This window comes from Lissotriton helveticus, chromosome 6, assembly GCF_964261635.1.
Source record: "Lissotriton helveticus chromosome 6, aLisHel1.1, whole genome shotgun sequence".
Classification (NCBI taxonomy): Eukaryota; Metazoa; Chordata; class Amphibia; order Caudata; family Salamandridae; genus Lissotriton; species Lissotriton helveticus.
The window spans coordinates 291,197,124-291,269,212 of NC_136067.1; positions in this window are offsets into that span (position 1 = coordinate 291,197,124).

The window sequence follows — 72,089 nt, forward strand, 5'->3', positions numbered from 1 at the left end:
ATTTGTATGGGATACAATCCACAAGTGCACCATCAGGGTCTCCACAAGCACCGCCGACACCCTCAACACCAACGAACACATGCACTTCCAGATACACACGGACCCCAGAACCACCTTAAGAGGCACCCTCGTCTACAGACCACCCGGATCCCGCCCCCAATTCTGCAACTCCATCGCCGACTTCGTCAGCACGCACGCACTGACCTCCACCAACTACATCCTCCTTGGCGACCTGAACTACCACCTGGAAAACAACAATGACAGCAACTCATCCACCTTGATCGACTACCTCACCACCTTTGGACTAACACAGATCGTCACGACACCCACCCACATCGCCGGCCACACGCTCAATGCCATCTTCACCTCCAGCCCCCACGTTACCTTCAGCCACACCTCCGAACTCACCTGTACCGACCACCACTGTGTCTACTTCAGCTTCAAGAAACCCGTCTCACATCACCGCACCCCACAGATCCCTAGACGCCGCTGGGGCAAAGTCACCAAGGATCTACTGCAAGCTCACCCCGCACTCAACCCCCCGACCAACCCCACCGACCCCGAGGAGGGTGCCCACGCCCTCAGACACTGAATGGAAGACTGCGCCAACACCCTAGCCCCATTGAGACAACACACCAACAGGGACACCAGCCAGCGAGCCAGATGGTTCACCCCGGAACTCCTAGCCTCCAAGCGCGCCTGTCGGAGACTGGAGAACACCTGGCGCAACGAGAAAATGCCCGATAGCCACGCAGCCCTCAAGGACGCTATCCGCAACCACCACCAATTCATCAAGACCACCAAGAAGGCCTCCTTCAAAGACCGCCTCTACAACAACACACACAACAGCAAGGAGCTCTTCAACATCGTGAAAGAACTCTCAAACCATGGCTCCTGCACCAACGACATCCCGCCATCACAAGCCCTCTGCGACGCCCTCGCTGCCTTCTTCCACCGCAAGATCACCGACATCCACAACAGCCTCAATCCCCGAACGCGTCCCATCAACCCCACCGCATGGACCAATGTGACCACCGAAGACACCGTCACAACCATGAGCACCATCCACTCCGGCGCCCCATCCGACCCTCTTCCCCACCACATCATCAACAAGGCCGACAGCTCCATCGCACCCCACCTGCGCAACATCATCAGCCTCTCTTTTGAGACCGCAACCTTCCCTGCGTGCTGGAAGCACGCTGAAATCAACGCCCTACTGAAGAAACCCAAGGCGGACCCGAGCGACCTCAAAAACATCCGACCCATCTCCCTGCTCCCGTTCCCGGCAAAGGTCATCGAAAAGACCGTCAACACCCAGCTCACCCGCTACCTGGAAGAGAACAAGATCCTCGACCCCTCCCAGTCAGGTTTCCGCAAGAACCACAGCACCGAAACCGCCCTCATCGCCGCCACAGATGACACCATCTGCCATCACACCCTACGCACACGCCTTCACGACGCAGGGATCTGTGACAAGGCCCTGGATTGGATCACCTCCTTCCTCTCCGACAGAACCCAAAGAGTCCGCCTCCCGCCGTACCACTCAGGAGTCATCAAGACCATCTGCGGCGTCCCGCAAGGATCATCTCTCAGCCCAACGCTCTTCAACATCTACTTGGCTCCACTCGCACGCATCGCCAGACTCCACGACCTCAACATGATCTCGCATGCCGACGACACCCAGCTGATCCTCTCCCTCACCAGAGACCCCCTCTCCACCAAAGCTAACCTGCACCGTGGCATGAAGGCTGTCGCCAACTGGATGGAAGACAGCCGACTCAAACTGAACACGGACAAGACAGAGGTCCTCCTCCTCGGACCCAACCCCTCCACCAGGGACGACTCCTGGTGGCCCTCCACCCTGGGCATCGCCCCAACGCCAACCAACCATGCACGCAACCTGGGAGTCATCCTAGACTCGAAACTCACCATGTCCAACCAAATCAACACAGTCTCCTCAACCTGCTTCTACACCCTCCGCATGCTCCGCCAGATTTACAGATGGATCCCTACAGACACACTGAAAAACGTCACCCACGCCCTCATCAGCAGCAGACTCGACTACGGAAACGCTCTCTATGCCGGAGCCCCGTCCAAGCTCATCAGCAGACTTCAAAGAATACAGAACGCCTCGGCACACCTGGTCCTCGACGTTCCCCTCCAAGACGCCCTCCCTCTACACCTACATTGAACAGAAGACCCACAGACCTTCAGGAGTCTACTCAAAACCTGGCTCTTCGACCGCTAGCTGCAGCCACCCTCCCCCAGCGCCTTGAGACCCTCACGGGTGTGTAGTGCGCTCTAGAAAGTTTCTGATTGATTGATTGATACCAATACAATGAATTTACAAATCTAATTAGTGGTTGTGTCCCCTTTAAAAGTGTTACCTGTTTTTAATTGGTGGTGGTGAAAGCGAGCATTTTTCCTTTAAATTGACACTCAGCACAACACTCTATGACCCAGTAGAAGGTGCAAGCCGAAAGGCATAGGTCATTTTTTCTTTTTGTGTGCACTCTTGCACTTTGCTTGTGATGGCCTTTTGACTAATGGAGGCTATTTGAAAACTTCAAAAAATAAAAACGAGTTACCTCATTGCAAATGATTTGGTGGTGCTTCTGCTTGCCCTCGAGATGCGCTGACGGTTGCCAGTAGGTAGTTATTGTTAGGACCAAAGTTTCCATAGGAAACGTGTTTTTGTTTTGCCCATAACTTTGGCGCAGCTTGACGAATCTTCACACAATCTTCAAAAAACTTCCCCTTTTTGGATCAGCTGCTATGTTAAAAGTTTCGGGTGCTCTGTCAAGCCAGGTTGAGAAAAAAAGGGGGGTCCCAAAACGCGTTTTCCCCATTTTTAGTCAATGGGGATTTTGCATTTGTTTAATGTGACTACATCCCAAACCGCTGAACGGAACTACACAACAATTGGTAGAAAGCTAGATGCTGTTCCAGAAACCATGCATTTTGTGATTTGGTGAAAATCTGTTCAGTAGTTTCAGAGATATTTAAGTTAAAAAAATTTAGCTATCTGGTAGCCCAAAAACCTACTGAAATTCTACTGAAATTTGATTGGCAGTCGAGACATCAGCCAGGAAGTGTTGGCAGTCATCTTGGGACCAATATACATGACAGAACCCTACTGAAAATGCATTGCAGTGAATGACAGGTTTTAAGGGTCACGAAAAGGAGAACGTATAAACGGTGATAACAGATTTTAGTTACAAAAGATATAATTTGTTGCTGGTACCATGCTAATTTTAAGAATAGTGGTGTGTCCTAAGGTGATTTTACATTTTGAAAAAGCCTTCAGCTGGGATTTCATGAATCATGTTTGAGAGAAAACTATTTTCTCATGATTTTCCTTTAGAGGTCATAGAAGGTGCTCCAGAAGCTAAAACGAAGAGCATATTTTCTGTAAATTCACATTATCTTTCTCAGCCACATGAAAATGAAGTCTGACATTCTCAGTAATTCATATACTTCCCACAGGAATAGCCTGTCAATTGATTGACTCCCTTATGTTCTACTGCAGCCTCCCAGATTGTTCTAAAGAACGAGAGTGCTATCTGCTCTTATGACAAAACTATGGCACACTTCAAGCCATGCTGATTGAATCAAACTGGTAAAACTTAAAATATATAATTTGGTAAGGAACAAAATGATGGTGTTCAGTTTGTCAAAGAAATTATGGTAAGCGCTGTAGAAAGAAAAATTAGGACACATTTTAAGTGAGTTCTCAAATATCTTCCTCTTCTATTTCATTAAAATATTCTGACATGCAGACTGAAACATGCACTTTCAACACCAGCAGCAGATTGACAGTTCACTCCCTGGTGATGATCAGCAGCTTTACTATAGTTTTCTAATGAGCAACTAGATTGCTAACATTCTGAATTTGGCCAAAAGTGTGGCACATCTGAATGCCATCTTGAGAGAATGGAAGTAGCACACTGTAAGCATTTTCTACTGAGGATACTGCAGTAAATGTGAAAATTAGGTAGCTACATAACAGATAAATCTCCCAAAATGGCCACCAGAGAAATAAGAGCCCAAATAAGGCACACATATCAGTCAAATGTAGCCCAAGTATAGCCCAATGTCAGTAGTGTGCAATACATTTTTTGTGTGATTTTTTGCAGTATTATATAGCACAGAGTTGACCTGGAAGTATTGGGGTGCATTACATGAGCATCATTACTCAAGGACAAATTAATTTTGTTTTTAGGCATAGGGAGATTGAGTAATTTGTCCAGAATCACAGTATATTGAGCTCACGCTGAAACTCGAACCTGGTTCCCCAGTTGCAAGTCTGCAGCTCTGGCTGTAATGCCACCTCCTCTCACTTAAGTGTAACAAATATTCAAGTTGTCAACTATATAAAAATAAATCATAAAGATAGCAAATTATTTAAAAGTGCTTTGTCGCTATTTGAGAACTCAGAAAATAACTCATGATTTTAGTTGTTTAAAACAGAATTCCCAAAGTTTTTAAGCCCAAAAGGGCTTTATTTTATTTGTCTCCTGCCTAAAAGCTCCTCTTTTTCAAAGTGAGTCGAAGGGGAAAATCAATTCCCCAGGTTTTTTTCCAAAATCTCCCTCTCTTGCCAAGTTCAAAATATTGGCAAATAAGGTACACAGAGGGCAGGAGGAATGGGGTAGGGACTTGGACTCAGATAAGAGAGGACAGGAGGAAGATGGGTGGGGGCACCAAACTGACTTTACAGAGCATGCATCAGGGATTGTAGCAGCACAATACAACACATAGGGTAAGTTGGATGGCAGTAAAGCACAACGGACCATGGAAAGCAATAGGAAGGGGACAGGACCGTGTACATTGACAGCAAAGAGCAGAGGGGAAAGAGGCAAGACCAGCAAGCTGACCATACGGGACAGACAGGAGGGACAGTTGCGGCAGTGAAACATGATGTGCAGAAGGGAGGGGGCATAGGCACGACAAAGGACCAGACAAGACAGGAGGGAGGGATAGGGGTCTGCATATGGAAAACGGAGGCCAGGAGCAACAGGGAAGGAGCAGCAAGCTGGAGGGCAATAGTGGGACTATAATGGCATACACTCAGACATGCGGTAAATGTGGAGGGGAGCCGGGGCAGCAAAATGACTACATGGGGCAGGTGGAAGGGAATGTGGCATCAAAGAAGACTATGCATGGCAAGCAGGAGGTTTAGTGGCAGCACAACAGCCATGGTGAGTAAGAGAGAGAGTACAAGGGAATGCAAAAAGGACCAGGGGGGACAGAAGGGAGGAGTAGGGGCTGCACACACTAAAAGGAGGGCAGGGGAAGAGGTTTTACAACTGACCACGCAGGGCAGGCAGGAGGAGCAGTTTCAGCAAAACAGAGCATGGCGGGCAGAATGGGAATGGCAGCAAAATGGACCTCAGAGAACAAGAGAGAGGGGACAGGGCATGGAACGAGGACAGGCAGGGTTGAGGTGGCACAGAAAGGCAGCAGCCATCTGACCATGCTAGGCAGGTGGAAGGGGCAGTGGCAGCTCAACAGAACACTCAGAGTAGATAGGAGTGTGGCAGGTCCATGGAATATCGTGGGCAGAAAGGACACAGCAGGGGCAGTCACACAGACATCAGAGGGCAAGTGGAAGGAGAGTAGTGGCAGAAAGCTAAGCACAGAAGCTAAGCAGGAGGGCAATGATGAGGCATAGAATTAGACAATGGAGGGCAGGTGGAGTGGTCAGGGACATCAAGCTTAATGGAGGGCAGTGGCAGTACATCAGAATATGCAGGGCAGGAGGGAGTTGGCTTGTGCATGGACTCATTCCTAATACACAAAGGAGCCAAGAGGGAATATGGATAACACTGGGAAAGCCCTCCACTCAACTAGATTCAATACACAACTCCCAGTCCATAAATGATGGATCAGTATTAATCTGATGGGCATGAGAATCTACTTCATTGGGGATATATACTATTTATTACCATCCAAAAACAACTCCCTCTATATCCGTAGTGAGGTGTAGTATCTCTAATGCCAGTCCATCTACATCACAACTCTTTTTGTGAACTGTAAAAATAGGAGGTTCCGGGCGCAGTTCAACTCGACAAAACCAATGATGTCTGCCTACTCAGACAATCCATCCATCCACGCACAAATGAGAACTAATTTAAACCAAAAAATGTGTGGTGAAAAGGAAGGCACCTCACGGGCGAACCACCATCGGGGAAATTTGGCAGATGTTACCAATACTATGCCCCTTTCTCATCATCGGTTGCCGTTCCTTTTCGAAAAGAAAACAGTAGTGTCCCAAAACAAAAAAGTGCAAAAAAAGGAAATAATAGCTCCTTAATTGTGACCAAACACAGTGATTAAAATCAACAGCCACACCAATTGTACATCTTTATTCATAAATCTGGTGTATGCTGATGAAGTAAAAAGGCTGGTAGCTTACTGTCGCATACCATTACCTGTAACCGACATGTTTCACTGCCTTAACTGTTTTCTGGCAGATTCATCAGGGTTTTGTAATCGGTCACCGCACCAGTTTAGGACATCTTTATTTTAGGAACCTCAACCAGCCCCATCCTCTCATACCAGCTGGCGGGGGGTAACTCAGCCTCAATGTCGATTGTTATATCAATCTGTAACCGACATGTTTCACTGCCTTAACTGTTTTCTGGCAGATTCATCAGGGTTTTGTAGTCGGTCACCGCACCAGTTTAGGACATCTTTATTTTAGGAACCTCAACCAGCCCCATCCTCTCATACCAGCTGGCGGGGGGTAACTCAGCCTCAATGTCGATTGTTATATCAATCTGTAACCGACATGTTTCACTGCCTTAACTGTTTTCTGGCAGATTCATCAGGGTTTTGTAGTCGGTCACCGCACCAGTTTAGGACATCTTTATTTTAGGAACCTCAACCAGCCCCATCCTCTCATACCAGCTGGCGGGGGGTAACTCAGCCTCAATGTCGATTGTTATATCAATCGTACACTCGATCGACCGGGGCGATAAATCATCCCATGGACTCAGACAAAAGAGGGTAGGAAGGAGGTGGATGGGGCAGCAAGCTAACTGTTTAGGACAGGCAGGAAGGGCAGTGGAAGACCAATAGCCACATATGGCTATAATGAGGGAGCAGGGTCATGGATTTGGACAATGGATGGCAAGGAGAAGGGGGGCAGGAGCAGCAAGCTTACTTAACAATAAAAAAACTATTGAACTTCACTGAAAAAAACGAAGGTTACAGGGCTGTTATAATTATGAAATAGAATTGTTTTTAAACTTAGAAATGCACAGAAAAAACCCAAAGGTTACTGGAACGCTATAGTTAGGATCAGTCTTTACTTATATAACACCAGTGAAATTCAGCAGTTATAGTTACCTGAACTACACTGTATGCCCCGTCAATGCACTGCTTATTACCTCACATATTAGATCACTCATGACATGGTCAATGATATTACTCATGACATCACTGATGACATCTCAACTGACATCACTGATGACATCATCCAGTGATTTTTAGTGATTGGTTGAGAAATCTACCCCTGTGTCCGTGTGGTGACATCTCAAACCAATCTACTATGCATACCATCCTATTTTGTAAATGTTATACGATACCCAGGAAAAGTTTCTTAATACCAGTCCTGAAAAGTATGGGTTTAAGACAATGTAGATTAGCTTACTTGAAGCTACATTCTCTGGAAAATTAAATGACTATGAGGGGTATCACCTTATTTTTAAAAAGTGTCATTAGGTACAGGAAAACAATGTAAAGATAAAAACTATGTAACCCTTATTTATTTGTTATGTATACATTGCGTTTATGCTGTAACATAATTGATTGTGTATTTTAATTGTGCTTTTATGATTTTTTTTCCAAAAATTTAATTAAGCGAATTTGAATTTGAATTTGACATCACTGATGACATCATCCAGTGATTGTTAGTGTTTTCTACATTTATGAGTTTTAAACATATATACTCAGGCACTACAAAAGTACCACTAAGTCCAGATATACAAATTTGGTTTCATATAATATAAAAAACTACTGCATGGATTTATACCAAATAAGAAAATATGGGATCTCCAGAACAAAATCTACATTTCTCCCAAATTTTGTGTAATTCTGTCCAGCGGTTCAGGCTACATGAGTGTCTAAAGACTCCAAGTAAATAACATGGGAACCACACTTTTTTTTACCCCCACATTTTTCTATGCCCCCAAAACTTTCTATGCACAGCTAGTATCACTGGCACACTTTTTGGGGAAATGTTTGTGAAGATTCGTCAGCCGGCGCAAAAGATATAGGCAGGTCAAATGACCTTGCCATTCAATAACCCATGCCCACCCTAATCCCTAAAAATTCCCTTTCCAATCAAAAACCCATATTCACCCTAAACCCTAAAAATGCCCTTGCCACCCTAAACCCTAATAAATTACAAGCCACCCAAAAACCCATACCCACCCTAAACACTAAAAATTCCATCGCCACCCAAAAAACTATACTCACGCTAAACCCTAAAAATCAATTTGCCACCCTAACCCCCAAAAAATCCATTACCACCCAAAAACTCAAACCAACCCAAACCTTAAAAAAATCCCTTGCCACCCAAAAACCCATACCCACCCTAAACTCTAAAAATGCACTTGCCACCCAAAAACTCATACGCACCTTAAACCCTAAAAAATACCTTAGCACTCAAAAATCCATAACCACCAAAACCCCCAAATAATTTCTTGCCACCCAAAACACATACCTAACCTAAATCTAAAAAAATACCTTACCACCCTAAATCACACACCCACCCTAAACCCTAAAAATGTGCTTATCGCCCAAAAACCCATACCCACCCGAAACCATAAAATTTCCCATGCCCCCCAAAAAATTATCACCCACCCTTAACCTTAAAAATTCCCTTGCCACCAACAAACCCATGCCCACCCTAAATGCTGAAAATCCCCTTGCCACCCAAAAACCCATACCCACTCTAAACCCTAAAGAAATCCCTTACCACCCAAAAACCCATCCCATCCCAACCCTAAACCCTAAAAAGTTCTGTAGCACACGAAAACCCATACCCACCCTAAACCCTAAGAAACCCTTACCACCCAAAAACACATTCCCACCATAAAGAATACCTTAGCACCCAAAAACCCATACCCACCCAATACCCTAAAAAATCACTAGACACCCAAAAACCAATACAAACGCTAATCCCTAAAAATGTCATTACCACACAAAAATCCATACCCACACTAAACCCTAAAAAAATCCCTTACCATTCAAAAACCTATACCCACCCTAAACCCTAAAATTTCCCTTGCCACCCAAAAACACATCCACTCCCTAAAAACTGAAAAATTCCGATGAAACCCATACCCACCCTTAAACCCATACCCACCCTTAACCCCAAAAATTCCTTTACCACGCAAAAACTAATTCCCACCCTAAACCCTAAAGAATACCTTACCACCCAAAAACCCATACCCAACCTAAACCCTAAACAAGCATTTGCAATGCAATAAGTCTCACATTAATTAAGTTTGAGCTATTGGCATTGCTAAATATTGCAACACCAATTGCAACAAAAGTCTATAAATTGTAGGCCAAAAAAATTTGTATTTATTTTTGTAGCAATGGTGGCACGCTGCGCTTTAGATGAATATGTTTAAAAGTAAAGTGCGCCATACTGCGATTGCTACAATAGTTAATAGTGGATGTGTTAACAATTGATGTGTTCACTGATGGATGGTGGTGTGTGTGCCTGTAGAAATTGTGCACTGATGGCTGGTGGTTTGTGTGCCTGGTGGAAGTGTGCACTGCCGGCTGGTGGTGTGTGTGCCTGGTGGAAGCGTGCGCTGACGGCTGGTGGTGTGTGAGCCTGGTGAAAGCGTGCACTGATGGCTGGTGGTGTGTTGCTGGTGAAAGTGTGCACTGACGGCTTGTGGTGTGTGTGTGCCTGGTAAAAGCTTGCACTGATGGCTGGTGGTGTGTGTGTGCCTGGTGAAAGCATGCACTGATGGCTGGTGGTGTGTGTGTGCCTGGTGAAAGCGTACACTGACGTCTGGTGGTGTGTGCCTGGTGGAAGCATGCACTGATGGCTGGTGGTGTTTGTGCCCGGTGAAAGCGTGCACTGATGGCTGGTGGTGTTTGTGTGTGGTGAAAGCGTGTACTGACGACTGATGGTGTCTGTGCCTGGTGAAAGTGTGCACTGACGGTGTGGTTGTGTGTGTGGTTGTGTGTGTGGTTGTGTGTATGGTTGTGTGTGTGTGTGGTTGTATGTGATTGTGTGTGTGTGGTTGTGGTTGTGTATGTGTGTGGTTGTGTGTGTGGTCGTGTGAGTGTGGTTGTGTGTGTTGTGTTTGTGGTTGTGTGGTTGTGTGGGTGTGGTTGTGTGTGTTTGTGTATGTGATTGTGTGTGTGGCTGTGGTTGTGTGTGTGTGTGGTTGTGTGTATGTGGTTGTGTGTATGGTTGTGTGTGTGGTTGTGTGTTTGGTTGTCTGGTTATGTGTGGTTGTGTGTGGTTCTGTGTGTGTGGTTGTGTGTGTATATGCGGTTGTGGTTGTGTGTGTGTGGTTGTAGATGTGTGTGTGGTTGTGATTGTGTGAGTGTGTGGTTGTGTGTGTGGTTGTGTGTATTGTGTTTGTGGTTGTGTGTGTGGTTGTGTGTGGTTTTATGTGTGTGTGGTTGTGTGTGCTTGTGTGTGTGCTTGTGGTTGTGTGTGTGTGGTTGTGTGTATGTGTGTGTGTCTGGTTATGTGTGTGTGAGTGGTTGTGTGTGTGTGTTTGTGTGTGTGTGGTTGTGCATGGGTGTGTTTGTGTGTGGTTGTGTGTGTGGTTGTGTGTGGTTCTGTGTGTGTGGTTGTGGTTGTGTGTGTGGTTGTAGTTGTGTGTGTGGTTGTGATTGTGTGTGGTTGTGTGTGTGTGGTTGTGTGTGTGGTTGTGTGTGTTGTGTTTGTGGTTGTGTGTGTGGTTGTGTGTGCTTGTGTGTTGTGTGTGTGTGTGTGGTTATGTGTGTGGTTGTGTGTGTGGGTGTGTGTGTGTGGTTGTGTGTGTGTGAGTGGTTGAGTGTGTGGTTGTGTATGTTTATGTGTGTGTGGTTGTGTGTCTTTATGTGTGTGGTTGTAGTTGTGTGTGGTAGTGATTGTGTGTATGGTTGTGTGTAGTTGTTGTTAGGTTTCCACCGTGTATGGACGCCGTTCGCTTAATGCGGGAGAATTGGCGACCGCACGGAACAAACTCTAGTTCCCAGAAGGCCGGGAAAAGACGTCACGTTCCAAGACGTCGGTCACGCACCATCCGGAAATAAACACTGTCGGCACTCACTCGCAGTGCTGATAATTATTTCCTTGACGAGCCAGTGAGGAGAGGTAGCGGTAAGCTCCGTATGGAGAATCAGAATCCGGGATCGGTTGTACCGAATGGACGTCTCTATGCGCTAACTGTGCCAGAAAACGAATACTTAAGGGAATACTTGGATAAATACCTGGCCATAGGGTATATACGGCCGTCGAGATCGCCTGCAGCCTCGCCGTTGTTTTTCATACCTAAGGCTAATGGAGAAAATAGGTGCTGTATTGACTATCAAGCCTTGAATACCATTACGATTAAGAATCAATACCCGCTGCCATTGATTCCGGTGTTGTTAGAACAAGTCAGTTCAGCCACCATATATACAAAGCTCGATTTGTGTGGTGCATATCATCTTGTTCGCATTCGACAAGGCGATGAATGGAAGACGGCCTTCAAGACGCTGTACGGGCTCTTTGAATATCTGGTGATGCCCTTCGGGCTATGTAACGCCCCGGCCGCCTTCCAGTTCTTTCTCAACGAGGTTCTGAGGGAATACCTTGACCGTTTTGTTGTCGTATATATAGACGACATCTTGGTATATTCCAACACCACCGAATAACATGTAACACAAGTGAGCCAAGTACTTCAGGCCTTGCGACAGCACCGGTTGTATTGTACAATTACGAAATGTGAATTTCACGTGACTACGGTGGAGTTCTTAGGGGTAATGCTCACTCCCTCGGGTCAAGTCATGGCTGAGAGAAAGGTAAAGGCTATACAGGAGTGGCCTTCGATAAGGTGTGACTTAATGCAATGGGGAAAAAAGTGCACGACCTGCGCCCAAATGAAATCTGACCATTAACGACCACAGGGACTGTTGCCTCCTTTGCCTACCCCCGAAACACCATGGGAGAGGTTTTCAGTTGACTTTATTGTCGGGCTCCCTAAGGATCAGGGAAAGACAGCTAAATTGGTTGTGGTGGACTATCTGACCAAGATGGGGCATTTTATAGCATGTAATCAGGTCCCTACGGCTGGTAGTTTGGCGCATCTCCTTTTGGAGAATGTAGTCAGGATCCATGGCCTACCCAGAGTGATAGTGTCGGACAGGGGGGCTCAATTCACTGCCCGATTCTGGAAGACGTGGTGTTCTGCCTTACAGGTGTCCCCTTCCTTGTCTACCAGCTTTCATCCCCAGACTGATGGTCAGACTGAAACAATATCTGCAATGCTATGTCCAGACTAATACTGATGCCTGGGTGGATTGGTTGTGGGTGGTGGAGGTGGCATATAATTGCTCGCAACATTCCTCCACGCTTCATTCTCCTTTTTTTTGTACGTATGGTCACCACCCTAGAGTCAGTCCCTTGTTGCTCCCGAACGATAACGTCAAGCTGCCAGACGTCAGGGCCAGATTGCTGCGCATACGCCGAATACTTTCGTAGACGCGCAGGAATCTTGTCCAGGCTAAGAGAACGTACAAGCTGCAGGCAGATAAACATCGTAGGCCTTGCCCTATGTACAAAAAGGGGGACCAGGTGTGGTTGTCTACACGGAACATCAAGTTCAGGAAACACAGTGTGTTTAATCCTAGATTCATTGGGCCATTTCGGGTGGAGAAACACGTGACTCCTGTGTCGGTTAGGTTGAGATTGCCTGCCCATCTGCGGATCCACCCTGTTTTTCATGTGTCCTTGTTGAAGCCCTCTTTTTGTCCTGTCCGACGGGCTCCATCGCCGATCTGGGTTCAGCAGGACCGTGAGTATGAGGTTCAGGGGGTTCTTGATTCGAGATGGGTAAGGGGACGTCTGCAATACCCGATTTCCTGGAAGGGTTATGGCCAAGAGGAAAACTCATGAGAACCGGAGCGTTTGGTTCATGCTCCTTGGTTGGTTGCGAAGTTCCATCGGCTGTTTCCCGGGAAGCCCGCTGCTGGACAGCGTCCATTGTAAAGGGGGATGTACTGTTAGGTTTCCACCGTGTATGGACGCCGTTCGCTTAATGCGGGAAAATTGCCGACCGCACGGAACAAACACTAGTTCCCAGAAGGCCGGGAAAAGACGTCACGTGCCAAGACGTCGGTCACGCACCATCCGGAAATAAACACTGTCGGCACTCACTCGCGGTGCCGATAATTATTTCCTTGACGAGCCAGTGAAGAGAGGTAGCGGTAAGCTCCGTATGGAGAATCAGTATCCGACTTTGTTTCTGGTTATTCTCACCCCACGCTGGGTCGGGTGAAAGCCTTTGGAAATGCAGTATGAGTGCATTATGGATGTATGCACTGACAAAGAACCGTGATTTTTGACTTTGTGAATTAACAAGGTCTTCTGCTCCTATTCCTGTTGGACAAGACGCTTTTCCGCGTTCTCATTGCGGGGATAGGTTTTGGTGTAATATCAATCCAAGCTAGAGCATTGTTTTCTGATTCACTACCTTCTTGCACGTTGTGGATATAGATACAGTGAATAGAACTGGCTATTCAATCTATGTGTGTGGAAGGAGATTTCGTGTTTTGTTAATCACGAGGGTCCCAAGAACTGGAATCCTTCCCCAAAAAGGAGAAAACTCAAACCTCTGTCAGGAAAGAGAGATAAGAGTGAATTCAACCTATTCTGTCGTATTTTCATTTTGTGATTCTTCTTTCGTTTCATCATTATCCTGCACTTTGTATTATGACTATACAGGGGAGACGCTAAACGGGTTCTTGATCATGGGAATAGATCTAGCCTAAAGAAGAACCCTGTATACGAGTGGTAGGTAGATTGAATTGAGGAAGTAACATAGTTTCTTATGCATTCAGATGTTTATCGTGTTCCTATGTGCTTGTTGTTGCAGCTGGCTTCCTTTCCCAATCACGGCCTCATCATTTCTCCCCAAATACAAAGATCCTTATATTTCCTTCACAGGTAGGGGCATAGAATACGGTTGTGGATAATAGAAAGGATTGTAGGATATTCCTTTGTGGGGTTCTAGGGGGGTGTTTTCTAACTCATTGTCCTTGTCGTTTCAGATCTCCCTCCCCGCTGTCCCCTTCCTTTCCCGCCCTCACGGGACGATCTTGGTAGTCTGTATTACTTGTTTCAGACTTTGAGAGAGTCGAGTGGGGGTCGTTATAGGACAATCAACACAGCCCCGAAGAGAACCAACGCCGGACCTGATAGTTGTGTGATTATGTGTGTGTGGTTGTATGTGTGGTTGTGTGTGTGGTTGTATGTGTGTGGTTGTGTGTGTGTTGTTGTGGTTGTGTGTGTGTGTGTGTGGTTGTGGTAGTGTGTGTGGTTGTGTGTGTGGTTGTGTGTGTGTGTGGTTGTGGTTGTGGTTGTGTGTGTTGTGTTCGTGGTTATGTGTGTGGTTGCTTGGTGTGTGGGTGTGTGTGTTGTTTTGTGTGTGGTTGTGTGTATGTGTGGTTGTGTGTGTTGTTGTGGTTGTGTGTGGTTGTGTTTGTGGTTGGGTTTGGTTGTGTGTGTGTGTGGTTGTGGTTGTGTATGTGTGTGGTTGTGTGTGTGGTCGTGTGAGTGTGGTTGTGTGTGTTGTGTTTGTGGTTGTGTGGGTGTGGTTGTGTGTGTTTGTGTGTGTGATTGTGTGTGTGGCTGTGGTTGTGTGAGGTTGTGTGTGTGTGATTGTGTGTGTGTGGTTGTGTGTGTGGTTGTGTGTTTGGTTATCTGGTTGTGTGTGGTTGTGTGTGGTTCTGTGTGTGTGGTTGTGTGTGTGCGGTTGTGGTTGTGTGTGTGTGGTTGTAGTTGTGTGTGTGGTTGTGATTGTGTGAGTATGTGGTTGTGTGTGTTTGGTTGTGTGTATTGTGTTTGTGGTTGTGTGGTTGTGTGGGTGTGGTTGTGTGTGTTTGTGTGTGTGATTGTGTGTGTGGCTGTGGTTGTGTGAGGTTGTGTGTGTGTGGTTGTGTGTGTGTGGTTGTGTGTGTGTGTGGTTGTGTGTGTGGTTGTGTGTTTGGTTATCTGGTTGTGTGTGGTTGTGTGTGGTTCTGTGTGTGTGGTTGTGTGTGTGCGGTTGTGGTTGTGTGTGTGTGGTTGTAGTTGTGTGTGTGGTTGTGATTGTGTGAGTATGTGGTTGTGTGTGTTTGGTTGTGTGTGTGGTTGTGTGTATTGTGTTTGTGGTTGTGTGTGGTTTTATGTGTGTGTGTGTGTGTGTGTGTGTGTGAGTGGTTGTGTGTGTGTGTGGTTGTGCATGGGTGTGTTTGTGTGTGGTTGTGTGTGTGGTTGTGTGTGGTTCTGTGTGTGTGGTTGTGTGTGTGTGGTTGTGGTTGTGTGTGTCGTTGTAGTTGTGTGTGTGGTTGTGATTGTGTGTGTGGTTGTGTGTGGTTGTGTGTGTTGTGTTTGTGGTTGTGTGTGTGTGTGGATCTGCACTGGCTCCCGGTCAACAAGAGAATCACCTTCCGTCTCCTCACCCACGCACACAAAGCCCTACACAACCAAGGCCCAGGATACCTCAACAGCCGCCTCAACTTCTACGCTCCTACACGCCAGCTTCGATCGACCGGCCACGCCCTCGCCGCCGTCCCCCGCATCCGAAGAGCCACCACAGGAGGAAGGTCCTTCTCCTACCTGGCCGGCAAGACTTGGAACTCCCTCCCGACCCACCTCCGCCTGACCCAGGACCACCTTGCCTTCAGGAAGCAGCTCAAGACCTGGCTGTTCGAGCAGTAGCGGACCCTCCCCCCCCCTAGCGCCTTGAGACCCTTCGGGTGAGTAGTGCGCTATATAAATGCTCTGATTGATTGATTGATTGTGGTTGTGTTTGTGTGTGTGGTTGGGTTCGGTTGTGTATGTGTGGTTGTGTGTGTGTGTGGTTGTGTATGTGTGGTTGTGTGTGTTTATGTGTGTGTGTGGTTGGGTGTGTGGTTGTTTGTGTGGTTGTGGTTGTGTGTGTGGTTGTGTGTGTGGTTGTGTGTGGTTGTGGTTTTGTGTGTGTGGTTGTGTGTAGTTGTGTGTGTGGTTGTGTGTGTTGTTTTGTGTGTGTGGTTGTGTGTATGTGTGGTTGTGTGTATTGTTGTGGTTGTATATGTGGTTGTGTTTGTGGTTGTGTGCGTGTTTGTGTGTGTGGTAGCAATCCTAAGATAGCGAACCATATCCTTCCAGAATCCTGGTATGGGCATTCTAATGGGCTATACAATCATGGCATGACAGAGGACTTTATAGTAGCTGAGGAATGGGGTGAGACTGCTGGACACATAATATTTTCCCTGGGCGAGATAAAGGCTGGCATTGAGGGTTTGACAAGGAACAAGGCTCCAGGGCCCCACGGGGGTTCCCCCATATCTTTTCTTGAGTCAGGTACAACTGAGGGCACCTATTCTGACCAGAGTAGTTAATGCTGCACTAGATTCCGGCATGCCTGCATCCTGGTCTACAGCCACTATTGTACCCATATTTAAAAAGGGAAACAGGGACAGCCCATTGGGTTACCGTCCCATCTCTCTCATTGATGTAACAGTGAAAGTTTTAGGTTGGGCAATCCTTAATCTATTATTGGATTGGGCGGAAGAACACCATATATTCACTGACACTCAGTATGGGTTCAGATCAGGACGCTCAATGGCCGATCAATGCCTCAATTTATATCTATTGACAGCCAAGTACACCTTTGCCCGTCAGGAGACGGTGTACTTGGATTTCATGGATTTGACGGCGGCTTTCGACCGTGTGAACCGCAAGAAATTGTGGGCACTCATGGGGACCCGGGTTTAGTAAACATCCTAAAAGCTCTACATAGGAATACTTTTGCCCAGGTCAGATATAACGAGGAGGGGAGCTTGACTGACCAATTTCCATGCTCAAGAGGGGGTAAGACAGGGTTGCATATTGGCACCGTTTTTAGTCACCCTATATATAAATGGTCTGGAGCAGGCGTTAGATGTTCTGGGGGTGGGCTTTCCAAGTATAGGAACTAGGGGTTCCCAGTTCTGCTTTTACGCAGATGACGCAGTAATTCTCGCGTAGACCCCCAAGGCCTACAATGCCTAATAGATGGTTTTGTCTGTTTCATGGAGAGTCTAGACCTGTCTGCCAGTCTTTCCAAATCATACATTATGGAGGCGGGGAAGACGCAGAGAGGAAATACAAATATATGATTGCTGCCCATTGCCTGGAACAAGTCCAGACATTCTCTTACTTGGGGATTTTATTTGATACCCGTCTTAATTTTAAACCCCTGGTAGATGAGAAATGTCCTTTCAAGAAGTCTTTATTCGATAATTAAATCATAAAAGACATGTAACACAATATACAAAACTTTAAAATACATGTACATTCCATAAAATAAATGGGATAGATATGAGACAGTCTAAGACCATATTAAATCATTAATACAAAACTTCTTTGAGAAACATTAAAAGTTACAATAAATTCTTAGTCAGGTGACCATGATAATCCTATGACATTTAACAAATCCACAATTACACATGACCAGTAGCAGCCCACAGCCTGTTATAAATTAATAAATCTGGCTCTAAGGATCCAGGCCCACCCTATATATTTAGCTACTCCTATTACAATTAGTGGTGACAGGTCCGACTTTAGTAACCTACTAGCATGTGCTGCTGAACGTATTCCCAGATTCCTGCAAATGGGGCTTAGCCACTTGGCTCTGGGGGCACTGTACAACGGACAGACAAAAAGAAAATGATCAACATTCTCTTCCTGTCCTACACAACTAGGACAATGCCCCATGCCGCCCTTACCCCATTTTTTTGTAAAATCCCTTAAGGGCAAGGACCCGCACTTAAATTGATGAAATAGTTTGCGATCCAGGGGCTTAGTTATTGTATCCCAATAGTTTTCATAGCTCAGGACATCTTTCATAGCAAAAAAAGTGCCAGTAAGGTTAGTATGTGTCAGACGAGTATGTCTTTTGTTCGCAACCCATTCCCAATAATACAGCTTTAGAGCCCTTTTAGAGGGAAAAGTTGCGTTGGCTGGATTTGACCAAAGTTCCCTGAGGCCTATGTCGCATAAGGTGATTCTTAAGGCCTTAAGCCAACCAATGTTAGAGGAACCGGGAAGATCCCTAACCTCTAAACATGCATTTGCGTACAACTGTAGTTCGGGCGTGGTCCAAAGGCGCCGCCAAAACGCCAATGGACGCAATCTGGCCATATCCTCCACCGGCTGACACCCAAGATCATACAAGAGTGGAAGCCGCGGGGAGGACTGTGGGAGGCCAGTAGCTAGCCTTAAGAATTTGTTTTGGGCAACCTTCAAGGGGTCAAGGTTGCTATAGCCCCAGAGCTCCGCACCATATAAGACAGATGGTAAGACTTTCATGCCATAGATTTTTATAAGTGGCAACATAGGCCTGGAGAAGGAGCTTTTATGTTCTTTAAGCAATGCTCCTCCTATCTGCGAGTGCTTCAGTGCCAATAGATCAACCTGTTGAGCCCAACCAAGGGTCTCACTAAATGTAACTCCAAGGTAGGTAAACAGCTTGGTCTGTTCCAAAGGTATACCTCCCATTGTGACCCTGGCTGCGATCGATGAGTGTCCTCTTAAAACCATAAATTTTGTTTTAGACACGTTTACCTCCAGCTCATGTTCGCAGCAGAACTGTTCAAACCTAGACAGAGCTTGTTGAAGGCCCTGTCTGGTCTTAGATATTAATAAAGTATCGTCTGCGAACATGAGCAATGGGATTTTCAATCCAGCCAGGGACGGGGCATCGGTGGGCTGATTTATAAAATACTGCGTAACCCTGTTTATATATAAAGAAAACAGGGTGGGTGCTACAACGCACCCTTGCCTTACACCTTTGGCAACTGGAAATTTATCAGTTACCTCATCTGGTTTACTCCAGCGAACTTGGGCAGATGTGTGGGCATGAAGATTGATCAGGAGGCGTAGAAGGGGAGCTGGCATACCCTGCTTCGCTAGACAGTCCCACAACTTGGCCCTTGGGACAAGGTCAAATGCAGACCTTAAGTCCACAAAGGCTGCGTAGAGGTTACCTTTGCCTAAGGTGACAGTCTTCCAATAAAGAAGAATAAACCGAAAGGCCTGATCTAAGGTGCTCACATGTGACCGGAATCCAGCCTGAAGGGGAGTAAGAATATTAAACTCTTCAATCCATTCTTGGATCCTGCCTAGCACAAGGCGGGCAATAATTTTTTGCACCGCATCAATTAGGCTGATCGGCCGGTAGTTGGAAGGAACCGACCGATCGCCTTTCTTGTAAATTGGCAGGATATCGGCCCCAAACCAAGATTCGGGGACCTTAGCTCCTAAGGCTAAAGCATTTGCCAAATGGACTAAGTAGGGGACCCAAAGATCCTGTCGGAATAGATCGGCAGGAATACAGTCCGGGCCTGGTGCTTTACCGCTTGGAATAGACTGTAGAGTATATTTGACTTCACGGTTTGTAAATATGAGGGGGGGACTAGGGATAAGACAAGGAATGTCAACATGGGTGTTACTACAGTTCTTAAATTGTTCTTCAAAGTAACATACCCACTGGTGTTGACCAACCGAGACGGGTCTTGGACGATCTTCATGTGATTTGCCCCATTTTAAAAGGTGCCAAAACTGACACATGTTCCGAGAACTACATGCTTCGGTTAACATTACCCATCGATCTTCATCCCAATTGGACTTGGCTTTATCCCTTGCTTTTTTATAGGCCTTCCTACAGTCCCTTATTAAGCTATGATTTTTTTGCTTTAATGAGTTAAACAAATCCCCATGGGTTCGACGGCAATCATCATCAAACCAGGATATAGTTTTCTGTTTTCCCCTCCTACCCTGCTTGGATATGGTTTTAACAAAAAGTTTTTTTAGCTCTAAAAATAAGTTAGAGTGGATATTAGTGATTTTTACGGTAATATCATCTTCAGACTTACAGCACAAGATTTCTTCCAAAGAGCTTGAGACCAAGGTTCTAATCTCCTTACGTGCTTCAACATTAACGGAGACTTTTGGCCACCGAACCCTTCTCATGTCGTTACTAAGCACAACTTCGTTCTGAACGACATTCAAGCAACTACTCTCTATCCCCTGAAAGCTGTGTTCCCTTAATTCCATCATCAATGGATCATGGTCACTTTCAGGTCGTGTTGTGACCACCATATCTTCTACTTTGGCCCACATCTTAACATCGACCAGAATATAGTCTATCCGACTACTATATCTGCTGTTACAAAAAGTGTGTTTACCTATCCTGTCGGAACGCACCCTACCATTAAGTGCTCGTAAGCCCTTGTCCAGGCAAAACCCTTTGATAAAAGTAGCGGATTGCGTCCATTTCCTAATCGGGGCTAGCTCGAGCTGGGGGATCCCCCAGGTCGTGTCCTCAGCCTCGGTGAGTATGTCGTCACCTACACTCATGGGTTCGAAACAGGAGTTAAAGTCCCCCATTATAACCGTAAAACCTTTAACATTTGTAACAGAGAGAAAGTTATCCAAAATGTGAACGCATGAGGCAACCCTACCACCCCGAGTGCTCCTGGCGTAAATGATGATCAACAGGATATCTAAGCCTTTAGTAGATCTTAATCTAACCATCAGTATGTCGGGGCTATCAATTTGTACCTCCTCAGCACTTACACCCTCATACTGTCGAACCCAGGTAGTCAGGCCTCCCTTTGCACGTCCTCTATGGCCTTTGATTGCTGGCTTACCAAAATTTAGGTAACCAACATGGAACACAGCTTGGAGTGCCCAAGTTTCCTGGAATAACCAAACGTCACTTTGATTAATAAAATCCACCCATTCCGTATTATACAAACGGGACTCAAGCCCAGCAATATTCCAAGATCCAAACTTGGTCCCGCTAAAGTCTGTCCCAGGGGTACTAAGAGCCTTTACTATGTCATCATCCATAGTACCCATATTATTTGAACTATCTATTGGGCGAACTTTGTTAGTCCTTTTTTCTAGTTCTACCCCACCGTGTACACTCAACTCAGATATCCGAGCCCCAATACACAACCCACCGTTGTTATCAATCTTGTCATCAGCATCAACATTTGTTACTTTTTCAACAACCAGTACTATTTCCTGATTCCTGTCCCAAACCCTACCGGAAGAATTGCACTTCACCTTATCACAGTAAATATGTGTCTCACTGGAAATAGCCCCATAATGAAAATCCAGTTCTGGGGTAATAAAGGTACCCGTACAATCTAAATTGGATTTAGGAACTAGAATATGAGAATCAAGTCAATCATTTAGGTCCATCCCTGACAAGGGTTCATACACATTTTGCAGTGGAATATTCCAGTGCTCATTGTGCCAGATGGGATTAGAACGATTACTTGTTGTAGGGAAATAACTTGGTGGATAGCGGCGGGGGTTAAAGGGGCAAGGAATATTAAAATTATTGGTAGGATACGAAAAGAATGGTGGGTGTTTTGGGATATTCAGGAAGGGAGTGTATCCACTGGTGCTGGAATAGACAGGGGGTCTGAGCAAGGGCTCTGGATAAAAATAACTCAAGTTTCTAGTGGATACACCATCTTCATTATTACCAGGGTACCAATCACTTATGTGAGAGACCACTCTATGGTCTTTGAAATTGATAATCACAATGTCGCCCTCTAAATCTTTTGGGCGAAGACCCACCCAATTACACCTTCTTACCGAGATGATGTCACCGTTAAGATGGGCTGGAAGGGGTCTGTGATTACTCAGCCAAAAGATGACTTTATTTTTCAGGCTTGCATTGGGCTCACGGTTACCATTTGTGATCGGGGGAACACCAGTTAGAACGATCACAAAATTGGACGATTCGGGGGGTAAATCCACTATATTCTTATGCGTTGAAAAGGGTCTTTGGGATATAGTTTTGGCTTTATCAGGCCCTGGGGGCACTGACTGGCTATTTACAATAGATTTGTGTTTAGAGGCCAACGCATGCTTCTCATTAGCCAATTTGTCTACTAATAACGGTTTAGGCGTTGGAGTGACCTTGGTATTTTTACAAGGTGGGTTTACATTTGTTTTAAGAGATGTACTTTGGATCGACATTGTGGTGGGCGGTTGGCCCTTCGATTGGGGCTGGTCCTTACAATGCTTTAGGTGGGGTATTTTAGTCGGATCAGCTGATGATAAAAGGTTATCCATTTTCACCCCCAAAATCCTAACCCTCTCCATAAGGGGGAGCATATAGGATTTAAAAAAAAATTCAAAGAGTTCTGTAGTCTCTTTTTTTGTCATAAGTAAAGGTTCATCAATGACGGGTGGAGAAAAGTGATTAGGGGATCCCAACGAATCCACCCTCACAGAGGGGACACTTTTTTTAGTCTTAGGTGTTTCTCCCGGCGGAGGAGTGGCCCGGATGATAGGACATTTCCTTTTGACCCCCCCCCTTTCTCCTCCTCTCTCTAGGCGGGGAATGATAGGCCCTTCGTAATTTCATGGGTTTAATTCCAGTAGCACTTTTACTATTTAAAGAAATTATTTTATTGTTATGAGTTGGCTTAATTGGGGCTACACTATCAATTGATTGGTTAGTCAGAGAAGAGTGTAATTGAGGGGCTATAAGTGGGGCTACTGGGGTATTTAGGTCTATAAGACTAAAAGAATCAGTGGGTGGACTAATACAATTATCAACACTATTATTACCGAGATTAATGGCAGAAGTGTTCAGATCACGAAAAATATTAGGGAGGTGGTCGGTACAAAATAAATCGGCATCTCTGTCCGACCTACCAGAACTTCCCGTGTCATGAATGGTACTTCTATCAATCATAGGGGGTAGGGGTTTCTGTTTCAAATGTTCGATGGATCGGCGTCGCTCAGCGCGTTTCTCTGCTAAGAGAAGTTGTTTGTCTATCTCTTTGTTAGCTTTCTCGAAATATTTGTCAAGAGGCCCCAAAATCGAGACCCCGACACAAGATGGAAGGGAGTTAGACATATCTACAATAAGCTATACAATAATTAGAGAAATAGAGTCAAACTAACCTGGGGATCACTAAGGCAGAATGTAAATTCTTAAAACTTAAAACTTAGGGCCCTGGCCCAGCCCGGCCTCCTTCGGCCCCTGACGGCCACAGACGGTCCCGCCCTTGTCCCGGGCTTCTCCTGGGACGCTACCGCGCGCTCCCGCGTACGCGGGAAGTAGGGCTTGTAGTTATAGGTGGGCTGCTAGGCTGAAGGAGGGGCGGGGCGAGCAGGGAGAGCGGCCAGGTGTCAGGCGGGTCGGGTTACCGGGACTTCTGGGATGTGAAGTCCGGGACCCGACGCTCGCAGCCCTACGTGCACACACACCCCCACAGAAACAGTCCTGAATTACAGGTAGCCAAGCACGGCGCTGCGGGACCCGTGGAGCGGGTTCCGCGAGTTGTGAAGATAAGGGCAGGTGAGCCAGCAACAGGAACCGCTACAAAGTCCAAATGATGTCCCAAAGCTGTAAGCGGGCGGAGTCCTTTTCAGGCTGAAGGAGGGGCGGGGCGAGCAGGGAGAGCGGCCAGGTGTCAGGCGACTCGGGTTACCGGGACTTCTGGGATGTGAAGTCCGGGACCCGACGCTCGCAGCCCTGCGTGCACACACACCCCCACAGAAACAGTCCTGAATTACAGGTAGCCAAGCACGGCGCTGCGGGACCCGCGGAGCGGGTTCCGCGAGTTGTGAAGATAAGGGCAGGTGAGCCAGCAACAGGAACCGCTACAAAGTCGAAATGATGTCCCAAAGCTGTAAGCGGGCGGAGTCCTTTTCAGGCTGAAGGAGGGGCGGGGCGAGCAGGGAGAGCGGCCAGGTGTAAGGCGGCTCGGGTTACCGGGACTTCTGGGATGTGAAGTCCGGGACCCGACGCTCGCAGCCCTGCGTGAACACACACCCCCACAAAAACAGTCCTGAATTACAGGTAGCCAAGCACGGCGCTGCGGGACCCGCGGAGCGGGTTCCGCGAGTTGTGAAGATAAGGGCAGGTGAGCCAGAAACAGGAACCGCTACAAAGTCCAAATGATGTCCCAAAGCTGTAAGCGGGCGGAGTCCTTTTAAGGCTGAAGGAGGGGCGGGGCGAGCAGGGAGAGCGGCCAGGTGTCAGGCGGCTCGGGTTACCGGGACTTCTGGGATGTGAAGTCCGGGACCCGACGCTCGCAGCCCTGCGTGAACACACACCCCCACAAAAACAGTCCTGAATTACAGGTAGCCAAGCACGGCGCTGCGGGACCCGCGGAGCGGGTTCCGCGAGTTGTGAAGATAAGGGCAGGTGAGCCAGCAACAGGAACCGCTACAAAGTCCAAATGATGTCCCAAAGCTGTAAGCGGGCGGAGTCCTTTTCAGGCTGAAGGAGGGGCGGGGCGAGCAGGGAGAGCGGCCAGGTGTCAGGCGGCTCGGGTTACTGGGACTTCTGGGATGTGAAGTCCGGGACCCGACGCTCGCAGCCCTGCGTCCACACACACCCCCACAGAAACAGTCCTGAATTACTGGTAGCCAAGCACGGCGCTGCGGGACCCGCGGAGCGGGTTCAGCGAGTTGTGAAGATAAGAGCAGGCGAGTCAGCAACAGGAACCGCTACAAAGTCCAAATGATGTCCCAAAGCTGTAAGCGGGCGGAGTCCTTTTCAGGCTGAAGGAGGGGCGGGGCCAGCAGGGAGAGCGGCCAGGTGTCAGGCGGCTCGGGTTATCGGGACTTCTGGGATGTGAAGTCCGGGACCCGACGCTCGTAGCCCTGCGTGCACACACACCCCCACAGAAACAGTCCTGAATTACAGGTAGCCAAGCACGGCGCTGCGGGACCCGCGGAGCGGGTTCCGCGAGTTGTGAAGATAAGGGCAGGTGAGCCAGCAACAGGAACCGCTACAAAGTCCAAATGATGTCATTCTTTAGTTAGTTGTACCAGCGCCATTATGAACTTTGAGCGTAGGTTGGGTCGCTGGTCTCTGGAACAAATTTTAAAACTCTACAACTCAATGTACTGTGCCAAAATACTCTACGGTGGTGAGGTTTGGAGCTTTACTGACCCACAAATTGTCCAAATCGAAGAAAATAAATACCTGCGGCAATTGCTAAAAGTCCCGCAAAGCACCCCGTCATTCATCATTCAATAGGAATTGGGTGTTAGTTATGTGAGAGATAGGATAGAATTAAAACCCATTAATTGTTGTATTAAGATTTGGACTAACCCAGAGGCCTCACTAACCAAGGAGATTATAACGGACTGTTTGGCACGTGACCAGTGGAGGAACATCCCATGGCTGAAGTATGTGAGGGAAACCTTGTCAGCCCTGGGTTGTGCAGATCTCTTTAATAACCCCACAAAACTAGTACCACGGGATAAGGCCCATGTTAAAATGGTATTCACAAAATATGCGGCCGACCGGAGGGAAGACAGAGAAGTGAATAAACCCTCTGTGATAGCGCACCTCTTGACCAAATCCTGCTTGGGCACTGAACCTTACTTGTCTTTTATCCACAATGCCCAAGATAGATTTTTAATGACACGCTTCAGGCTAGATTTATTACATCATAGTCTAGAGGTGAGGGCAGGTTACACCAAAACTATAGAGTTGAAGGGCCCGTGCGGCTGCGACCAACGGTCTCCGCAGGACACCCTTCACTTGGTCTTACTGTGTCCCTACTATTACTATACATTTTTAAAAAAGCGAGTTTTACGCAGACGAAGGTGGCTCTATTGTTTTTGAAATTGTCTACAGAGGTTTTAACTCTCTTTTCTACTGTAAACTTTTTAAGGTCGGCAATCCGATTTAGAAACATCAGAGGAGAGGAGTAATTACACTGATTTTAGTATCACTAGGCTAAAGGTCCTGTTAATGAATATTGTGGGTGAGGGTACCTTCGAAAGAAATTACTACTTATTGTGCTACCTGTTAGGAGGCTGTATCTTGCATGTGTTAATATTGTGTTGTGTGTGGCTGTGGGGTTTGTTGTGTGTGTGTGTGTGTGGTTGTGTGTGTGTGGGTGTGGTTGTGTGGTTGTGTATGGGTGTGTGAGGTTGTGTGTGTGGTTGTATGGATGGTTGTATGTGTGGTTATGGTTGTGTGTGAGTGGTTGTGTGTGTGGGTGTAGTTGTGTGAGTGTGTGTGGTTGTATGTGTGGTAGTGTGGTTGTGCGTGTGGTTGTGGTTGTGTGTGTGGTTGTGGTTGTGTGTGTGGTTGTGTGTGGGTGGCTGTGTGTGTGGTTGTGTGTGTGATTGTGTGGGTGTGTGTTGGTTGTGTGTGGTTGTGTGTATGTGTGTTTGTGTGTGTGGTTGTGTGTGGTTGTGTGTGTGGTTGTGTGTGTGGTTGTGCATGGTTGTGTGTGTGGTTGTGTGTGTGGTTGTGCATGTGGTTGTGTGTGTGGTTGTGTGTGTGTGGGTATGTGTGTGTGGCTGTGTGTTTGGTTGTGGTTGCATGTGTTTGTGTGGTTCTGTGTGTGGTTGTGTGTGTGGTTGTGTGTGTGGTTGTGTGTGTGGCTGTGTGTGTGTGGCTGTGTGTTTGTTGTTGTGTTTGTGGTTGTGTGTGTGTGGTTGTGCTTGTGGTTGTGTATGTGTGTTTGTGTGCGTGTGTGTGGTTGTGTGGTTTTGTGTGTGGTTGTGGTGGTGTGTGTGTGGTTGTGTGTGTGTGGTTGTGTGTGTGGTTGTGTGTGGTTGTGTTTGTGGTTGTGTGTGGTTGTGTGTATGTGGTTGTGTGTGTTTGTGGGTGTGGTTGTGTGTGTGGTTGTGGTTGTGTGTGTGGTTGTGTATGTGTGTGGTTGTGTGTATGTGTGTGGTTGTGTGAGTGTGTGTGGTTTAGTGTGTGGTTGTGGTTGTGTGTGTGGTTGTGTGTGTGTGGTTGTGTGTGTGTGTGTGGTTGGGTGTGGTTGTGTGCGGTTGTGTGTGTGGTTGTGTGTGTGTGGTTCTGGTTGTGTGCGTGAATGTGTGGTTAGGTGGTTGTGTATGTGTGGTTGTGGGTGTGATAGTGTGGGTGTGGTTGTGTGTGTGTGGTTGTATGTATGTGTGGTTCTGTGTTTGTGGGTGTGTGTGGTCGTGTGGTTTGGGTGATTGTGTGTGTGTGTGTGTGGTTGTGTGTGTGTGGTTGTGGGTGTGGTTGTGTGTGGTTGTGTGTGTGGTTGTGTGTGTGGTTGTGTGTGTGTGGTTGTGTGTGTGTGTGTGGTTGTGTGGTTTGGGTGGTTTTGTGTGTGTGTGTGTGGTTGTGTGTATGTGTGTGGTTGTGTGTTTGTGGTTGTGTTTGTGTGTGTGGTTGTGTGTGTATGTGTGTAGTTGTGTGGTCTTGTGTGTGGTTGTATGTGTTTCTGTGTGTGGTTGTGTGTGTGGTTGTGTGTGTGTGGTTATGTGTGTGGTTGTGTGTGTGGGTGTGTTGTGTGTGTGTGTGGTTGTGTTGTTGTGTGTTTGGTTATGTGTGTGGTTGAGTGTGTGGTTGTGGTTGTGTGTGTGTCGTTGTGTGTGTGGTTGTATGTGTCATTGTGTGGTTGTTGTTGTTGTGTGTGTGGCTGTGTGTGTGGTTGTGTGTGTGCATGGTTGTATGTGTGTGTGTGGTTGTATGTGTGGTTGTGTGTGTGGTTTTGTGTGTGTGGTTGTGTGTGTGTGGTTGTGTGTGTATGTGGTTGTGTGTGTGTGTGGTTGTGTGTGTGGTTGTGTGTGTGTGTGTGGTTGTGTGTGTTTGTGTAGTTGTGTGTGTGGTTGTGTGTGTGGCTGTGTGTGTGGTTGTATGTGTGGTTTTATATGTGGTTGTGTGTGTGGTTATGTGTGTGTGTTGTGTGTATGTGTGTGGTTGTGTGTGGTTGTATGTGTGGTTGTGTGTGTGGTTGTGTGTGTGTGGTTGTGTGTGTGGTTGTGCATGTGGTTGTGGTTGTGTATGTGGTTGTGGTTGTGTGTGTGACAGTAATACTTAAAGCATCTCAAAGTAAAGGAACACAAACATGGAGTTTGTGGAAAGAGAAAGCTCGTTGTAAGTCAAACGGGCAGCAGTAAAGCATTAACACAACATGTTCTTTGATGTTTGATGTTCTTTGAATGAGAACATCAAAGGGCCGCAGCAAAAGTGATCGCGGGCGAAAGTGAAAGTGAGCGCGGGCGCTTAATGAGCATGACAAGGTTTGCCATATGGTGCTTCTGCTCCTAAGCGCGCGCCCGCGCACATGCACTGTAGCTCTAAGAAGTCCATGGTAGCATTTTTTGAGCCCTCACTAAAAATCTCGCCAGAACAGCGCATGCGCTGGATCAGGCGAGACCTAAAAATCCCTTGTCACCCAAAAACCAATACAAACGCTAAAATGTCATTACCACACAAAAACCCATACCCACACTAAACCCTAAAATTCCCTTACCACCCAAAACCCATACCCACTCTAAACCCTGAAAATTCCCTTGCCACCCAAAAACCCATCCCCACCATAAACCCTAAATAATTTCTTACCACCCAAAAACCAATACCCACCCTAAATCGAAATAATCCCTTAACACCCAAAAACCCATACCCACCCTAAACCCTAAAAAATTCCTGTTACCACCCAAAAACCCTTACCCACCCTAAACCCTAAAATATCCCTGGCCACCCAAAAACGTATACAAATGCTAAACCCTAAAAAATTAATTACCACCCAAAAGCCCATCCCCACCCAAAACCCTAAAAATTCCCTTGCCACCCAAAACCCATACCCACCATAAGCTCTAAAAATCCCTTATCATCCAAAATCCCATACCCACCCTAAGTCCTAAAAACTCCCTTATTACCCAAAAATCCATACCCATACTAAACCCTAAAAAATGAAGTACCACTCAATAATCCATGCCCTCCCTAAACTCTAAAAAATGCCTTGCCACCCAAAAACTCATTCCCACTCTAAACCCTAACAATAATATTTACATTACTTACTGGCTGTAGCCAGTAGGTAGTTATAGTTAGGAATAAAGTTTCCATAGGAAAAGCGTTTTTTGTTTTGGCAATAACTTTAACACTGCTTGACGAATCTCCACATTTTATAACATTTTCCCATTCTGATTCAGCTGCTGTGTTTAAAGTTTTGGGGTGATCCGTCAAGGGGGGGTCGAGAAAAAAGAGGGGTCACAAAATGTGTTTCCCCATGTTATATCTATGGGGATTTTTCATTTTTCAACATGACTACAGTCCAAACTGCTGAACGGAATTACACCAAATTTCGTGTAAATCCATTCAGTAGTTTTTTAGATATCTAAGTTTAAAACAAATATATATATCTGGGGACAAGAGTCATTGCAGTGGACTCGCGGATCCTACTAAAATGTAATTGGCTGCCAACACTTCAACCAGGAAGTGTTGCCAGCCATCTTGGGACTCAGATTGAAGCTGAGTCCCAGAAAAAAAGTAACAAATAAAGAAAACGGGGCATGGTAGGATTACCTTGACGTCGCAAACATGGTGGGGGGTTCCAACAGGAAAATTTGCTGCAACATATAAAAAAAAAGGTGTGTGGTCTCTGGTGTGTCTTTTTTGTCCTCCCTCTTGAGCTTATGCAAAGCTCCAGGGACCGCCACCTACCCGGGGCAGCAAAACATGAAAATGTGGGGGGGTCCACCTGGCCCCCGCATCCCCAGGGCACTTTTGTATACAAATGTGGGGCCTCAGGGCCCAAAATGGTCCAGGGAAGGGGAGCCACGGGCCCCCTTCCTAAAAAAATTTAAAAAAATTAGAAAGCCGGTAAATTACCAGAGGTTCCGCCCCCTTTCCCCACTACTCTGCAAACGCACCTCCTGGCATGCTCCTGATTCGGGGATGAAGTTCCTTTGGCTGCTGAAAGTCCTTAGGGGCCAACAAGACCGCCTGCTACCTCCAGCAAGCCCCATACTCTGGGATTGCTGAGAGATGGTCAGAGTCCATGCCCCCTTTCTCCACCACTCTGCAAACACGCCTCTTGATGCACTGCAGGGGGATGAGATCCCCTTGCCTCCTGAGGACCTCAGGACAAAAGTGGGCTTCTTCCACCAAGCAGCAGTTTGCAGAGTGGTGGAGAAAGTGGGCATGGCCTATGATGACCTTTCAGCAATCCAGCTGTGTGGGTCTTATTGGAGGTAACAGGAGGGCTATTTGTCCCACATGGACCCTCAAGAGCTAATGGGGACTAGTACTACACCAGGAGGCATGTTTGCAGAGTGGTGGAGAAAGGGAGCGTGGCCACCAAAAACCTCTTGGCAAACCCATTGTGTGGGACTTGCTGGAGGTAACAGGAGGTCTAGATGCTCCCATGGACACTCAATAGCCAAGGGGGCTTCATCCCCCTACTGATAGTGCACCGGGAGGTGCATTTGCACAGTGGTGGAGAAAGGGGGCATGGCCTCCTATCAGGTCTCAGCAATCCTGCTGTGTGGGAATAACTGGAGGTAACAGGAGGGCTAGATGCTCACATGGACATTCAATAGCCCAGGCGGCTTCATCCCCCTACTGGTATTGCACCAGGAGCTGCATTTGCACAGTGGTGGAGAAAGGGGGCATGGCCTCCTACCAGGTCTCAGCAATCCTGCTGTGTGGGAATAACTGGAGGTAACAGGAGGGGTAGTTGACCCCACGTACATCCTTGGGGGCCAAGTACCCCCAGTTATCTCCAGTAAGTCCCACACAGTGGGATTGCTAAGAGGTCTTCAGAGGCCATGCCCCCTTTCTCCACCACTCTACAACCATGACTCCTGGTGCAATTCTGATTGGAGGATGAACTCCTGAGGAAACTTTGGGGCCAAAGAACCCTCCGGGCACCTCCTGTAAGTCCTACATTGCAGGATTCCTGAGAGCTAGTCAGAGGCCCACCACCTTTCTCCACTACAAGCACTGGTAATGCATCGTTTTCGTCTATGTAATGAATAATAAGCTGTTTCTATCAATCACTGTCCGGGAAGAAGGAAAGAGCTCGCTCACAAGTATCACGAGAGTGGATAGGATGTGGCACACCAGCCAGAGCTGCTGACTTAAGAGCTGGGAATTGCAGTTCGAGTCTCAGCTGTGCAACATCCTGTGATTCTGGGCAAATCATTTAATCTCCCCCAGTGATATGTGGTACTATCGAAATCTGCTGCAAGATGAAAAAGCAGAAAGATGCACAACATTATGCAAAAATAGTCCCACCAAAGCGAATGTTAACAGTATTTAAAACAAAGGTTACAGGATCATCATGGTTAGGCTGGCATTTCTCTCATACAAAACAAGAGAAATTCTGTTGTTTTAGTTAGTGAGCTAACTAGAACTCGCGCCCCCAAATGCACTGCTTATGACCTCACATATTACATCACTCATGACATGGTCAGTGACATCACTGATGATATCTCAAATGACATCACTGATGATATCACTAATGACATCATTTACAGAATCTCTGACGCACCCACTCACACCCAGTGGTGGCTCGCAGGGGGAGTGCTGTGGGGTTGGCGAGGGGCAGGGTGGGGGTTAGTGGACTCAGACTTACGACGGAACAAAGTAAAGTATGTAAATAAATAAATAATACTATTAGCCTTGCACTCGCTGGAACCCCACCTCCCAGTGCCAGACTCCTGCTATGTTCCAGGGTGCCCACCCCTGAGACATAGCGATTTCCCACGTGGCAGGAGCAATATGAAGCTTCCACCAAGTGAGAGCAAAAAGTAAGTCCGTTCCCAGAGGCAGGGCAAAGGGGGTAGCGAAACAGATGAAAAAATTGCTGCCACACACATGGAGCAGCATTTTCTGCTGCTTCCTTTGTGCGGAAACAATGCTGGTTCCAGCTGGAGGCAGGGAGCCACAGGGACCCCGGGGGCATTGGGGCACCCCCATGGCCCCCAACAAAAGACACTAGGTGCCCTGGGTGGGGCCAGTGCACTTACTGTTGACTGGGTGGACCCAGGGAATGGAGTCCCTGAGGCTGAATTTGGCCAATGGAGGGGGTTGTGTGGCCCCCTCCCCTTTTAGTAAATGGCTGGGCCCCAGAAGATCACGGTCCCCTGGACTGAAATCCAACCTTGGCGAGGGGCTGCGTGCCCCCTTCTAAATGATAAATCTAGAGAGCCCCGGGGAATGGGGACCCCGTACCCAAATTAGCCTGGAAGATATTGCCATCCACAATCAATAAATCAATCAATCAATCAAAAAACCTGTCAGTATTTGAAAAGCGCGGCCTATCAAATGTGAGGTTATTCAGGCCCTGAGTGGCTGGGCTTTGTCGAACAGTCGGGTCTTGAGTCTCTTCCTAATGTCTGCCAATGAGGGTGATGTTCTGAGGTGGGAGAGGGCGTTCAAGGATTCAGTGGCACGGTGGAAGAAGGAGCGGCCTCTGTTGTGTCTACAGCGGATGCGCAAAGTCTATGAGAGGGTGAGGGAGGTAGAGCAAAGGTTTATGGATAGCTGGTAGAAGTTCAGGCGGTGGTTTATGTGGGCTGGTCCTTGGTTGTGGAGGACTTTGTAGGTGCCATGGAGACACTCACACACCCACCCACACGCCCATACAGTCATTCATACATCTACTCAGTCACCCATACATTCACTAACACATCCAGCCACTCGCCCATGTAACCACTGACACACCCAACCCCTACCCATACAACTACAAACACATCCACTCACTCACCCAAACAGTCAGTTATACATCCACTCAGTCATCTATACAGCTACTAATACAGCAAGTCAATCACCCATACAGCTAGTGACACACACACTTTCAGTCTCTCGTACAGATACTTTCATGGGCATTCACTCACCTGTACAGGCACTCTCACACACACCCTCTCACCCATACAGACACTCACACACCCACTCACTCACCCACGGAGCTACCCACAAACCTGCTCAAACATCCATACAGCCACTCATACACCCACTGTGAGAAACTGGGTGTCTGATGCAGTAATCCCCTATTTTTTGCATTTTTTTAATTTACCTTTGGCTGAGGTATACAGGGTTCCTGCTAACCAGGTTCCCAATACCAGTGGTCTTTCCCTAAAAACTGTACCACATTTGGCACAACTTCAGTAACCCATATAAGTCCCTAGTAAATGGTATAACTGGTACCTAGGGAATTGGGTCCTCTGGGGCAGCAGCACCAATTGTGCCACCCCAAAGACCTCTCATCAAGACAATGCAGACTGTCATTGCAGGCTGAATGTCTTGGTGCAGAGAAAACCGAAGAGTCGACATAGCACACAGCCCTGTGTGCCATGCCCCCATACTCTGTGTGGGGTATAGGTAAGTCATGCCTACTGCAGGCCTCACAGCCCTAAGGCATGGTGCACTATTTCCGATGTGTGGACATATTGTAAGTGCACAGGAAAGCCATAGAGAGTACCTGGGCTTGATACATGTCATTATGCATTTCCAAGCTCCATGATACTCTAAGATGTTTGTTACCAAACATCTTGTCTTAATAAATCCTCACTGATGCCAGCATTGGATATAATAATACATGCACACACGGTACCATTTAGGACCACTACCAAGCACTGGTGTGGTCGCTCTTGAGTTTCAACCAGCCGGCCACCACCAGACATGTGTCTGACCTCATGAGGTGAGGTCCAAAACTCTCAGAGGCCAGGAACAAAGCCTGCTCTGAGCGGAGGTGCTTCACACCTCCCCCAGGACAGGATGTTCTTACGAGGTGGGAAGCTTCAAAGGCGAAGCAGCCTTTGAAATGCAACCCAGGCCTCGCCAGAGAGTGGAGGATGCCAACCCCCCTTTCCTGCTCTAATTTTGGTGGAAGGAAAAGCAAGAAAATTAATTAGATGAATTGTTGCTAGAAGCGACAAGGCACACGAGGACGCGAGCCGGCAGCGGTACTGGAGCTGCGGCGCCTGGTTTTTGGATATTTTGTCGTGTACACACGAAAGGTGCTTTACAACATAAGGACACCAAACAGAACGTGAACTGCTGGATATATGCAGTAATTTTATTCAGTCTGAATCTGACAGCCGGGACGGAAGTACAACCGGCGGAGAGAGCCCTGACGAAGTCGTGGGTATACCACCCTGACGAAACACGTGTTGGCTGGGCGTTGAAAATAAAAATTGAACTGAAGATTACAGCAATCAAGATTACTTCTACGTTATTGACTTGGTGTTATATTTTGCATGATTTGATTTTCAATATTGTATTTTGTAATAATTGACGTGTGCACAGATCCCATAATGAATTAGATGAATTGTGCCCACATTCAGACAGCACCATTCCTACGGTGTAGTAGGTGATGCAGTACCTCTTCCCACCGGAAGTGGTCATTTAGAGAGTGTAGACACCCTAATGTTAGGTATCCTATTGGCTACTACCTATCTCCCCCTATTTACACCCCTACATTTAGTATTTAGGTGACATCCCTGGACCTTGAATCTTAGATCTGATTGGTACAAAGAAGAAATGGACTTAGCTGCTGCCCGAGAATGGAAGCTCTGGTGCAGAGAAATTGGCATCAAACCCTGCCTGCTGCCTTAAGGACGCAACAATCATGATGTGCTGTCTCAACAGAGCCCCAGAGCACCTCCAGTCTTCAACACATTGCCAAAGAAGAACCTCCCTTGGAGCAAGGGATCTGCTCCCCTGCAAAAGATGGCACTGAACCGCAGACTCCGGACTTACTGATTTGTTGCTCCGACACCGATGCAGAGCCCAGGACAAAATTGGTACACCAGCTCTGAATAGTCAGATCTGTCCCCCCACCAAGCTGGAGGCCACCAGGACCTTCCAGAGCAGTGCCGCACCAATACCCTGGGTACCAGACCTCCTGCAACCTTCACAGAGACTGAGTCCCCTCTGGATTCCAGCAGGACAGTAAGCAAGTCCCATTGAGGGCCGTGGAGACCACTAAGACCCACGTTGTGAGTAGCCCAGTTACATTGTCTCTCCAAGTTGCCTGCTCTTGACGGCAAGGAGATTTTGACGCACGCTGTTCAGCAGACCTATCTGCTCTGCAACCAGACCAACTAGCCCTGGCAATGATGATCCAGCTGAGCTCCCGTGGTCCTGAGGCCCTTGTGACCTGCTCCCTGGAGTGGGCCCCCTCATACTTACCCGTAAGTCCCCTTTTGCAGTATTTTCAAGTTGCCCCCCTCTCCCGCAGCTCACCAGCTACCAACTAACTCAGCACCCTGCTCACAGCCGAATCCTTGACGCTCCTGAGAATCCGATGGTGAAACATTGGACCTGGCCTTGCTAACTACCGAAATGCAAGCGGTGGACCTGGAAAGTCAACTGTCCTATTTTACATACATTTTTTTCTTTTTTCCCCATTGGTTTCAATGTTTCGCATTTGCGTACACATGTGGTTGATTTTGCGAACTCTTAAAATAAATAACTTTAAAAGTACTTACTGTTGAACATAAAAATGTATATTATTTTTATAAATTGGTCTCAGATATATTCTTGAGTGTGCCTCATTTATTGCCTCTATGAGTACAACAAATGCTTAGCACTACCTTGTGATTGCCCACAATACCACAAATAGAGCGTTAGTATTATCTACTTTTGCCTCTTTAAACCAATAAGGGATTCACTGGACTCTGCACAATGTACTTCATTTGCATTTGAGTACACTTTATAGAGAGGCAGCATCCTATACCCACTCACTCACCCATTCAGTCACTGACACTACCACTCACTCACTCACCTATACAGCTACTACCACGCACACTTACTCACCCATACAACAGCTAATGCAACATCTCACATACCCAAATAGTGATAGACACACCCACTCATTTACCTATAGAACTACTAACACAAGCAATCACTAACCCATACAGTCACTGACACACCCACTCACTCATCCACACACACTCACTCAAACACTTAAACAAAAAATGTACTCACTCATGCACTCAACCACTCACTAGCACAGAAACGTACGCATTCATACTCTTTGTTAAACATACACACAGATAAGTTTATCTTTTTTAACCAAGAAAGGTGGTTCTAACGAGACCTCTTTGTCATTTTCCATAATTTTTTTTAAAATTTGTGTTTTTTTTGTTTTAAATAAATTGGCAACTGGAAAAATAATTATCCAGAAAAACTCACTACTGGAAATACAAGTGTCATTGAACAAAAAAGAAAAAAAACAATTAACACTTGCTTTCCCACATCTAGAACTTCAGCAACCAATAGTTTCCCCACAGTGAGGACTCTTTTACAGTCTAAACAAAATGTCCCAATTCATAGGAGCTATAGGGACTTCTTAGGGAGACATTGCTCAACCTCACTAGTTATAGTGACCCCTGGTGCAATTGGTGTTGCACCTAATATTGATGTGTCTGCTGCACTGCGCTTCCTCTGGGCTCTGGTCAAGTGGTTGCTGTGGTAGGTCTTCAGGTGGGTCAGTGTACTTGTTGTGCTGCAGTAGGGTTTCTTGGAAGTACCCCATGATAGGGTTTTCTCATACAAAGAGCACTTTGTGTGCTTTGCTACCATTTGCCCCCAGAGGGGATCGTCAAAAACTCCCATGCGATGAACAGGTGCGCTTCGGGGGTTCTACCTCTGATGATTCTGCTACTCAGGATGTGGCTCTTGTACTCCACTGGAATCAGATGCCATTTTATTTCTAAATCAAAAATCTCCAAAACTCCAAACTGAATTTCTAATATTAGAAAAGAGCAGGTGATGCAACAAGCACCTCCAAACTGAGCACTGGAAGTGTGAATAAAACAAAACTGGGTAAAAACCTAGGGCCTTAGTTATGAAGGCCTAGTGACACTTTTGCGCCGCCGTTGCGTCAGTTTTCGTGATGCAGGGGCAGCATAAACAATGCTCCACGTTGCACCATATTTTCAAGGTGATGCATGTAGGCAGATGCGTCACCTTTTTCAAGCCCGGTGCCACATCATACCACCATCAGGTATCATATATGCAGGATGCGAGTTCCGATGTAAAAAAGGGTCATAGAAGTGTCGCAGTGAAGTCTCTGAGATTTCACTGCAACATTTCTAGGACACAACTGCGCCACAACCTTACGCCTGCCCCATCGCAAGCATTAAGGTGACGCAGTGGCATAGCCACAGGCCTACCCCATGTATTGCTGGAGTCGCGTCATACCTGCGACACAACTCCAGCAATTTATAGCCGACAGATAGGTCAGGATTCCTGATGTATATGTCATTCCTTGAGACATGGAACGCATTACATTAAATAGGGTGCATCCATCGTGTCATAAGGAGGGCACAGTTATAACTGTTGCATCGCTGTTTTATCACAGAGATGCAACAGGTTTTATAAATGAGGCCCCTACTTTCTAGATTGATAAAAAACTGTCTTGTCTAATTAAATCCCTTTCATCCATAGTCATGTGATATTCGCAAACGCTGACATATTCAAGAACATTGACGTATTCTCAATTACGGGTAGTAGCATAAAACAGTGTTGAACCCTGAAATTACTTATAAAAATCTCACTTTATTTGTTATATTGTTAAACTAATAATCACAAACATTAATTACAATATGTTTATATATGGTTTTTAGACTTTAAAAAAAATTAAGCCGATTTTGCGAATATCCGAGGTAGCGGAATATACGTATTGCAACTTTTTGTGACAAATTAGCAAATATGAAAAAAAGAGAATGCTTCTGGACACATCTGTTTCTTAATGCAGAAGAAAATTATGCAGCATTCTTGATGTCCAAGAAAATGACGACATCTCCACAAAATAAAGAAGCCCTTGCTTCATATAATTAGGAGGAAGTACCCATGTTTGGTAGCGATTTACCTCTTTGCAGTTTTGTTGTCTTTTCTGTAGGAGGATTCATATTATCATAGATTTCTAATGAAGACACACGAAGAGCAATCACATTGTGAACATGCCCAGAAGGACACAGGAGATATAATCACCTGGAATTTAGTAAATGAGCTAGCACTTACTAATTCACCAGTATAAAGTACTACAACTGGGTAGATATTTTGTGCAAAACTATGGACACTTGGTGGATAAACGGGCAGCTTATATTCCTTTCTGGCGCAGATGCTCATTACACAAAAATTAAACCTCAATGGGAAGTCTTTACTAATATGAACATAGCACGTGCCCCAGTTGAAGCTCCCCTTTTGTAAAGGACAAACTATCCTAACTACCTGGCCTTTGCAAAGGCAAAGCAAAGGCAAAGCAAGTGTGTTTTCTCAGCAAATACACATTGAAAAACAGTCTGAAATCCTTGGTCAACGAAATGCATTGTTGTTTATTCGATTACAGCACAATCTGTAGCGACTGGGACAAATGATTTGATTTTTGATTTGATTTTACATTTTATAAAGCGCAGCATATGCCCAAGAGCGTCTTGGCGCTGAAAGACAGCCTAGAATCCAGAATACCAACTCATCCTATTTATGCGAAACTTAAATTTAAACAACCAGGGTTGTTTAAAAACAAATGGGTTTTTTTCTTGGTCCCTCCTGGAGAGAGCAGAGTCCATTGTTCTCACTTACAATGACTACAAATATGCAAAAGTGCAGAATGACATGGATGCATTGTCTGTTCGACTCTGCCCAATCTAACTTAGTAATATGCTGCTCACAAATCCAGGCAGTACCTACACACCCATTCACCAACTCATACAGCTATTCAAACACCCACTCACAGATGCATACTCCTACTCACACACCTACTCACAGACCCAAACAACCACTCACACCCACAAAACCACACACACACTGACACACACAACCATACGGCCACTTAAACACCCATGTTTCCGACTTATACAGCACCCGCTCACACACTGTCAAAGTTTACAAGTTACAGTTAGGTAATAGAATTAGAAAAACTTTAGAAATTTACTGAAAAAAGCAAAGGTTACAGGTACGTTATAGTTAATAAACAACATTAAAAAAGTAGAAATTCACTGAGAAAACAAAGCTAACAGGGACGTTTTAGCTAGGGTCAGCTTTCACTCTCACAAAACTAGGGAAATTCAGAAGTTATAGTTAACTGAGCTAACCAGAACATATGCTCCCACAATGCACTGCTTATGACCTCACATATTACATCACTCATGACATGGTCATGATGACATCACAGATGACATTTCAATGACTTCACAGATTACATCATCTAAAGAACCACTCACACCCCATACAACATCACATACACCCATTCACCCACCCACACAAGCACTCACATACCCATTCACAGAACCATACACTTACTGACACACACACACTCACTCACTAAGCTAGCCACTCACACAACCACTCACTCACCCATACAGCCTCTCACATAGCCACTCAGTCACCCATAAATCTACTAACAGAGCTACTAACTAACCCATACAGCTACTCACATACATTCACTAACTTTACTGTATAAGACAGCCACTCATACACCGACTTTTTACCATATACCCACTCACACACACTCACCTACCAAAGAGCAACTCACACAGCCACACAGTCACAATACAGCCACTCACACACTTACTCACCCACCCATACAGCGACTCATACAGCTACTCTCCCACCCATACAGCCAATCATAAACCCACTCACTCACCCATACAGCCACTCATATACCTATTTACTCACCCATGCAACCCCTTATAAACTTATTTACACGTCCATATCACTAAAATGCCTACTCAATCACCCATACTGCCACTCACACAGATTTTGACTGCGCAATACATCCACTCACACACCCACTCATTTACTCATAGACCCACTGAAACACCCACTCACTCACCCATAAAGCCACTCAATCACTATATATTCACTCATGTACCCACTCACCTACCCATACCGCCACTCACACAGGCACTCAATTACTCATTCAAGCACTCCTACACCCACACACTCACCAATACAGCCAGTCACTCACCAATATATCAACTCACACACCCACTTATTTACCTGTACATCTACTGCCACACCAACTCACACACCCATACAGACAATCAGATACCCATTCACACATGGACACAGCCAGTCACACAGTCACTCAGATGACATATATTAGCAGTGCTGGACCCTCATAAGAAAATCCTGCTTTGCTGCTCACTGCCACCGCTGACTTTGGACATTGATTTGTCTCTTGGGAGGAGACTACACCCCAGCATCATTCAGCACTCCAGCCAGCGACGGTGTCTGGAGACACCAGAAGCACCCTAAATCCATCAGCGGTGTCCTTCAGCGCAGGCCATGTGTGGGGCATGGCCCGGGCAAAGACCAGACCAAGAGCATGCTTATCTGTTCCCATCCATAGCCAGACAATGCTTGGCTGGGCCCACCCTCTTTAGCCTGAAACTCTGTAAATTTAGACATAATTCATGGGATCAGGTAAGACACCTTCCTGCTTTTCTTTAACTTTGTCATTCGATCACTAAACAGCAATTATGGGGGAACACAAGCTTACACAAGTGGCGAAGGATTTAAACATACCTGAGCCAGTCAATGCCTTGACCAACTATCTAACCAATGCCATGGGTGTATTTAACAGTGAGATCATAAATGCAGAAGAGAGACTGGCAGCAACCAAGACCTCTCTGCACAGTGCAATGGAAAAGGCTAATGATGAAATTGTCCTCCAAACCACTGGTTCAAGTCAGATAATAAAAAGCTTTCCAGCCTGCTACAGGGCCCATACATCTCAAATGACCCCCTTCAATTATTGAAGAATCCATTGCCGGTTATTTAGATTCACCTCCAGCAAAGAAAAACAGACAGCCACTAGATAGACCTGTCCTTGGCTCTATATAGGCCTGGGTGGCTGAAATTCAACAATTTCGGATTGAGAGCCAACGGTGATTCCTACAAGCCTGCACGGGAGTGCGATAGGAGCGAGCGTCAGGAAACGCTGTCGGCGTGTCACGTGGTGTGAACAGCGAGCAGAGCAGAGCACAGAGCTTAGCAAGAGCTGAAGCCGCGAGAACTGCTGGAGCCACGGCGGCGGCTTGTACGGCCCATTGTTGGAGCATGGGCGAGAGGGAATTTCAGAGCTGAGGCTCAGTCCTGCTTCTGGCGTGATACTAACGCATTTTTGGGCAGTGGTCCGCATCGCCGCAATAAAATGCCAGGTCACGCATTTGTAACGCCTCCTTGATCCCCCCGCCAGTGTAGAGGCAGAGACGAGCAGGACCGAAATTGCCGCCTTGGCCAAATACTCCTGATGAGCACGCAGCGTCGGACCGCATGCTGCTGTGTCAGAGTGTCTTGCAATAAACTAGTGAGCTAGAATGGCTGTCAAATCAGGAGTGTCGGGCCGACCCGGTGGCCTATTACCAGACCAGACAGTCATTATAGCACAGCTGCTGCAGGCCGACCAGGGGCATGGCATTCACGTGACGTGGTCACGTGATTGCAACAGTGTATCTATCCATAATCGCTCTGAGTGTGCAGCAGTTATGTTTTTTTTCTAGTTTGCCGCCGCTGCCCGCCACGTCGCAATGATTATTTTGGTGCCTCCATCATTGGCGCCGGCGTTCACTGGACAGTGAGATGGGTCCGCGCTGAGTCTTGGTAGAGCAAGCGCAAGCCACCCTGACCCGCGCCGTGATTACTCGCACCACCGCAGGCTTACCTCGGGCCCTCGGCCTCCTGAGGCTCACCATGTGTCCCACCATCGTTGGCGGCAGCTGACTCAGTTGTGAGCCTGCAGCCGACCTGTAGCAGAGATACCTGCTGCTCGTCACTTTCGGCCCGTGCTGTCTGTATAATCATGATCCCCTGGACTATGGGTCAACAAAATCGGACCCTACCGGAGCCTGCTGACGGGCTGCTGCCTGCAGCTGTGAGAGCATGTCCCAGCCGGGGGTGAGGCACCTAATGCCATGGCGCTGTCTTCGCTCGTCGCCTGCCTCGAATTGAAGTAAGTGAAAACTCTGAACTACTCGTAAAACTATAAGTATTCTTAAATAAAACGGATGTCCCTTTACTCATTTGATTAGGCCATATTTATAACGGGGCAGTCAAGAAAGCAATTGGGTAAAGCTTGTTATTTTACGTTAGTCAGAGTAGCAGACGTAATTAAAGAGGAACACCTGCTGAAAATTTCGGTAGTGGAGTCTGCAGTGCACTGTGGCAACATTCTGTACCCCAGCGAACGTTGATGTTTCCTTTCAAGTGAGAAGGCCCATGGAAAACAGTGCTTATCTGCCTCCCTCTCTTTTTATCCCCCACTACAGAAGTTATGTTATTCTCTATTTGAGGTGAGTAAGTGGCAAGCAAACAGCGCCGTTTTTTGAAAAACATAATCTAACCCTATTACAATAACTGACCGCTAGAAATTTACAGAAACATTCTTTTGTTTGCAGTGGCGTGGCGCACACTGCAAATGACTGGTGCAGACATGAGTCCTCGTTTTGTTTAACAGTACGATCAGCAGAAGAGAACTAGGTGCTTCAGTTTCTGGTGCTTTGCTTTCTAGCAGTTTTAACATCTTCTTAGAATGTCTTGTTGCTCAAATGGGTTTAACTGCTCATATTTATATGTTTTCCTGGTTTTCATTGCTTGATTTTGATTGTGACAAAGTGTCACTCATAATTGTTGAAATGTCACACATATTGACACTGTATTTATGAAAATGTCACACACAGCAATCTGAAACCTTGGCAGCTATGGAGGCTGAGAGGAGCAAGTGTACGGTGCAAGGCTGCGGCTGCCCCCGGCAAGTGGCTGCGAGTACCCGCAGGTACCCGCCGGTGAGCGTGGGCGTAAAAGCCAGCGGGCTATTTACTAAAAGTCAACCGCAAACCGCAAATTGCCTCCGTAAGTCACCCCTTCGCCCCTTCGCCCCTCCGCCCCACCTTCATATTCATATTTTAGTCCCGGTCCCAGCCCCATCAAAAACTCTGCTCAGCCCACACCCTATTAAAAAAGCCGACCACTGGTGGAAGGGAGTCACCAAGGATCCTGAGGCTGATGAGAGAGGAGCAGACTGCACTCAGTCGTCCCAGAGAGTTCGCTAATTCGAGTCCTGGTTTTTCATTCCTCCCCCCTCCACAACTTGCTTGGGGGGCCGCATCAGCACTAGAGACCTAGAGACTTTGAGGCAAAGTGAGAGAGAGTATACTGGTCAGAATTGTACCAGGCTTTTCGTGGCAGATTTTCAGTTTGTAACGGAGTTGGCAGAGGAACGCCGGAAAGTTATCTGTGGCCTAGGAAAAGCAGAGTAAAGGAAAGCGCGCCCTTTTTCATCCAGGAAGACGGTGGAGAGACCGGGGAGAGAAGAGAATCCTTCATAGTACTTTACACCTACCCTCTACCTACCCCCACCTTACTACTATTCACATAACTCAACTAATTGCCGTACCAACTCCTGTCCCTCCACAAACTGTATACATTGAGTTGAACCTTATTATACTTACTGGTCTGCATAGCCCACTTCTCTAGCGCAGTTAGAACTTGTCTTAAAGCGATATCCATAGCAATCTAACAATCTCATTACTCCGTCTGCCACAGTGATTGTGTATATTGTCAGTATAAGCTCTGTGTTGATTCCGTGTGTTTTTTTGTTGTTGTTTTTTTTAACCTGCGAGCTGGAGAGTTGGAGAGTGGAAATCCTGTGTCCAGTCTTTGGTGTTGCATGAGTGGCGCATCTGTGGTCTGGCACATTGGATTTTTACCTCTCTAAGTGGTCGGCTTGCCTAAAGGTCTTCTATTTTGCAAGATCTAAGAAAAGACTGCAAACAAAATTGTGCTCTGGTAGATTGGTGTACTCTAGGGCATGCAAAAAACCCAGAGCTAATCCTTTAAGGAATAATTCGTTGCAAATAAACATTCTGAAGAGTTTTAATACCATTCCATCTTTTAAAAAAAAAGAAAATACGTCTTAAATCAGCAGAGATGCAGGGATCACTACAACAAGATCCTGTAGATCACGTAGGAGCCAATGATTCCATTGGAAAGCCACTGCCTGAAGTAACCTCTAATTTACTGTCCGAAAACAGGGGCCCATGACCTATAGATCCTCAGCCCTTTGAATTTGGGGAGTGATTCCTTGTTGGCTAATTTAACTATTCACTCTCTATCTAAAGGAATTGTTGAAGCCGAAGGGGCGCTTCACCCAGTTTCAGATGAACATATTTTAGAAGACTTTACACTTCCTGATATAAGGTTAGATCAAACCCCTAAGCTGTCCCAAGTTTCTAACTTGGAATCGTCTAGGATAATCATTCCTGCTACTTCTATTACTGTCAAGCATTGTCTAGCCAAAATGCATCTGTTCAGCAGTACACCTAGTTAATCGGGCTCAATAGACTCCCGGGGCTCCCTAACCCCAGTTTTGTCCCCGAGCTGTTTCCCCTCAATCAACAATCCAGAGTCAAAAATACCTATGTCGGAATCTCTATTTTGTCTTGAAAGAATGCTGTCCTCTATTCTAGCTTTCTTGGAGAGATATGTAGGTAACTCTGACCTTATTTTGGACTCTGTTTTGTCCTTGACAAAGTTTATAGCCTCTGAACAAAACTGTTTTACAAACAGAGCTAGAAAATCTCCCTCTATTATCTCAAACACAGGGAAGAGATCTTCTATTCCTTCACTTATAGAGGATAACTTAGTCAAGTCAAACCCTATTCTATCTATCCCTTCCTCAAATGGTAATACCCGGGACTTTGGCACCCAGGCTGAGAAGCCACTCTTTAGGGGGAAAAAATAAAATCAAAGGGAAAGAAAACTCGGATCCCGTAGATAATTTACATCTATCCTTCTTGCAGCAATATTTTGATCCTGAGCCTTTAGTTTCAATGACTGCACCGCTGTCTTGTCAACAAGTTAAGCCGGAAAAAATAAATACAAGTATATCCCAAAAGATGTTCCGCATTTTTCTCAAAACAATCAAAAAGTCTTGTAAACAGTCGACAGAGTCAGATTCAAAAGTTGGATGCTCTTCTGTTCAAGAAATGGTCACTACGAATATATGTAATATTGACTGTAAAAAAAAGAAGAAAAAAAGAGAAAAACTCCGAAGGATTAGCAAAAAAAAGGACAAAATGGTTACGCTTTGATTCCAATCCTATTAAAAAAATGGCAACGCTACGTTAAAACTGGATTCAAATATTTTGAAGGCGGAGGAAGGCCTTTCAGGAAGTAGCCAGTTGGCCATTGTTCCTCTCTTCCAAAATTAAAGGTACCTAATGAACCGTTACAAAAGGCAGTGTTGACAAACTTAAATGTTTCCCCTACTGTCTAGAATATTCTGAATCCCAAAGCTTCTCTATTTGTTTCTTCCGTAGGTAATGATGTCATTTATAACCCACACGAAAATGTTCCCGAGGTGACCAGTTTTGTTGATGCCACACAACATCTTGCCCCCAATATCTTGTTTTTTTCATTTATTTTTGACCTTGAACCACATATGAATAGGTCTTTTTTGCTGGGGTGCTTTGCAGCAATTCCAGGCCTTCACTTGATTGAGAGCAATGACATCGCCTTGGTTGAGATCCAAAAAGACATTAATATTATTAGGGGTGCAAGAGTAACATTCAAATCCAAAGCTATTTCATATTTGATTCTGGCACATAGTGACAAATTACGATCTAGTGGCATCGACGTTTTAATCCCAGACGTGGATCAAGCTTCAATCAAAGTGGCCCAATATAAGCTGCCAAACTTTGATTTGGAATCCTCCAATAGGGTTCAACCTTTGTTTGAGAGAGAAAGTACATTGCAGGTCGTCCTCGGTAAAGAAGGTAGGAGGGTTTCCCTACACTTAGAGAAAAATACTGAGCACGTGGTCCCCGTAGATGAGGAAAATAAGGGTTGGAGCTGGTTAGCAGGTACACTTAACGCAAATAGATCCCTATGCCTAAAAGTTAGGAATCCTTCCTAGCAAGGATATTAGTGTGTTATCCTGGAACGCTGCCGGCTTAAGTACAAGTAAAAATAAACTTTAATTTTTAAAAGAGTAGCATGCCGATATTATTTGTCTCCAAGAGATGTGGATCACAAAGAATTGGTTCACTGAAGATTATATAGTACTAAGCCGGCCTCCATTCCCAGTGAATAGAGGTCACGCTAAAGGAGGCATTGCTGTTTTGTTAAGCACAAGCCTCAATTGGTCGTATAAAGAATTTCACCATGCCTCCAACTTAATTCAAGCAATTAAGCTAAACTACAAGTATGACCAAGGCAATTTGGATTCCTTGCTGATTGTAAATGCATATCTCCCCCCTGATAGATCTTATTCCTTTCTATTGAATGATTTATTTGCCTTTTTTTCCTCTACTTTGGAGAGGGAAAACTGTACGTCCCTTATATTAGAGGAAGATTTGAATGCTAAAGTTTCATCGTATAGTATAAAGGTATTTGCCAATTCTGAAAAAAATGAGGCCCTAAATATCCCCAAGGCTCAATTCCCGACTCAATGCAGGACTGACAAGAGAGGAACCCATTTACTTGAAGGTTTGAGAAGCCTAGACCTCATAATTATTAATAGTAGGCTAGAAAAGGATATTCCAGCAAATTATACTCATAAGTTGCCATCTGGGAGATCTGTCAATAACTATTTAATTACTTCAGCAGATTTTTTTTGTAAACTTAGAAATATGGAGGTCAGGGGAAATGCTCTTAATGATCATATGTTGAATTGCTTTAAATTTGAATTTAGTTGTGCTAAGGTAGATCCCTGGAACTTTAAAGTTAGTTTAGTCGTGTTTAACGCGTCTAATGGTAGAATCCACTGGAATTCTCAAGCTACCACTAAATTAAAGGAAGGCTTAACGGTTCTAATAAGGGACCAACAGCAATTATTGATGGGTGAGTGTGATCCTTTTCAATTGGATTTATTTGAAGTATATTCCCACAATATAGGTGTCTTGATCAAATCTTGTAAATTACCGCAAACTTCAATTAAACGAAGACTACATTTTTTGAATTATTCTCAGGATTGAAGTAATTTATTAAATGTACTTAAGAGGAAGAGACAAAGGAAAAAACTCTATTTAAGACGAATAAAACAAGATGGAGTATGGGTGCAATTAAAAGAGGCTGCATCAAAAAATCATGCCAAAAGATATTGGGAAATAATCGCCGATTGCTGTGGCACAAGAGTGAATTCGCTTCCTCCAATTACAGAAGAGGTTTGGAAAGTTCATTTATTAGAACTGTACTCTGCAAATCTTAATTCTTTTAATTCTACCCTCATGACATCTAGTCAGCTTATAACTTCTGAATCTATCTATGTATTCGTAACCAATGATGTAGTTAGAGAAATCAAAAAAATGAGATCCTCTGGAGCCATGGGTCCAGATGAAATCCCAATGTCAGTAATTAAGAAAGAACCACTCCTGTGGGCTACCTATCTAACTCCCCTGCTTAATCAGTGCTACTCTCAGGGGAAAAACTCTTCCTTATTGGTCCGGAAGTATTCTAGTCCCCTTATATAAAAAGGGTCTTAGAACACAGCCTGGTAACTACTGGCAAATAGCCCTATTAGATGCTGTGGGAAAGATCTTCGCCCATAGTATCTTTGATCATCTTACGGCATGGGTGGAGGAGAAGAAGGTTCTCCCTCTAGTGCAAGCAGGTTTCCGGAAAAATCATTCCACCTTAGAAAACATCTTCATGCTAAAATTAATAGAGGAGAAATATACAATTATCCGCAACTCAAATGTATATATATGGCGTTTATAGATTTTTCAACGGGCTTTGATAAGATACATCGCCCTTTATTATGGAGAAAATTTTTAAAAATGGGCGTGCCCTATCCTCTGTTATCCCTAATCATTGCACTACATTCTCAAACTTGGTGCAAGATACTAATGGGTGGAAATCAAGGCCTATCTGAAGCTATTCCTACTGAAAACAGCCTGAAACAAGGTTGCTTGTTAGCCCCATTGCTGTTTTCTCTATACATAGCTGATTTACCTGATTGCTTTAATTGGGCTGAGGGAGATGCCCCAAAGATAAGTAACCGGTCATTTGCATGCCTTCTTTATGCAGATGATATTGTACTAATGGACTTAGCCCCTATTGGGTTGAACAGAAAATTGATTTCCCTGCAGAACTATACAGTCGATCACTTCTTGAAAATAAATGTTTCAAAAAGTAAAATTTTAGTAATGAAATGTAAGAAAAACAGAAAATTATGTAATTTCAATTGGCACATAGATTCTGAAAAATTGGAGGTTATAGACTCATATCCTTATTTAGGAAAACTAATGGCAGGTAGCACAAAGAACAAATTCCATATTGAACACAGCGCTTCTAAAGCAGTATCGCATGCCAATGGTTTGCGTATTTTTTATAATACTATTGGTAGAAGGCATTTTTTACATGCATTAATGGTTTTTAAAGTAAAAATTCCATCAACGCTGCGTTATGCTATTGAATCCATCCCTGTCAAAGACTGGAATTTTTTAGACAGAATCGAAGGTCAGATATTACGCAAATTGTGTAATTTTAATATTTTAGTTCCAACGGCTGCTATTAGGCTGGAATTTGGCTTAATTAGCTCCTACATTCAAGGTTTAGCTAGGGTTTTACGTTGGGAATACCAGTTGAAAAATAGCGAGCAAGACTCATTAAGAGGAATCATGTGTCAAGAAGTTTTTGGTGTTCGGGCAAGTAATTATTCCTTTTATCATGATTTTTTATTTGCACAAAAAAACTTCTCTGTACAAGAAGATTTAGTGAATACTCTTCTTTCTTCAGAAATTAAATCTTTCTTAAAAACCTCTAGTGGTAAGATTAGTTTTAATAGAGACAATTAATTCTGTAATTCCAAAAAGAGACTAGAATTAATCTCCAAGACAAACACACCTAAAACGTCTCCAAAATATGTACACTGGAATTTCCAGCATGGAACCTGAAGGCTTCTTACACTTTGTCGCATGAATCTTCTACCTTTAAACAATTTAACTGCACACTGGTCCCCAAATCTGACTAATGGAATAATTTGTAATCTTTGCAATTTGAGTGCTCAGACCTTGGACCACGTCTTGTTTGCATGTCCGCATTGACCTCGTGCCGCCGTCGTTGGCTTCGGCCAATGTTCTTACAAAATGGTGTCAAAAATGTAACCTCTGCACGTAACTTTCTATTTTGTCCAAAAAATGAATATTTATTTTAAGAAGTTCATGTGGGTTTTTTAATCTTGTTTTTGCTGCTGTTTGCACAAGAGGGAGATTTCTTTCATTTTCCGTTCTGCGGCTAGCTTAAAGCCTCAGATAATGTAAGATACTAGATTGTGTCTTTTTGAACATGTACTGCTGCTACTGTTTTGCTTTCTGGTTAGTATAGGATATGCTTTATAAATTCTGTTTGCTGCCAAATCAAATACTCTGCTGTCGATGAATTTTGCATTTTTTTTTGTATTTTAACATGTTGACAGTTATTGTCACTCGTACATTTTTTTATACTTTTTAGGATACTTCTTGCCATTTTACTCTGTCCTCTGTCTGTGGAATGATTGTTGCTATATTTCCATTTTCCTTGTATTATTTTGTATGTATTTTATGTGGACCTCATAAGAGTTCCAAATCTTAATAAATATTTGAATTGAATATATAGGCCACCACATTGCCCTAAAGCTGTACATCAGAACTTTCTAATACTATTGCCGAGTTGAGCAAGACTTCTGACCTCTGGTCTAGGCCGACTCTCTCCCCAGCAGCTCCGCGGCACTGCGCAAGACCTCTGACCTGGTAGGTTTGAGGCTGCTGTCTGCCTGCTGGTGCTCGTTCCTGCTGCCCGCCTCCGCTTGGGTTCCAGCTTGGTATCAAGCCCGCTCCACTGTCATAGGATTCTACTCTTAATTCTCTCCTTTATTTTTACTTGCTTTCATCTCACCTATTTTATTTAATTTACTTGCTCCGCTATCGTAGACTTAATTCTGTTATTCTTGCTTTATTTTTCACTTATTTTTTTAACTTGCTTTTATCTTTCCTTATTTTACTTACTTCATTTTACTTATTTCACTCTCCCTGGTTTTTCCCTGCCTCCATTTTTCCCGCCACTGCTGTCCCTGTGCACCCCCCTCGGTCGGTCCAAACTCCCACGTCCCAGCCTCTTGTACCTCTCCCTTCCCTATTTAATGGCAGGTGCTGCGTGGTCGCGCAGCGGGTGCGTGCAGGAGGCGTGCCGCTGACACGCCAAAGGCACATTAAAGGCAAGTCCATCTGCGCCCGCCTGCGACCCGACCGCAACCAACGGCAAGGACCCTGGACGTCGAGCCATTCACCACTAGGATGCAGCCACCCTCCTTGCACTCAACCAGGGAAAAACAAACGACTGCCAGCAGTCCACGCCGAACTCAACCCATGGCCAGTTCTCCTGCCACCACTGTCGTCAGACCTTCACCACCGCCCCGGCTGCCAACACCGCTGATTCCCTAAAATGCATCCTCCTCAACGTATTCTCCTTGCAGACACGCCGTAGAGGTCTGGAACATCCTGGACTCACTCTCACCCGATGTTGCCTTCTTCAAAGAAACCTGGACCAATGTCTACTCTGCCCCGGACATCACAATCGCCATCCTGGACGAATACAAGATCCAAAGGAAGGACCGCCTCAACCACCCAGGAGGAGGCCTCGCCATCGCATACAAAACCTCCTTCCACCTCACCACCTCCTGCGAAACCTTCCCAGCACCAAACACCGGCACTTCCAGGTCCAGATCAGCCCTAACTCCACACTCCGTGGCAACCTCACCTACAGACCCCCGGCTCAAGGGCCCTGTTCGCCGACACCATCACAGACCTTGTCGCACCCCACACCATCACAGCCATGGACTACATACTCATAAGAGACCTGTACTGCAATCTCGACAACCCCAGCGACCGCAGGCTCTGTGACAACCTCGCCAGCATCAGACTGAAACAACTCATCACCACACCTACCCACAACCCAGGACACACCCTCGAATCCATCTTCGCAGGAGAAAACAGCGTCCACTTCAGTTACACTACGCAACCCTCATGGACCAACCACCACTGCGTACACTTCCTCATCAACAAACCCAAGCCACCCAAACCCTTTCCACGCCCCTTATGAAGAAACTGGAGCAGAGTCAACGAGGAGCAACTCAACTCCACCCTCTTTCCCACAACCCCCACCACTGCAACCAACGCCAACCTAGCAGCCAGGGAACTCCACACATGGATCTCCACCTGCTCTGACAAGCTCCCTCCGCTACGCAACCCCAACAAACAGCACCCCAGGATAGTTACCTGGTTTACCACCGACATCCTAGAAGCCAAACACACCTGCAGAGCCTGGAAAAGAACTGGAGAAACAGCAAGACACTGGAAAACTACACAACCTACAAGATCACCAAGACAAAATGCCACCAACACATCAGAACCACAAAAAGGACATTCATGCACAACAAAATATTTGCAAACTCGAGTAACCGAGGAACTTTTCAGCATCATCCAGGAATTCACCAAACTCGCGGTGAAGCCACGGAAATCAGTCCCTTCCAAGACCTCTGCGACCAGCTTAGATCCTACTTCCACCTGAAGATCAGAAACCTCTACAACATTTTCAATGACCATACGCCCGATCCCGCAGCCATCCCGACCGCCAGCATCACCAGCCAGCCCACCATATTCTCCTCAACACAGATCACAAATGCAGAAACCACCTCATCCACTAGGGCCCCCACAGACCCCTGCCCACCACACATCTACCACAGAGCCAACATTGCACCCAAACTACAATGCACCATCAACACCACCTTAGAGACCGGCACCTTCCCAGATGACTGGAAATGTGCAGAAGTCAGGCCCCTGCTCAAGAAGCCCTCAGCAGACACAACAGACCAGAAGAACTACCGGCCCATCTCACTCCTCCCCTTTGCGGTGAAAATCACGGAGAAGACTGTCAATGCAGAACTAACAAAGTTCATCAAAGACAATGCCATCCTCGACCCCTCCCCCTCCGGATCCCGCTGCAGCCACAGAACCTAGACTGCCTTATTCACCGCTACAGATGACATCCGCACCCTCCTAGACCAAGGCCACACCGCAGCCCAGATTCTACTCGACCTGTCAGCTGTATTCAACACCATCTCCCACCGCACTCTCACAGCGAGACTACACAACTCTGGAATACAAGGAGCCACCCATGACTGGATCCAGTCCTTCCTCACCGGCAGAAGCCAAAAGATCAGACTGCCACCCTTCCACTCCGAACCCACAAGGATCACCACTCAGCCGAACCCTATTCAAGATCTACATGGCCCGTCTCGCGGCCATTGTCCGTCAGCACGGCCTCAACTGTAGTGGGGCTGAGCCTTGCATTTTTACAGTGTTAAGTTAGAATGAGCTTTCTTTTGCACACTACACACATGTTAGGCTGAGAGTTTTGCTTCACATGAGAATAACTTGTTTTTCCACATTGCTAGACTTGCCTCGTAAGCATAGTCTGAACAGTGAGTGTCGAGGCCTACAAATATTATCAGCACGGTTGCTTTTGTTCGAACTGATCAGGGCACGTTCTAGACATAAAATATATGCAGCTTTGGACAGCTCAGATACTGGCGCCTTTAATAATACACTGTGTAGGCATGATTGAACACACTTGGAGAATTTTCGTATGCTGAGAGCTTGTGCAGAACTCGATGTGATTCACTCCTGCTAAACTCTGAGGTATGGGGTTGCCTATGCAAGCCTAAGAGACCTTCTGTAGTTATAAAATAACCTACTAGCAAGGGAGGGTGAAATATAGGTATATATTTAACCTGTTTCCATTTAGCATTATAACATGCTTTCTCCCTTTGTATTTTATGGAATAGTAACTATGCTGACAATCTTATTTCTTATCATATGTCTGCTTGTATTAGCTAAGATGCTGCACCTGAGATCATGGCGTTGAAATAAATATTTTAAACTTGCTCGTATCTCCCTTTACTCCCTGTTCTGGACAGGTATAAGAGTATCACGAAAGAGTGCTCATGTTTTCCCACCTTACCTGAGGTATCCTAAGTCGCATGTTCTGGGTTGTCTAATAATTGGTGACTTTGCTATAGGACGAAGAGCTAATGTGACACTGATGCTAGTCTGATAGGGGATTTTGGGTGCTAAGGTGAATTTTGCACACCCTAATTCACTGAGGTCCTGAGTCTCTGTGCACAGTTCCGTGACTGAGCAGAATCCCTGCAACACAACATAGTATCCTAAGCAGACGGCACCCAGCTCATCCTCTCCCTCACCAAGAACCACACCACCACCAGACTCAACTTCCAGCCAGGAATGCAGGACATTGTAGCCTGGATGAGCAACAGCTACCTAAAGCTCAAATCAAATAGACAGAAGTCCCCATCCTCTGAACCACCCCATTGGTATGAAACAACACCTGGTGGCCCACCGCCCTCTGCACCCTCGACTCCCACAGACCCCGCTAGAAATCCCGGCCTCATATTCGACTTCTCTCTCTGCATGAAGCGTCAGGTCAATGGTGTCGCCTCCAGCTGCTTCAACACCCTCTGCATCGTTTGCAAGACCCTCAAATGGATCCCCCGTGAGTCAAGGAAGACAGTCATCCACACACTCATCACCAGCAGGCTGGACAATGGAAACGCCCTCTATGCCGGTATAAACAAGTCTCTATTCCGCAAGCTCCAGACAATTCAAAGCACCACTGCCAGACTTGTCCTCGGTATTCCTCAACATGAGCACATCAGCCTACACCTACGAAAGCTCCACTGGCTCCCTGTTGAGAAGAGAGTCACCTTCAAGATACTCATTCATGCCCACAAATGCCTGCACAACACCGTACCCCAATACCTCACCAACAGAATCACCCTCCATGTACCCAAAAGGAACCTCTGCTCTGCCCATCTCGTCCTTGCCAAAATCCCATGCTTCCGCTTAGCCAAAGCACAGAGAAAAATCAGCAGGGGGAAGATCCTTCCCTCACATCACGGCAAAGACCAGGAACGAGCTCCTGTTTGACATTAGACGCACACCGTCCCTTAACACCTTCAGGATTGCTCTCAAGACCTGGATCTTCGATTGAACGGACCTGCTGACCCCAGCTCCATGAGACCCTCACAGTGAGTAGCGCACTTACAATTCCCTGATTGATTGATTGATTGACATTACAATATGCCAATTTTACAGTCTTGGGAGATTTCAACCTAAATGTTGAAGATCCAAGTTGCCCCCAGACTTTCCAGCTAACGTCGACATTAGATGGCCTTAACATTATTCTGCTTGTAACCTTACCAACATGCAAAGCGGGCCATATATGACTTAATTTTTACAAATAATCAAAACCTTTGAGTGGAGGACCCTCTTCATATGGTATGGATGGACAACTTCCTGGTTCCATTCACTTTTAGTTTCAAGGATAAGCCATAAGTAAACAGAAAAAATGTGGGAACAAGGAGGAATTAGTGAAAAGCCACTAAAGAGATCTTAGGGCTGGTGCTGCAACAATCTGTGCGTCTGATAGTGATCTTGTTTCAACTCTTGGGTCACGAATGCCTTAGATACAGTTGCCCTGTTAAGGTCATCTACTTCTAACAGATCTAAACCATCAGCCCCCTGGTTCTCGGCTGAACTTAGGGTGGAAAAGAGCCTCTGTAGGAAGTTAGGGCGTTGTTGGAGAAAGTCTTACAATCCCACAGAAAAAAGTGCCTACAAAGAGGCTCTGAAAAAAATCCACAAACTGAGGGAACACTTTGCAAGTCATATTGAAAGCTCAGATAACTCAGCTTAAGACATTTTTTATAATGTAAAATCCTTTACCATTCCGGCAGTGATGGATAGAACCTTTCATCCCTCTCCTACTCTCTGTATGAGCCTGTTGGACTTCTTTGGAGGAAACAATACCAAAACTGTATTCATCATTCCCACTGGATGTGCGGCTAGCCAGCAACTATTGTCCACCGACTCCTGCATCTCCTTTCTGGAATTTCTCCCTTTTTCAATTGACTCATTGGCATAACTCTTGAAGTGCAAGTCTGGCTCTCAGGAGCCCCTCGCCCTTCTCGTTTTTTTAGAATGATGGCCTCCTGATTAAATACAATATTGAACCAGATTTGGAACTCCTCCTTGAAATCTAGCACCTTTCCAGCCACATAGAAACAGGTGTTCGCGATGCCATTGTTAGCAAAAATCTAAAGCTAATCCTGGAGTGCTCAGTAATTATAGACCTTTTTCCCTGCTGCCATCTCCTGCCAAAATCCTAGAGAAGGTGGTTTAGAGACAGTTTGCTGACTTTGTAGAAGCTAATGGACTCCTACATGATTCTCAATCGGGCATTCGAGCTGGGTACAGCACGGAGACCGCTCTACTGGAAGTCTTTGAATCAGTGAGAGCGACTGTGGACGGCAGCGCTTCTGCAGCGGAAGCACTTCTAGTCCTGTCGGCAGCTTTCCATACGGTCTCACACCCGATCTTGCTGAAGAGATTTAGCTACCTAGACGTGAAAGGGATGGTACTTTCTTGGATTCGGTCCTATCTTGAAGACTGCTCACAGCAGGTTTTTCGTCAACCTTTTTCATCTTTACCGAAACCATTGGTATGCGGAGTGCCACAGGGCTCAGCCCTGAGCCCGCTGCTTTTCAATCTTTACCCATACCCCACTGGACACCCTTATTGTATCTTGGGGTGTGAAGATAATTTCCTATGCAGATGATATGCAGCTGGTGATTTCCTTTAAAGAACACTCTGCTGCGGACTTCCATAAATTTAAGGAATGCCTGAAGAATATCTCTATCTGGATAAATGTTATGTTATGTTATGTTATGTTAATTACTTTTGTAACGCGCACAGCTGCCCCAGCAAAGGGGCATCCTGGCGCCCAGGAAGGTAAACACAACATTACATATAGCTGCCGAATCAGAGGTTTTTATTAAAAAGTACTGTTTTTATCGCACGTCTAAACTGGAGAAGATCTTCCAGTACTCGAATTTCCGCAGGAAGGGAGTTCCAGAGTTTTGCGGCTACCACTCGGAAGGAGCGGCCACCAGTCCTGCTCAGCAGAAAACGTGGGACCACAGACAAATTCTGACCCATCGATCTCAGGGGTCGGGAGGGAACATAAGGGGTCAGAAGATTCTCCAAAATGGGTGGGGCTGTACCTTTTAAAATTTTAAAAGCCAGGCAGAGCACCTTGAACTCAATCCTCCTGGCTACTGGAAGCCAGTGGAGCACCTGCAATGTTCTTGAGACCGAACATCTCCTAGGCAGGCCAACTACCGCTCTTGCCGCGGCGTTTTGTACTCGCTGCAGCCGTTTTAGTTCCGCCTGGTTGGTCCCTGCTAGCAGAGCACTGGCGTAGTCTAACCTGGATAGCACTGAGGCCTGGACCACGAGCTGTCTGGTGGGGGCATCAAAAAATTTCAATACCGGCCTGATGCCTCTAATAACACCAAAACAGGTAGCGGCTACCCTCTCAGTATGACACGTAAAGCTCAAGGAGGGGTCCAACCAGACTCCAAGGTTTTTCATCTCTGTAATAGGAGTTGGGATTATTCCAAGCTCAGAAGGCCACCAGCGATCATTCCACCATCCAGGTTGCTTACCAAACACCATAACCTCTGTTTTCATAGTGTTCAATTGGAGACAGTTCTGATTCATCCAATTAGCCACCGCACGAAGCCCCTCACAGAACTTGAGGGCCTCCCCTGCTGAGTCCCCACTTAACGTGACCGCCAGCTGTGTGTCATCCGCGTAGGAGACCATTGTCAGGCCCCAGCGTTAGACTACATCAGCCAGCGGTCTAACGTAGATATTAAATAAAGTGGGGCTCACCGCTGATCCCTGTGGGACCCCCAAAGTGAGCGGGTAAGAGGTGGATTTCCCGGGAGGGATAGCAACCTGGAACGATTTATCTGAGAGGAATGAGTGGAACCAGCAAAGAGCGGATCCCCTAACGCCCACTTCCTCCAACCGCCGTAACAGGATCTCGTGGGATACAGTATCGAACGCGGCACTCAAGTCTAACAACAAGAGTGCCGCTGTTCGTCCACCATCCAACACGGAGCGCAGATGTTTGGTCATAAACAACAAGGCAGTCTCCGTGCTGTGACCTGTGCGGAATCCGTTTTGGGTGGGATCCAAGATATTAGCTTTGGCGAGATGATCAGCCAGGATCCCATTCACGTGGGCCTCGGTGACTTTGGCGGCCCACGGCAGCAGTGAGATGGGGCGGTAATTCTCTGGTTTGACCGGATCTAAAGAAGGCTTTTTTAGGATAGGTGTTACTACCGCATGCTTCCACCTAAATGGTAATTGTTTAAAACTGAATGCTGATAAGACCGATGTCTTGTTCTTTAGTCAGGCATTACCCCCGTCATCTAAACTCTGTTGGCCTGCAGAGCTGACCCCTCCCCTAATCCAAGCTGATTCTGCAAGAAATCTGGGAATCAGGTTGGATACGGATCTCTCATTAATGGCACAAATCTGACAAATCTCTTCCACCTGTTTTTGGAAGCTGCGATCTATTCGGAAATCCATACGCTTTCTGCCGGAGGAGAGCCTTAAGATCACGGTCCACCCTCTGGTGACCTCTTAGTTGGATTATGCTAATAGCCTTTATGTGAATCTTCCTGCCTACTTGGTTCACAGATTATAGATAATCCAGAATTTGGTGACCATGTTAATCTGACGGGTATCCTTCCAGCACCGCATCTCCCTCACTTCAGACAGTTACACTGGCTCCCAGTGGCCATGAGAATAGTTTAAGGCTCTGACTTTGGCCTTAAGAGCCACAAGGGGCTTTGGTCCATGCTATCATAAGGAGAGGATTAGTCTCTATCAATAGGAGTGGACCCTGAGATCAAATCACCTGCGACTCCTTCGTGTCAATGAATATTTCAAAACCCGACAAGGCAGTTCCTTCTTGGTAAGGACAGCTAAACTCTGGAATGCTCTGCCAGCCTACCTGCGTCAGTTCAAGACAGAACAGGAGTTTAGGAAGGCCTTAAAAAATCTGGCTCTTTTCTCAAGTATAGTCTCCTGGCCAGTCTTTTCGTTAGTCTGCTACTAACGCTGGAACACCTCTGTTGGAGTAGCTGTGTGCTCTACAAATGACTATTAATTGATTGATTAAAGAAGGAGGGAACGCCTAGTGGGATCAGCGGCACTCCCAGACTCTGCCGAAAACATAAAACATCTAACATAAAAAACCTCCAGAACTGACACTAAAGAACTTACATGCTACAATGAGGAATTTGAAGGAAAAGCTCTCAAGCAGTCTGAAAGAATTTAAGGAAAGGATATCTGCTTTGGATGCTTTAGTGAAAGAGGTTTTAACTTTGTTAAAGAGACCAGAAACTTTTGGGGCTGTCTTATCCAAAGCAGGTAGTTTAAATTTAAACAAATGTCATCTACCTTGCACCCCTAACTCGGCTCGTCTGCATCCACCCTTAAGACCTAGAGAGAGTATTACTGTTCCAAACACTGCAGCTTGCCCTAATGCTAATTTGCATCTCCAATCAGAGGCTACCCTGTATGTTATTGTGTTAAGAAATGTCCCTAAATTACCATCACATTCACATAAATCATGGAGGGTCTTGAAAAACAAGGTGGTATTGTACAGCTTGGAGATACAATCCGTCCGCTTGGCAGCCGAGATGGTAGGCAGAACTTTCATGTTGTTTTCGCTCTATCTTTTCTGGACTAGTTTCCAAAATGTTGCTGATTTTTTTGTTTTGAAGGCCTCGTGGAGGTCAAGTCACCTTGTTTCTTTGTTCTACCAGGTCATTTCCGATGATTTAGTTCCATTGGCCTTCCTTGCCTTCCGGATTCCCTTCGCTCTTAGGGGGATAAACCTGTTTTTACGCGCTGATCTCATGAGTTTGTTTTATTCTCGCTTGAAAGTACTCGGCGCCGCGCTGCGGATTCCTGTTTGCATCTGTGAGCATCCTGCCGTACTATCCTTGTAGATGAATTTGTCGGATAACATTGCAAGGAATTGCACCCAATTTACGGGCAATGGAGATGACTACTAATCCCCTTGTTGGAGTTCCCAGAGCTCATCCAAGGTTGCGGCTGAGGGAGTTGTTGACCATTTTATTCTTCGAAGCCTGTTAATGCCCTCGTCAGTGCCAATTGTTTGGATTTGTGAAAGTCTAGAAATTGCCCTGAGGAGAATACAAATTAACCTCGCATGGGCTCTCATCATTATGTGCTGGACTTGGAAGTTACTGTGTAAACTGCTGCCTGAAGTACAGGAGCTCGTCGTATAGAAGGCAATAAGCAGGTTGATCCTGGACCCCTCATCCATTTAGGGTTCTGAAGACCAGGGCATTGAGGGATGATCTGGCCTTGTCCTTCTTTGTTTTCCCCAGGACAATCTCCGGAATGGCCCAAGCATTGTCTTCTTCTTGTAGCCCAGGGTGGGGTTCTGCTGTTTCTAGCAGAAACATATTAAAGTCGCCTGCCAGGACCCACATGTCAGCAAGATGCTGGTGCCTTACAGTTTTAATAGTTTTAAAATTTTCTCCAGTGGCTATTTTCTTCTTTGTTGTTGGTAAATATTTCCAATGATGAGTGACAGTGCCTCCCTACCATGCCTGGTAGTTTCAGCTGTTAATGTAGCAAAGATAAAAGCCCCTATGCCACTTGTAAGGACTCTTGCTTCAGGCTCCAAAGCTTTGTGCTTCAGTATGGACACTCCTCCTGAAAGGTGTCCCCCTTTGGTTAACGGTGGGCCGCTGATGAAAATTCATTGTGGTTCTGCCAAGCTATGGTGGCCGACTGCCAAGTATCCTATTTACAGATTTCTTCCATCACGTTGGTGTTACTCAAGAGGCTGTTTAAGACACAGATGTTCCAAGAACAGATTTGCAGGTCGCACTTGTATGTTTGAATATTTGTGATATTAGAAATATTGTTCCTTTGCATCACTCTATGATTTATTGATCTTCTATAGGAGCTCCCGGACAGCCTGCTCACTCCTTTGTTGGCTATATGTTACATTGTAATTGTGATCAGCTCTATTATAGGTTATGGATTTTGTGGCCCCTTGGAGCCACAGTGCAGAGTTTCGCTGGTGATACAGTTGTTTTTTTGCCAGAAGCCAGGGATATTTTGGTTTTGAGACTATACTTATGTTAATTCTCCATTCTCCACGTCTCAGACCGTACTTTTGTGGCCTCACTGGGACTGTCCTTTTTACCAGAGATGAATGCAATGTAGAACAGGTCATTGGATCCCTGGGATCCCAGCCCAGGGAGAGCCGAGAGAAGTTTAAGTAAATGACACCTGTTCAGGATGTCTTCCTGTCTGTATAAGAAATATTTGGTATGGAAAATGAGTGTCTCCTCCAGGCTCTCTGTTTTGTGTTGTTCAACTGCTTGCTCGTGGTGGGCACTTGTGGGAAGTCCCAAAGCAGGTTTCTGGGTTAGAGACTCACCCAGCTGTGTTTGAAGCAGGCATGGCAATTGCTGCATACTGAGGTGCGTGCTTGTGCAGTGTAGTGATCCAGGAGTGTGGGCTCAATCTATCAGGCCATCCCAGGGCAGTACAGGTTTCTGCATTGTTGAAATTAGTCACTGACTTTATGATTGTTTATGTAACTGGACGGCCGTTACTAGTGGGGTATTTGACTCGAGGCCCAACTGACGAGGAGGGTAGTGTTGGGCAGACAGAGTCATGCTGTCTTTCCTCAGAATAGTTTGTTAGATAAGATTCACCTCACCATTCATTCAGTTGGCTGAGAGTTTGTTTTTAATGTTAGTTTCCACTGCTATGGCTGGGGCGCTTGGTTCAGCGGTGTTTTCGTTGGTCTGGCACCCTGTAGTAATCACACATAATTTGGAATTATATAAATCCTTTATTTAAGTTCAGAAGTAATTTGTGCATGCAGCTCAGCAAGGGATCAGCTCAGGAATGAATCATAACATTCTAGTACATACAGTTTAATTACTTGAAGAAGTAGTATCAGAACCATTAGTAGACATATCTGAAGTCGCTAGTGATCGTTAGGAGAAGTCAATTCAAATGTAACAAGGCTACTATTAAAATATCGATCTTCAACTGTAGGCAAATTTCTAAGGAAACACAGTACCCCAATAGTTCCAGAAGGAAATGTAGTTAGTTTCAATGAATAACAGTATTTAATAGATCCAACGAAGAATGAAGCGCTAAATCTCTTCCCTATTCAACTTCAAGCATATTTTAATATAGCGCTGCATGCACTTGTAAATGAAAAATTGGAAGGAAATAGTTTAATGTAAATGGCGAAAGTATTCAAAAAGGCAAAATCTGTTATAAGCGATATTTTAGAGGAATTCCGCTTGACGAAGCTTTTCCGACTTGTCCAGGCCTCACGGAGAGTTTTTCCTCACAGGCAATGGGAAAGAGAAAAAAATAAAATAAAAATATGGATTCCCTGCGTGTGGATTCAACGTGAAAGCGTCAAAACATGCAGTCCTCTTTCTTTGTTGATGGATGCGTTCCATCGCGTTGTGACGTGTAGCTGAGGGCACGCGCAGACGAAGATTGATTCTCACGGGTCAAGGGCCAGCAGCGTGTTATTTGAAAAGTGTTTACCGTCGTTGATCCTAACAGACGGTAAAAGCAATCTTGTTTTGTGAACAAAGAAAAAAATCACTTACTTCATATACCAGCGTGATCCAAATTTTCAGTGTAGATGCATCACGAGATTTCAGCATAGGCGCGTAAGAACCATGGTAGAGAAAATCCCAAAATGGCTCGGGTCGTCCAATTATCTTTCGTGTAGAATTCAATTCTGTAGATTCATCTGTAATTAAGCGCTGACCTGCTTTTCCTTCAAAACCCGCTCGTCGCCAAATTAAGTGTAGTAATCACACTTAATTTGGAATAATATAAATTCTTTATTTAAGTTCAGAAGTAATTAGTGCATGCAGCTCAGCAAAGGATCAGCTCAGGAATGAATCATAACATTCTAGTACATACAGTTTAATTACAGACATTCATATGACATCTCCATACTTCCATTTCCAACCCATCTTAAAGGGATATACAAATTACTACACACCCATTAGTAATTGTTTCTTTTGGGGCACTTAGCAGATAGCTGTTTACCGCAATGCACCCATATGTGTTTTTAATCGCTCTCATGGATCCAATACTTGGGGGTGGGCTTTGAGTTACTTCAGGAGAAAGTTGGGAATCCCTTGGCAGGATGCTGTCTTGATCCGGCGAGTTTGCTTTTGGGGGGTTGCGGCTTTTTCCTTGTGTCCCAGCAAGGAGTGTCCGAATATGGGATAGAGTTCTGATTTTGACTGACACTTTTGTTTCTTGTTTAGATTTTTCAAACCTTTTCTGTTCTTCTTTGAGAGCTTGATTGAAGGCGGATAATCTCTTATAAGATTAGAAGGTTTTATGCTTCATATGTCTACTGCGCTCTCTTTGGGTGGGAGGTTCACAGCATTTTCTTCGGAGGCCATGTCTGCAGCCTTATAGTCGGGTTTCAATATCCACGGAGAGAAAGGTCTCCAGTAAACGAGATTTACGGGTTCTGGCTATCGATATAGATTAAATACCACCACAGATGGTGGCCTTAAAGGCGTCCCACTGGATAGCTTCGGCAGTATTAGTAAGATCATTTACTACAAAGAAGGCCTCAATCTCTTTTAGAACATCCGCCACATCAACAGGATCCCGGAGGACCTGGGGTGGTAATCTCCATCTATGAAGGGTCTCTGTATGAGGGTTGGGGGGGTTGTAAAGATATCGAGATGTGTGCATAATCCAATAATAAAATATCAGATATCTTCGCGCCGACTAGTGCGTGTATTAAAGGTAGAGAAAGAAAATAGTAGTCAAAGCGAGAGTATGATCGGTGTGCGTGAGAAAAGAATGAGTAGTCCTTGGAGTCAGGGTGCAAATGTCTCTATGCGTCAACTAATCCTAAATTTAGAGTTGTGGATATAGCCCCAGCACTTTGATACACTTGTGCCGTGCAATCCCGTCCCAGGTTCCATACCGAATTAAAGTCCCCCCAAAGCCTAATCAGCATTGTGAATGCGTGTAAGAGATCGTTAAGGTGTAAGGGTAAAAATATATCCTGATTTTGATTAGGGGCATATACGTTTACGAGGGTTAGGGGTAACCGACCACAGGGCATTTGAATTTTAAGAACCTCCTGTCCTTATCTGGAGAAGTGTGGCTCAATGGTTAGAGCGGCAGACCCTGATGCAGAGGTTTGGCCCGGGACCAGGGTTCAATTCCCTCCTCGGCGGCTCTTGGACTCAATCTCCCCGGACCTGATCATTCTCGCCTCGGTGCCTAGTCTAATCATGGGTCCCACTCTGTGACTCTGGGCAATAGCTTGCTTAATCTCCACAACGGCCCCAGCAGCGCTTGGATGCCTGGCTTCACCTTGGGGGTGCCCAGGAGTGGACATCTCACAGGAAAGCCAGGAAGGGTTCCACAGCGGTATGAATACAGCGCTACGAGACCTCTGGGTAGAAGTGCGCTATATAAATACAAACACATTTACATTTACATCTGTCGTAGCTTAAGGCATCACATTCCAGCCAGCTTTAAGGAGAATGGCCACGCCTCCAGTTTTAGAAGAGGAGCAGGCCCAGTATTGAGTAGGATATTTGGGGTGGGACATAAGGTGAGTGTCGGACTAAGCAAATGAGTCTCTTGCAGAACAATAACATCAGCGTCCTGTTGAATGAGGTATGGGCAAACTTGATGTCTTTTGTTGGGAGAGTTGAGCCCCTTAATATTTAGTGAAAGAAACGTAATGGGGATGGTCATAATAAGTCTAAAAAGGTGATTCACCTGCCGCAACCATTAAACCAACATTGTGGGTGCACATCCTCCCATCCCAGAACCCCATAACAAAGCAGCATGACCGGAAGCACATCTGAAATTATTGAACGATGTTGTAAATAAAAGATCTTCAGTAGCCAGGTGATTTATAGGTATATTGTAGATTTATTCATTAGATAACAGCATCAGATACATTACTGGAAAATCCAGGTGATGCCCCACCAGGAGCAGCCTCCCTGCTGCTCCGCCTGCACACTCCAACTGACACTCCCAACCTCACCAGGCACCCATGCATTCCATGACATCATCAATCATCCAACATTCCAGACATCTCCAAGCACTCCAAAACTCATTCTGACTGAGCAGTAGGGAGGAGATACATAGGCATGGGGAAAGGCAAACAGTAGATCATAACAGCTAAATTGCTACTAGTCAGTAACTCCTGAGGCGGAAGCTGGGAGGTTTGTGTTTTAAAGTTTTAATTGTTGTTCCCCTTGCCAAAATCCCACGCGTTACTTTGCACAGTTACTCATTTGCTCATTTGCACAGTACTTTCCACTCACCTGAATCTGTTGACTTGGAACAGATCAGGGACGCTAGGCAACACTGGGGCCTGCCGCTGAAAACCGCCGCCATCTTAGAGGAATTTAGGAGCGGGCTAGTTGCTGGGTGCAGCGTCAGGATAAATGGATTCCTTTGAAAGTACGCGTAGCCGCGCCAAAGGTAAGCCCGTCTGCGCCCGTCCGTGCCTGGACCGGGCCCAGGGCTGAAGACCCTACTCCGTCTCCCTTAAACGCCAACCCAGTAGTTAACCAGGCAGATACAGAGACCCTGGCTGCACACACCTACAATAGCGATCAGCCCTTAATCAGGTATAACTTTGAGCAGCTACAGGCTCTAAAAATCCCGCAATCAGCGCGATGTTGTATTTTACACTTGGGGGGTGAAATCGCACCTTGCCCCAACTGTAGCTTCTCAGCTGCTCCAGAGTGCATGCTTAGCGGGAACAGAGAGAATGATAAGAGTGATCTCAGCCAATCCAAATTTAAAACTTTTTCTCTTATCAGCTTAAACTGTAGATCCTTACCTAAACATAAATTCGAGATCTTTAATCTACTAATGGATGATAAGCCTTACGCCCTTTTCCTTACGGAAACCTGGCTCCAAGAGAGCTCGGGCCCGGAAATTGCAGTAGCGGTACCTGACCATTACGCAATAGTAAGGATTGACCGTACTAACAAAACAGGAGGCGGAATTGCTATCCTCTAAAAAAAAAAATACAGTTGTGACCTTACTCACTTGCCGTGTCCCAACTGCGAAGCAGCTATGTTCAAGCTCGCCCTCACCCCCAATTTTACGTTTTCTGGCATACTTGTTTATCGTCCACCTGGCCCTGCGACAGCTTCCAGAATTCATTGGTCCTCTAGTTATGAAGGCAGCCAACTTCTCCCTCATTGGAGATACTAACTTACACTTAGGTAATCCAATGTGCACATCAGCTTCTGAACTTATCTCCGACCTAGCTGCCCTCAACTTAAACCTGCTAAATTCTGGACCCACTCACATTGCAGGTCACCTACTTGACCCTGTTTTCACTAATCTCAAGGAAATCACGGTTTTTCCTGCTCCACCAATCTGTTGGTCTGATCACTACTTGATTAGGTTTTCACTTCAAGTAGCCACACAGATGATAAGGAACATCCTGGATCAATCCAAGCTAATTAGGAATTGGAAAAAGCTTGATATCGATGCTTTGAACACCTTTTTAAATCTGCACATTCCCTGTTCAAAGCAATCTGTTGAGTCTCTATCCCCAGCAGTACAGAGCTGGCCTATGGCAGCAATTAACACCTGCCTACCACTGACAAAATTAAAGCACAAAGGCCAGCGACCCCCCCGCCCCATGGTTCACGGAATTATTGAAACTAGAAAAATCTAATTGCAAAACCTTTGAACGTAAATGGAGAAAAAACTACTCACCTGAAACAAAAAAATTGTATAAAAGCACATTACATAAATATCATACGCTCTGTAACAAGGCACAAGCTGATTTTGTGTGCTCTACTATCTCGGAGGCTTTAAATCAATCTAAAACTCTATTTAAGATGGTGAAGAAACTTGCGGGTTCAAAAACTTCACCCACTCCACCAAACTTAAACAAACAGCAATGTGACTTATTGGCCACTTTTCTTGTTAACAAAGTGGACAAAATCTACCAAGGAATAGCAATGGCACAGAACAGCTACCTCCCATTAGCATCTACCTCACTAGACTCCTTTACACACAACTATCCCTGGAATACAGACATACCTGCCCCTCAGCAACCCAGTAGCACTTTGGATTGTTGGCCCAGACTTAACACCGTCACTTTAATTAAATTACTTAACACCATAAAATCTGGCTCACCAAAAGACCCCTACCCTGCTCTGTACTCAAAAACTTGACATTCCGTCACTGGACATTATTACAGACCTTCTTAACAATTCCCTTAAGGAGGAAACTGTGCCAGAAGACTGGAAACATGCCATGATTCATCCCCTACTAAAGAAGGTTGGAATCGACCCAAACCAACCATTCAATTTCCGGCCTATTTCTCTACTGCCGGTATTTTCCAAAATTTTGGAAAAACATGTGCATCACAACCTAACTGAATTTGTCAATGCCCAAGACTTGCTGCCCCCTTGTCAATCAGGCTTTAGAGCTGGATTTTCAACAGAAACCACCTTATTGGGAGTCCTAGAGAATATTTGTCGCCAGCTGGACAAGGGAGAGACTGTGGCACTTGTACTTTTGGACTTAAGTGCCGCATTCGATACGGTATCACACACGGTATTAATCAACACACTTCACTTTTCAGGTATTCGTGGTCCGGCACTAAATTGGCTTAAATCCTTTCTGAACGAGCGCACTTTTCAAGTTTTTTCTCATTCCGCCTGTTCGGACACTCATTTCTTTGAACATGGTGTACCACAGGGCTCCATACTTAGTCCGTTATCATTTAATCTGCATATGAGCCCGTTAGCAAAGGTGGTGGAAGATTCTAGCCTACTGATGTACTCATATGCAGACGATTCTCAGCTGATTTTTTCCCTCTCTGCCGAAAACATTGACACGCCCTCCACACTCAGAAGCGGTCTCATCAAAATCGCGGGTTGGATGCAGGATAACTTCCTCAAATTGAACGGGGAGAAAACTGAAGTCATGATTCTCGGTAAAAACAAAAGCTTGTGGAACCCGCACCATTGGCCGCAGGAAATGGGCATGCTTCCCGTTCCAGTCTTACAGGCACGAAATTTGGGCATCATTATTGATGACTCCCTTAATATGCACCAGCAAGCTGTAAAAATCTCAGCCACATGTTTTGCCATCCTAAAGTGGCTAAAAAAGATTTGCTGGATGCTGCCTGAGTCAACAAAGAAAACTGTAATCAATGCCTTAATTACTTCTAGGCTTGATTATGGCAATGTGCTTTACCTGGGGTCAAAGAAAACTACTATTCGCTGACTACAGACAGTCCATAATTCAGCAGCAAGATTGCTATGCAAAATCCCGAGCACCACTCCCACCACCCATTACATCTGTGACCTTCACTGGCTTAAGGTCGAAAGTCGTATTAAGTTTAAAGCACTCTGCTTTATGCATAAAATCAATGCGGATAAAGCCCCAAAATATCTTCAAGCGCTCATGCGCCCATACTGCCCTTCCCGCTCTCTTCTCTCCTCCACAGCGAAGAGATTCGCTATCCCGAAAATTAAACTATCTCGCATGGGCGGCAAATCTTTTTCTTACCTTGGGCCAATGCTGTGAAATTCCCTGCCTCTCTCAGCACGTATGGAAACCAACTACATGAGCTTCAGGAAAGCTTTAAAGACCTGGCTTTTCAGCATCTAAACACTCTTTCTGACCTTAGCATTATCTGAACATCTTATCAATTGCGCCGGGAAACCCTTTGTGGGTAGCTGATGCGCATAACAAAAGCAATAATAATAATAATAATAACACATCCCCCTTCCTAAGGAAACCAAAACACAAATAAATGCCATTGAAAGTACATAAAGCAATCAAAAATAGAAAATACATTAGATTAGAAAAATGCATGAAAAGACATTGAGCAAAAGAATCAAGGAGCATATCAAACGAATGACATGCGTGACGATTCATTAAGTCAACAAATTCACATACCAAAAATCAATAATGGAAAAGTTTCAAGAAAAGCATAAAGCTTCAACAGTACTACAATCTTGAAGAAATTTCATAAAACACTCCAAGGTAAAACCAGAGAAGCTTCAGAAGAAGGTATCTTCTCTTAACGCAGTCAAAACAGAGAAAACCTTTTTGGGGAAAACCTTTCACCCACACAATCCAAACAGTGAGGTACACACAGAGAATCTTCGCAAGAAGGTGTCTTCTCCTACCACAATCCAAACAGGAAAAACCTTTTACCCACACAATCCAAACAGTGAGGTACACACAGAGAATCTTCGCAAGAAGGTGTCTTCTCCTACCGCAGTACAAACAGGAAAAACCTTTCACTCACATAATCTAAATAGTGAGGGAAACCGACAAACTCGTGTCAACCAATAACCACAAATAAGTGGTAAACCAAAGACTAAGGAAAACACTAGGGGTGAATACTCTACCCCTAAACTCAAGGTCCAAACAGTGAAGGAGACCTTACACTCACACAAGTAGCACACTAATGTCAACCAATAACCCCAATCAGTGGTAAAGCAGAGAAGCTTCTTAAGAAGGCGTCTTCTCTTGATGCAGTCCAAACAGTGAGGGAAACCTTTCACTCACACAGGGTATAATAACAACAACACACGGACACTACATACTCACCTCCTCTATTGGATACAATAGCAGGACCAAAGACATTACGCAATTCAAAAGCATTACATTAACATCACAGCAAAAACATAGATGTCACATTCAAGATAGCAGAACAGCCACAACGACCGGTGAGCGATTTCTCACCCGAGGTCACTATCCAAACCGCATCTCAAAGATAGATATTCATGTCCACTAGTTGCTGCATCGACAGTTGCTTCTACATATGTATGACAACACAGGAACAGTCTTAACAGATATCAAAGGCGAAAGTTAATTCCACAAACTTTTCATTGTAACACTATAGGCCTAGGATGGGCAATCTTAACCAAGTCACTACTGAATCAGCCTTCCTTTTCCTTGTCCAGGAGCAGTTGTGCCAACTAACCACTAGATGGCACTGTTCTACCAAACCATAGACTCCGAACAAGAATCACTAAGTTTCAATTGCCCAGAAAATTGAATATCGGAAAAATACACAGCTGGTGCTGAGACTCCATAAAGCATCCCAATCGCCGACCCAGAAGACAAAGGAAATTGTCTTGTAGTTGCAGAATGCCAGCTAGAAGGAAGAGGATGGCAGCAGGTAGAACAACTTGGTGCCGCAAAACAATGACATGCCAATAAAGTTTAATGAACACACAAAAGAAAAACGTGGTTGGCAAAACGTGCACACACAAAGTAATCATGAAGATAATCAATGGCAGAAATCGTTGAATGGAGAAAAGTGCACCAGACTAGAAAGAACACTCCAATCGCAAGATAGCGTTGTGTTCATGAGACGCACGCCGAGTGGCTCCAGGCGCGCTCTTGCTTCAAAATGTCTGGAGCCAGCAAAGAAGTAGACAATGAAAAGTAACATCATGGAGGACTCGCCGGCTGATGCGTGTGAAGAGGTGAGAGGCGCGCGTCCTAAATAAAGTTTTGAATGGCTGCATGGTGGTTTTTTCCCCAATCGCAAAGTAGGCAAAACCTCTTACTTGTAATAATAAGGCCACTCCTACACCCAAAAGGTCACCGTAATGAAAACAGGGGAACGTCTTTGTAAATGCGTGGGTGACTTCAAAACAATCTATGAAATACAGGCCACTGCCCGCGGTCAGAGCACCTTCGTGAGCAGAGATACACAAATCGCTCACAGGGAAGAAACTGTGCTCACACTGCAGAAAGTTCAGAGCTGTCCCACCAAGGATGTAGCCAAAGCGTGCTGTCAGGGTCCAAACACAGCAGAGGGATACAGCAGGGTGATAAGGCCAGCTGCGTCTCTTTGAAGCTTATGGAAATCATATCACTGTTGTGACAGTCACCAGCAGTGCACGGGCAGAGCAGACATAGTTTTGTGAGGCAGGCAACATGCAAGGCAGGGAAACCCAGCACTTTTGTCACTCAAACGAAAGTCCAACGCTCTGGTCTGCAGGCTGTCCTGTTGACAAAGGACTCTGGTGGGGCTGACCAGAGCGTATTTGTTGTAATCCTTTTTCTTAGGAAATCATATTTTAAGCGTCCCAGTTCATAAGTTTAAATTCCTTCAGTTAGTCAAGTCCTTAGTTCCCGTAGCAGGGTACTCCTTTAGCAACACACAGGTTCTTTTAAAATCGTCACCAGTGTTGTAAATAAAAGATCTTCAGTAGCCAGGTGATGTAGAGGTATATTCTAGATTTATTCATAAGATAACAGCATCAGATAAGTTACTGGAAGATGTAGGGTCCAGGTGATGCCCCACCAGGAGCAGCCTCCCTGCTGCTCAGCCTGCACACTCCAACTGACACTCCCAACCTCACCAGGCACCCATGCATTCCATGACATCTTCAATCATCCAACATTCAACATCTACATGGCCCCCCTCGCAGACATCGTCCGACAACACGGCGTCAACAACGTATCCTACGCCGATGACACCCAGCTCATTCTCTTCCTCACCGAAGACCCCACCACTGCAAAACTCAACTTCAACAGAGGAATGGAAGAAGTGGCTGTCTGGATCACTAACAGCTGCCTAAAACTCAACGCCGAGAAAACAGAAGTCCTCCTCCTCTGTACCACCCCTTCAGCATGGGACAACACCTGGCGGTCCACTGGCCTCGGAAGACCACGCCAAGAACCTCTTTATCATACTCGACGCAACACTCACCATGAACAGTTAGGTCAACGCCGTCACCTCTAGCTGCTTCAACACCCTCCGCATTCTCTGAAAGACCTTCAAATGGATCCCCCGAGAATCGAGAAAAACAGTCAACCATGCACTCATCACCAGCAAACTAGACTACAGCACCGCACTCTACGCCGGAATCAACAAGTCCCTACTCCACAAACTGCACACAATACAGAACATCATGGCTAGACTTGTCCTCGGCATCTCCTGCCATGAACACATCAGCCAACACCTGCTGCGACTCCACTGGCTCCCTGTGGAGAAGGGAGTCACCTTCAAAATCCTCTCTCACGCCTACATGTTCCTACACAACAGCCGCCCCAAATACCTCAACAACAGAATAAACTTCCACAAAAGAAACCTGCGATCAGCCATCTCACACTGGCTGAAACCCCGCGGATCCACAGAGCCAGAGCAGGTGGAAGATCATTCTCCCACATCACAGACAAGACCTGGAACGAGCTACCAGCAGACATCAGACGCTCCCCCTCCATGAACTGCTTCAGGAAATCCCTCAAGACCTAACTCTTCGGCTGAACAGAGCGGCGCATCGCCCACCCCCCCAGCACCTTGACACCCTCACGGGTGAGTAGCGCACTTACTAATCCCTGATTGATTGATTGATTGATTGATTGATTGATTGTGTGTGAGCAGTTTAAAGACTGTGGGACCAAGTGGAGATCTATAAGGGGCAGAGTAATGTGACCATTGGGGAAAGCTTGAGTGTGAGTCTGGCCACTGGGTGTGTATGGTCTGAAGTCTTCTATCAGTTAGACCACAAACAGAGATCATTATCTTGTAGAATTAAACTCACCCCTCTTCAGAGAGAGCTGAGCTCCAGCACAGATGCAGCCAAGCCGCCAACCGCCAGCTTACTGGTGATGAGAGATTGGGTGACCATTCTATATGTGTTGACTGGGAGCGATTTGAATATTTCATTGAGCATTTTGAGGGTGTGGAAGAAGGAGGCGGTGACAACATTGACTAAAGCAAACATTACAGGACATTTCCCTAATTCCTTTTGCTCCCTTCATTCGAAATCTGCCTTTCCCTATGTCACTGGGCAGTGCTGGTGCTGGCTATGGTTGGTGCTGATATCAATTTCCAAAGAAACATTTTGGTCTCCAGCACAGATTTGTTTTTGCAAATTAAGCACTAGGTTGAAGTGAAGGTGTTGCACATGTGACAGATCCACTTGACAGCTATGTGTTAGAATTGTAAAAGGTGACCTAGTCCATTGTGAAGTTATGTTTTATGTGGAATAATACACTTAAACACTTCGGATACGGAATGACTTCGCATTATATTTATTCACTTCCCTGGTTTGGTTGACACAGGCAAACCCCAAAGTGAGTGAATGGAGGAGTAAAGCATAAAGCTTGTGAGGGC